Genomic DNA, 72,089 nt, shown 5'->3' with positions numbered 1-72,089 from the left:
GATGAAAGATTGTCAATGCTGCCTCCTACTATAATAAAACATTGTAATACACCAACTAGTAAATATCAACCTTGAAAAAAAATCCCACAAATAGAGTGACTTACAGACAAAAGGGAATTGTCATACTTAAACTATGTTTTTCTGCTACTGTTGTGGGTAGACTGATGTCACAGATCTCCTTTGTCTTCCCTTTCTTTGTTAAAATACCCTGGATTTCCTATTCACATTCTCCAGTGCACAATGGCTCCACGCTGTTCCATCTACAGCCCTTTTGATGGGAAACTGTGTTGAGCACAGGAGGAATGCAAGGTAGTCTGTATCTACACTTAAACCTCCATACTGAAAAGTATTCCTAGCATTTGCTTCTTAGAGTGCTCGTAAAATGATTTGCTGTTTCACCAAGTTGTAGACCAGTCAGACAGTGGTTAAAAAAATACCATCAGTTATCACATGGTAATATCTTTCTATTAACCATGGACATATATCAAGACAGTTCAGGGAAACTGGTAATGCCAGGTGTTATTATTAGCCTAATGGTTAATACATTTTCACTCTTCTGCTTAGCAATTTCAGCATGCTCATTGTTCCTTTTGTGTAAAGCAGTTTTGAAATGTGTGGGAGCATCCTAACTTTTCAACATCTATTTTGATGGGCACTTATATTTATGGGCACTTAGTTGGCTTTTCAGGTTTCCTGCATAGATGTTATTCCATAAAATATTGGTACTTTCCAAGTTCTTTGCACCTGGCTTAGAAGTACACTGTACTGGGATTTGGTTTGATCCCTTTTCATTTGCCCTCCAAATAATTAGCCCTGCTGCTTCTCATTTCTAAAAGACATTTCATTTACAGGGCACTGATTTTTTTGTTGTTGTTTGTTTTGACTTTGTAGCTGGGACATGGTATGATTTGAACCTATCCCTGTAGTTCAAAAATGTCTTAGTCTTTTTTCTTTCTTTCTTTCTTTCTTTTTTTCTTCCTTCCTTCCTTCCTTTCTTTTTGTCTATCTCAGATCCATTTAGGCATTTTTTCCTTGTACCATCAATCCATGCTATTTGTTTCAACTCCCCACTTTACACTTTCCTTTTAAATTTTTCTTGAACAGAACATCTGTCCTTTCTTCCTCTCTTTTCCTTGCTTCTGTACCCAGTGCTATCATTACTAAGAGAAAAATGATTGCAACCATAGCTAAGAGAAAGTGACACACCACTGGATGCAGTTTTGATTTAAAAAATTTCAAAAGTCACAATGTTATGTGCAACATGCTTGTTCCGTAAAGATACATATTACATGCTTTCTCTTATGTGTGGAATTTGCAGTTAGGCATAAAAGGAGGGTAAGCAAGGAAAAAAGGGGAGAGGAGAAAGGAAGAAGGGAGAAGAGATAAGAAAGAACAAGTAGGTAAATAAGATCAAAGTACCTTATATGCATGTATGGAATGCTATCCCTTACTTTGTATGATTAACATGCATTACTAAAAGTTTTTAGGATTAATGTATAAAACTTTAGAGTTGTGACAATTATCTCAAGGAATTTTATTTATATATTTTTTCAGAATCTCAAACATTCTCAATCTAGCTGGATCCTAGTTAGTCCCCACTTGTAATGGTGGCTATATGGGAGATTGAAATCCAGAGCACTGTGGTCAGGTAAACCCAGGCAGAAAATTCATCCAGAATCCATGTCAGTGGGAGCAGCTACGAGTACTGGTCTGCTCTGTCAATCTAATTACACTCTTAGGAAGGATGTAAGACTTTACCTCAAGAATAATATGTACAGGGACTGGGAATGTATCTTAGTGTTAGAGTGCTTGTTTAGCATGCATGAGGCTCTGGCTTCAATTCCTCGGTACCAAATAAACAACAACAAAAAGAATAAAATTTAATAAAGTTCTGCACAAAAAGGGGTGGAGGGCTAGGGAGACATGGCTCAGCAGTAGAGCACCTGCCTGGTAGGCATGAGACATTGAGTTCAAAGGCTAACACTGCAAAAAGAAATAAAAAAATACCCCACGCCTTACAAAAACACAAGAAAACAACAAACAAAAGCACAACCTATTTCTTTTCTCCTCTAAATAAACTTCTTTAAAATCAAGGACACAATCAATGTATTTTTTCCCATCCAATTTTGTGGTATATAATTATAGGCCTAACTTTCTGCTAATTTTTGCCATAATACAGTGTTTAGGGGTAAACATGGACTTGTTGGTTTTGTGTGGCCACTTAAGCCTTACTTAGGACTGTTGTTATTATGGGCAGATAATTTTGAGGTGGTGAACAAAGGGCTTTTTAATGAAACTCTGGAATGTAAGAAGCTGGCTCTTTGGTATGAGCCAAATGACACAAGGCACAAGGCACTCTATGGAGGTGCTAGGCTTTTCTCAAATGTTACATTTGAACTGAGTCTACTCTTGAGAGTTGATAATAACTGGAAAGTATTAGATGACTGAAGCTTATGTTCATCTACAGTATATGTTTCCCTCTTTTGCCTTCCTGAACCTGGCCTGACTTGGTGTATACACATTCCTGGCACTACTTTGAAATGACAAGGATTCTACATAAGGATGACAGTTGTTGAGTATTAACAGATCTACCTTGTACATAGCAGAAAATGTCTGTAGAAAAATTTCCCTATTAAAACAAAGTCTTCTTATGACTTAAGGGAGCAAGGGTGAAAAGATATAATGTCTCATCATTTGTTTTGTTAAAATGTAGTGAGTTTAGAGACCAAGTTGGTAAAGTTCTTATCTCGAAACAAAAGAGGAAAAAAGGGAAAATTAAAACAACAAACACCACAACAAATAACAGAGTTGGGCTAGTTGTCTCATGACGTAATGCCAGCCATTCTTGTAGCAGAGATCCGAAGGATTGAGAATGGAGACCACTCCAAGCAATAAAGTTGGTGAAGCCTCATTTAAATCAACAAGTGCCATGAAGTGCATATATCATCTCATTAATGTTTGAGACCTTAGGAGGAGGATTTCAGTCTGATCTGAGTCCAGGGCAAAAAAATCCCTATAAAACCCATCTGAAGAAGAACCCAAGTTAAAAAGAGGTGCAGATATACGTGACAATGTGGTTCAAATGATGATGTTCTTGACTAGAAAGTACAAGGCCCTGAATTCAAATCCTAGTACTTCTTTCCACTCCACCCTCTGCAAGAGTAATGATACTTTATAGGTGACAACTTATCTCTCACCCAATTTACCCCAAATTTCTATGAGATGGATAGGACAACAATTATCCTTCCCACTTTACAGCTGAAGAAACCGAGGTTAAAGGAGTGAAATTGTTTCTACAATTCTATTCATATAGAATATATTTAGGGTAGACATGTGGAGACATTAGTGGAGAAATGCTCAAATATTTATAAATTATTTAATATTTTGTAAAATGTAATTGAACTTTACCAATAACTAAGTAAACTCTGAAGACAGAGACAGTGTCTCTAATAATTTAAAAGAGCCCCAGGAAAGTGATAAAAGAGATACTTTTGTTGATATTGATATTCACTGAAATTCCTTCAGTTGGAAGGAAGATGCAGACTTTCAAGGTTTTAGAAATCTCTTAAATATAGAAACTGAACAGTTCGAGGTAAATTTAGAGACTAGAGTCTAGAGACTGGGACATTCCCCACGAAATAGTACTTGTGTGTCTGGAAAAGAAAAGCTATTTTTGGAATATAGCTAGATGGTTAGAAATTAACCATGATGGAGAATCCTCTTTGCTCAATGTTAAATATTCAGGTTCTCTTGATGACCCAGTATATTTCAGTTAGATCAAAATATCCCACATCTTTTTAGTGAGACTCATGTAAACTAAAAGCATTGTTCAAAGAAATTTAAAATACTAAGAAATTTAAAAAGTATACATTGATAAAGAATCAGGTTTCTTTGGGTAAACAGAAAAAGTCAGACAGAGGAAGAATTGAAATCTTTTGTGAATCTTTTCTAGTGTCTCCTCTGTCTCCTTGATGAATTCCATTATCACAAAAATGACCTTTCCAGTTCATATCTCTTTTTGAGGCTAATGCAATTCTTTGCCATTCTGTTATAATGAAAGTATTACATGGATAACTATCCAGCATTATCTTCTAGAAGGAGAACTAATTTGGGAAAGGAAAAAAAAGTACTTTAATATAATATTAAGTCTCTCATTTTTTCATCCTCGTAGAGATCTGCTGGCTAGAACTAAGCAAGTTCATGTACATGGTAAATACACTGAGCCACCTACCTAATGCAAAAGTAATTTCTATTACCACATCCATGGGCAGTGCATGATAGATAGCTTCCCTTAGAAAACATGCTTCATCAGTGTTCCGTGGCATAAGTCACTGAACCTGCTACAGATGTCTCTGTTGCATCTTCCTTTTAGAGGTATGAGAGCAAAGTATAAGATCTATGGCACACTTCCTAGATGTACAAGAACTTGTGGGCCTGCCCTGCCTGTCTCTACCTGTGAGAAGCATCAGGATGGTCTGTGTGTAGCATAAACACTCATTACATACTCATCTTAATTGAATATTCCTTTGAAGTGGTAGCTAGATACAAGCTAGTATATGGTGGGAAGACCTGAGTATAATAATGGTGGGAAGCTTTCTTGGACAGGTTTGAGCATGCAGAAATTGTAAGCTTAAGGAATTTCTGGTGTTATCACCTGAGAAGTGGACACTGCTTTTTCAGACCCTTCTTTCTAAAAAAAAATCCCAGAGAATATAATAGTGATGGTACCCTGACTGGTTAGCAGATAGATTTAAATTATGGTACATATTTACAGCCATATTCCCATCGTTTAAGGCCAAGACTTGACTCTCCTCTTGTAGGAGGCCAATTAAATGGATATATAAATCCTTACTTGTTCTGGATGATAATAAACTTCTTAAGTGTAATTCCTTAGAAGAGATATAACACTTTGTAAAAATGCCTTTACTATTACACTATCTATGAGACAATTGGCTGGCAGAGATTTTAATTGCAATGTTGTGGATGTGGAAATTGAGGTTTAGAGATTTTAAGTGGCTTACTGAGGTCATGTGTATGGACTTACAACAATGCAAATTAGGTTAAAAATTTGGAAAGCGAAGGTCCACTGGATAGAACAAGGGACCAGTTTAGTCACTCAAACCTATATTGTAGCAGACACTAATGGCTTTCACTGTTATTCCATCCTGTTTTTGTTCTGAGTTTAGCTGTTGATTAACTTCACAGCATGAGGAATTATGAAGTTTTTGTCTTTATGTCTTTATGGAAGAACTGGGGTTTGAGCTTAAGGCTTCTACTGGGTATGCAAGTGCTCCACCACTGGAGCCACATTCACAGCCCTTAAGTATGTAATTTTGAATAACTCTAAAAATCCTGAAACATTTCAACAATATTAAGAAAGCAGCCACTGAAAGCCTTATTTGTGTCCTATGATATTGTCAGACTAGTAAGGCTGTTTCAGAGAATTTTCTTCCATAATCTGCCATGGTCATGTTAATGTTCTGGGGTGATATCATCGTGATCTAGAGAAATAAATATCTATTTATCAATGTGTTCAGTCCCATCTTTCATGTAGTTTTGTTTTCCTGGTCAACATTCTTTTGCACTTTCTACCACCATTTTTTGCTGTTGCTTTGTTGTTAAGCTCCTGCTTGTGCATTTTCCTTTAAGAAGATGTGGTGGTAATAAATTCTATCCACCCAGAGGCACTGTCTCTCTGATTACCTTTAATGGATCTTTCCAAAGTGGCATATTTCCTTTGCTGGAAGGCTTCAAGTTTGGGATTTGTTGGTCCTTCGGCAGTTAGTGTGCACTTTTCATCTATACCATCCTTGACACCACACAGGCATCCCATGTTGAAATCTTTTTCAGAGTCTCGACCTGTCTGCTAGACTAAACAGAGACAAGGAAACAGGTAATGACAGGATTGAAACATGGTTTGGGGATCTTGGGAGGAAAAAAGAGAGGAAGAAAAAAATTTTGATGAACAACATAGTCACCCAAGCTTGTAGTGTCTCATCAGAACCTCTCAATGTTTGGAACTTTTCCCAAGACTTGCCCTCGTAAGACAGAAAAGACTTATTAGATCATTGCGTCTGCTTCCCCACCTGGGCAGGAAAGTCTCCCATACGGAGAACATATGGCTTGGTCTTAGATTAGCAGCAAAGAATGTCAGTTGGCAGACAGATGGAGAAGAAGCAGAGGATTGTGTGAGCCTTGCTAGACTGGACCTTGCAAATGAATTTTAAAAATCATATCCAGTTAGTCCAGTTATGAAAATAAACACGGACCAACCTCACAGTGGAGGAGGAGCTAACATTTAGTGAACACCTATTACTATTTAGACTTGTTGAAGTCCTCCCCCACCCTCGCTGTCTCACTATCTCCACTTTACAAATATAGAAAGTGAGACTCAGAAATGTGGGAGGTCACTCTGTGTAAGATCATGGAACTGTATACGGTGCAATGCTTAGATTCCACTCCAGACTTCTGTTTGGGGACTGAAGCTTTTTGAATGTGATTATGATTTCATAAGTGGTATCAGTCTGTTTACTTATTGTACTCACTTTTTCTTTGTATATACATCAAGTAAGTCTTCCTGACCTTTATTTAAACTATCCAAGTTTCTGAATTTGCCACAGATTGCTGCTTATATCTTTACACTGAAATTATTAGCAATGTAGAAATAGGATTTGGGCACTAGGATTGAGAAAGAAGGTATGGAATGAGGGCAGGTTTAAAATATTGTATTATAAATCCTTCTTGTATCGCTTATCTGCTTTGTTTCTTCCTAATTTTGTTAGTTCTGGTTTGAACTCAAGGCCCTGTGCTTCTTAGTCAGGGAATTTTCTACTGAATCAGGTCTCCAGATCTTTTGGCCCTGGTTATTTTTGAAGTAGGGTCTTGATTCCTGCCTGGACTATAATCAGCTTCTTTTTGGCTTACTTTGATAGTTGGGATGGCAGGAGTGTGCCACCATATCTAGCTTCTTTATATTGAGATGTAATCACTGGGACTCTATTTCCCAGCCTTGTGGGGGACTATGATCCTCCAAATCTCAGCCTCCCACAGAGTGTAGGATTGACACTGAAATAAGCTATGGGTTGAGAACGGGTTTTTTCTTTTTTTTGGCCTGGGCTGGCTTGGAACCATGATCTTCCCATTCTTACTCTCCTAAATAGCTAGGATTACAAGTATAGACTACCTTCACCTGGGCTGTCTTATATCTTATGAAGGAAGACTCATGCTTTTTGGTTAAGATTTTGAGCTCTCATTTGTGAGACCAAATATAAGTGAAGACAGGGAGGAAATCTTTTCTCCCAAAGTAAAGAATTCAGTATTTATTCACATCATGGAGGGAGGGGGTAAAATGGAGAGGTTAGGATGAAATTTGTTTCTCTTATTTCCTTCTGCAGTTCCACGATTGTGGTAATTTTGTTTCTGTTTATGTACTAGTTAATTTATGTTTATAATCTAGAACTTTGAGGATTCTCTTGTTTAGAGTGATGTTTTCAGGGTTGGAAGTGAGTTTGAGAACAGCTATAGAGTATATAGGAGACAGAAAGGTAGGTCAGTGAAGAAAAGGATGGGAGGAGGTTTCCTGAGTCTTATGCGTTAGAAACAATTCAAAATATTTAAGAGACTCCAAGAAAGACTTGGAGTTGAATCTATCATATTTATCTTATCTGCGTTGTTCCTACCCATTCCTCATAGTTTGCTCCCTCTTTTCTTGATTTAATCAAGTGTTTTCTCCTTACTACATTTCATCCTTTCATTAGGATTATTTCATTATTGTTTTAGCCACTACTACTACTGAATTCATTACTAGCATCCTTGGATTATTAGCATAAACCTTAGGGTATTTCCATCACCACATTCCTTTTGTGATTTTCTTTTTCTTTTGTCTCTTGTGGGGCTTGAACTCAGGGTCTGGGCCCTGTCTCTGAGGCTCTTTGTGTTCAAGGCTAGCACTTTGTCACTTGAGCCACAGCACCACTTCCAGTTTTTGAGTGGTTAATTAGAGATAAGAGTCTCACAGAGACTTTTCTGCCTGGGCTGGCTTTGAACTGTAATCCTCAGATCTCAGCCTCCTGAGAAGCTAGGATTACAGAGGCATGAGCCACCAGTGCCCTGCTCTTTTGTGATCTTTTTGTGTGAAGTATTTTAAGTATTTCTGATTGTGAAGCCCCATATAATAGTGTTATTGTTTTAAGCAGTCAAAATTTCAGTTAGCTTTCCTAAGACATTTACCCTTTTTGACAGTCTTCTTACCTTTCTGTGTTAACTGTGGCTGCATCTGGCTTCATTTGCATTCATCCAGCAGAACTCACTTTGTATCTTTTTTATTCAGGTCTCACAGGGTGAATTTTCTAAGCATCGGTTTGTTTGAAAATAACGTAAATTTACTTTTATTTCTGAAAGCCATGTTCTCTGTGTATAGAATTCCAAGTTGGCAATTATTTTCTTTTATCACTTTCAATATAGTATTCCTTATTGCATAGTGCATACATGTACCAAAACATCACATGGTATCCCACTAATACTGTAAAATATATTTATTCATTGTGCAGATCCTAGGGCTTCTACTCAGAGTCTAGGCATTGTTCCTGAGCTTTATTTCTCAAGGATAGTTCTCTACCATATGAGCCACAGCTCTACTTCAGACCTTCCTTCCTTCCTTCCTTCCTTCCTTTCTTTCTTCCTTCCTTCCTTCCTTCCTTCCTTTCTTCCTTCCTTCCTTCCTTCCTTCCTTCCTTCCTTCCTTCCTTCCTTCCTTCCTTCCTTCCTTCCTTCCTTCCTTCCTTCCTTTTCTATGTTCTCTCTCTCCCTTCCCTCCCTCTCCCCCTTTCTCTTTTATTGGAGATAAGAGTCTCACGGACTTTCCTGCATGGGCTTACATTGAGCCATAGTCCTCAGGTCTTAGCCTCCTGAGTGGCTAGAATTGCAAGCCAAGGAAATGATGATCCTTTGAGAAAGGGTTAGAATAAAATCCCTGTGGAAAAAAAATCCTTAAAATAGAAGAAAAAAGATGGGGGAATGCAAACAATTCATCCATAGAAGGAAATTTTATTTACGTTCAACTTCTTTCAAGTTCATTTTTGACAGTGCACATGTAGTTGTGTTTACCTTTTTAGAAATGAAGTAACAAGCAGATAGTAATGGGTAGAGGAGTTGGAGCAGTCTGAGGAATGAGAACATGTAAAATGCACTTCTTAGAGTAAGGAAGTGAATATCCAAAAGAACATAATGTTTGAGTGTCTATTTGAAGTTTATAATTGTAATTTAAAATGCTATCTGACAATATAGTGTTGCCCCTATACTCCCCATCATGTTCAGTAGCTTGGGAAAGCAAAATAAATTAGTTTCTTCCAGAATTTCTTTTCATCACATGGTAAAATGGAGAGAAAGGAAGAAAAGAAATTTAGAATAAATGCAGGAGAGAGATTATGATGTAAATGACAGAACTGGAATTTTAGAGCTTTATTAGGAAAGTAAGGAAAAAAGGATTAGGCTTAAGATAGATATCGTGAGTCACAAAGAAGCTGTGGAGCCAAAGAATTATTGTAGTATAGTAGGAGGCTTTGAGAGATGAAAGACAGTAATAGGTTATTATTTAAGAAGTGGTGGATAGTGATGATAAGTTGAGTGTAGATGTAATGAGTTCTAAGCCAGAAGCCCAACTCCCAGAGTTCCAACATGTTAATGGCATGGGGTTCAACCAGTAACCTCAAAATACCAATTAAAGAAATGTGTAGTAATTATAGTCAGATAAAGGAGATTTATTCACATTGGCCCTTTGTGGCAAGAAAGAAAGTAAGCAACAAGAACTTTAGGTTTATATAGAGGAAGAATTATGGCAAAAGGTAAGAATTTTGCAAAATTAAGTGGAACAAGCCAAATAAGCATTCAAAGGTATGTTCTAGTTGGCCAGTATCTCAGGATTAGTTAGATGAAGCAAGGATCTGATAAGAAAGTCATTGTTTCCTGGGGTGTAGAGATAATTTCAACTGTTATCATGAATATTGTGATAGTTCCAGAGACCTTTAGAGGATTGGACAAAGATGCAACAGGTAGCTAGAACATTGGGAAGAGTCTTGGCATGGCACAGAAGCAGTTTCTAAGTACCTGTTATAGGACCAGTAGAGATGGCTGGGGATTAGAAAAAGGAATATATATGGAACTGAAATGCCTGGATGGCTCTTCTGTGCAAGCATTGAATTCATTAAACATCTTTACAGAGGAGTTATGGAGAGAGTAGCAAAACTTCTAAGCCTCAAGTTTTCAGAGAGTGAAAAGGGATTTTTCAGTCCATTTGTGGCTGACACAAAATAGCATATAGTGGCTAATGTATAAGTAATGGCAAGGAAGCTGGGAAGCCTTATATCAAAGAAGTGACAGATTCAGTGTCTGATGCTTCTAAGGCTTGAGTTTATTGCTGTGTCCCCTGGAGGTGATGGTGTTAGCACATGAAGGAAAAGAGGGAAAGGGCAAATGAGATGGAAGCAGCTTCTTCAAACCTCTTTGAGAAGGTCATGAATCCATTCATTTGGTTCTGTCCTCAGGACCTAGTTCTGTGTTGTTAATGCTGTCACACTGACAATTAAGTTTTAACACGTGAATCTTGTTGGGATGAATTGAATCTATAGTAAGGTTGAACAGGAGAATAAAAGATGACTAGAGTGGGTGAAGGTGGAAGGTATAATGTGAATGTATTTCTTTAGGTGATCTGATTTTTTTTCAATGAAAGGAGAATTAGTGATCTCCTTAGAAAGAGAAAAAAACAAAAGCGTTTTCAGAAATGGTAAGATTAGAGATGAAAGGAACTTTGGCAGAGACATGTAAGACAGAGTTCATTTTAGTAATGGCAAACTATGAATTTTAGATATTACAATGAAAGTTTTTTGCACTGTTTAAAAGTAGGGAACTGCGTCAGATCAGAAACCACACAAAGTCATATGAGAAGGAGAAGCTCATTCTTCAGTGAGGATGTGCATTTTAGGGTGTCTTGTGAGAACTGAGACAAGTAGAGATGGAGATTAATATACTGTGCTTTGCTAGGCAGCAGTGGCTCATGCCTGTAATCCTAGCTATTCAGGAGGCTGAGATCTGAGGATCGATGTTCAAAGAAAGCCAGGCAAGAAAGTCCAAGAGACTTTGATTTTCAATTAGCCATCAAAAAACCTGGATGTGGAGCTGTGGTTCAAGAAGTAGAGGCACTAGTATTGAGCACAAAAGCTCAGGGTCAATTCCTAGGCCCTGAGTTCAAGCCCCAGGACTGTCATAAAACAAAACAAAACAAAATGCTGTGCTAACAACTAGTATGACACAGGTCCTGACAAATCAATATGGACATCATGACAAGTTAACCAGCTGTAACTTTATTATCAGTGCTTCCAAATTGGATCCCAGCTCTGGATAACGGATTTCTTGCTGATGGAAAGGTCTTCTTTTGGACTGTTCCTTAAGGCTGCGAATGTGTGATGGGATAATATTTGGAGTTCTCTCTTTCCAACTTTCAGCTCTCCTAGAATACTCTCAATTGATAAATATTGGCAACATGTAGCTGTAATAGACGTAGATGGCTGGACATTGTGCCTGTAATCCTAACCACTTGGTATATAGAGGAAGGAGGATGGATCATGGGTTTGAGGCAAGCCTTAGCAAAGTTAAGGAAATCCTATCTAAAATAATGCAATCAAAAGGGCTGGGCATGGCTCAGCTGTTGGAGTGTAAACCTTTAGTGTTCAATATCCTATATTGGAAAAAAAAATAAAGGAGACTAAGCAAACTTTGCTTAGTCTAATGCTTTGTGCTCTAGATAGAAAATTTTAACTATACTGAATCTCAGTACAGGTATTTGAATAGATTAGAACATTTCTAAGGTATCTTAGAAACTTGTAGTACACAAACTTGAAATACAACTTGTATGTTACTTAAAATATTGGCTTTATCAACTTGTCTCAGCTGAAGACTTGTTTCTGCCTTGTGATTTGTACTTGGTCTTTTGATGACTGTTACTTACGTCAAAATGTCCCTAACTATAGATGAGTTATTTTCTGTCTATTTTGTAGTGATTTTCTGATACTGTAAAGAAAAATAGAATAATACATCTGAATTTCCATTTTCTATATCTGAAACTTGTTCAGTCTTTCTCCTGCTTACTCTTTCAATACTTAAAGGAAAAATAATGATATAATTTTTTTTTGCTTTTCTGGGAGAATGTCTCATCTTTGCTAGTTTCTACCTACACATTTTCCTGAAAGTTTTTAAAGTACTTAACCGTTAAGTGCATTTAAGCTATTCCTAAATCTTTTAAGACTTTTTTTTCTTAAGGATTGCCTCTTTTGTGGTTAAATGAAGAAAAAAATTACCTTAGAAAAGAATGCATGCTGTGTCGCTTATTCAGAAAGTTTCAAGGCCACTAGGTGTGCAAGTGAAATTTCCCATTTTCTTACTGCTATTCATTTGATTCTTCTTTCTTCTCCCATGGAAAAGTATTTCCTAGTTTGACTGTCAGGGGTGTTATAGATGCTAGAGACAGAAGTCCAATTCTGCATGATGTAAGTGGATTGCAATTGCTATTGCTTGTGTGCCACATTTTCCAATACTTAGCTTTATAAAAGAACATATGTTTTTATCTTAGAGTTTATGAGGTCCAAGAATGAGGAGGGTTAGCTGGATCCTTTGCATTAGGGCCTCTCACGAAGCTGTAGTCAAGGTGTATGTCAAGTGTTGGCAGTCTCAATTTAAGACTAGAATGGTGAAGATAGGTCCTACTTCCAAAAATCACTTAGAAGTTGTTGGCTGTGTGTTCAGTTCTTTGGACCATTGTTAGACTGAGTATCTTACTTCTGGCCCCTTAGTTTCTCAACTGAGACCTCACTTACAAGGCAGAAGTCATAGTTTCTTGTAACTTAATTATAAACTTGACCTCCCATCCTTTTTGCTACATACTATTCAGTAGAAACAAGACATTAGCCACACTGAAGAGGAGAGGATTGCACAAACATACACATAGCAAAAAAAAGTTCGACTTTTAAGGGTTATTTTGAAAATAGATTCATTTATATAATTTTAAAGGTGGACTGTAACTTGTGTGTTCAGACACCAATAGATCTAGAAAGTTAAAAGATGCCATCAAATGTCAGGCTCCTTCTTTTACCTTTACTCTTGTTAGTTTTGTAGTTAAATTCTTCTGAAATAACCTGTAATGAATGGCATCAGTTTGGCAATTCCAGAAGAGAGTGCTGCCTATTCATTTCTATACAACCTTGTACTTACAATCACTAATTAAATGTGACCATTCCAAAACATGTGCTTTCTCCTGAAGCTGCAAGAAGAATGACCCCATCTAAATAGCCGCGAATGAGAGTGATGGAGGGGCATCGCCTCAGAGAACAAGAGGATGCTGGTCCCCAAAGAAGAGGCAATGAATTCTGTGCACAGATAAATTAACAGGTCGTCTTTCTTTGAGAAAGAGTGGAACCAAATAGAATATGAAAGATGTTGTGATGTTGGGGCTCTGCTGCTGCTGAGTGATAGCTCAAGAGCTGCGGACTTGACTTCATTACCACACAGGAACAAGTCAGACACTGCTACGACTGAGTGTCTGTGATGTGGCACATGCTGTGCAAGGTGCTTTACATGTGTGGCTTTGTGGAAGATTTGATGTAACCTTAGCAAGCTGGTATTGTTTCTGTTTTATAGGGACCTGTTTGACATTTGATTTCAAATCAAAGCCATACTGAATGCAAAGTCCCTTCACAATATTAGAGCACTGGGTATAATATACATTTAAAATATATCCTTGGGGAAGGAGAAACTTGTATTATATATTTTGTTTCATGAAGGTGGAAGTGTTGTCTGTTTTGTCAGGGACCCAGGGTTCAGGCACACGATATAGACCTTGATGGGAATTCCCAGTTGAACTTAAAGATGGAGATGCAGCTGTCCAGAAAGAGATCAAGATGTGCTGGGGGGGATGAGAGGCATTGCAGGAAGCCAGAAATATCTCTCCAAAGGTCCTGGGAGCAGGTGCCCAGTGTTTTTGAGGAGCAGCAAAAGGTCAGAGTGGCTAGGACCCTGCCTAGAAGCAGATCTAAGAACATGTGTTATACACATCTGAAAAGTCCTTTAAAAGATGAAGAAATGGGACCCCAAAGAGGTTGAGTGACTTGCCCTAAATTGCATGCTAAGTAGCAAAACCAGTAATCAGGGGTTTCCTCTTCTGATCCTGAGTTCTGTGCTTTTGTCAAGATGCCATTGATTGTCCCCTGTACTTTGCCTTAATACTCTCTTTATGCCTTTGGATGTGTTAAAAACCATCCAAAGCCTTCTTAAGTTTCATTGTACAAAGCACAAAGTTCAAATGGTGTTTCCATAAAACCTATGATGAATTATTCTAACAATAGTCTTAACATTCTACTTTGCCCAATCCTTGAATACTTCGCCAGTCTGTGAATTTACTAGGAATATTTAATGTAGTTTTATCTGAGTATCTAGCCCTTAGGAAATACACTTTATGGCTGTGTCATTTCTTTAAATCATTTAAAAATTTTACATGGAATCTAGAATTATTTTCACATTGAATATATTTAAGAAGACAAAAGATAAAAAATAAAATTAAGTAGTTTCAATCATTTATAACATACTGGTACACACCCCTCGCCCCCTCCCCACAGCTAAATATATGCTCAAAACAAAAATACTATAAAAGTCCCAAGTAAAGAATGAAATGTATCTTTATTGATAATGTAGCAGTGTAATAGACAGGTGATTTAATTTGTGTTATTTTAAAAATGTAATTATTAAATATTCATGACATATAATACTTTATGAGACTTAAATACTCATACCAAAATCATATGGTGCAGATAAAATGCAGACAAAGAGTCTGGGTTCCCACAGTCACCGACCCTCAAATGACCTGCTAATAAATGCCAGATTCTCATCTTGTAAAACTCCTGTGGGAGAATAATAAAGGATGAACATTTGGCCCAACATTTCTTTTTTTTTTTATGAAACAAGCACCTTTAGTTTTTCTTCAAGAGAGTTATTTTCCTGTTCTATAAAAGTCTGTGGCCCTTTATGAAAATGTGTACCTCCTGTCTCACAACTGGAACCATAAATCTGGTCAGTTACCCACGGAAGTTCAGACATCCGGCTTAGCCAATCTAGATGATTCACATAAAAGTTTACATTTATGCTAACATTTTCTTAATTCTGTTCACAGTTACCAGCAAATTCTATAAAGGTTCATTTCTTTTGGACCATAGTTTGGGTTGTGAAATTTTAGGGAATAAATTTATGTAAATTAGAAACAGAAATGCAGAGGATTTAATTAGCTCTGTGATTAGTAATGGCTACAGGCCAGATATTCTCAAACTTGCAAAATCCAAGGGGTGCCATAGAACAGATGGGTGTAGTCCCAGCACACTGAGGATAAATATGAGGTTGTGACTCCTATAGATGTAAACTAAAGCACATACATAAAGGACACTGAGAGATGAACTAAAACTAAGAGTTCAGTATGAAGTGTTTCAAGAAGTACCTACACAACTATGCGTGTACAGCTTTTCTAAGAAAGCAACTTCTAAAATCTCTGTATATAATAAATTTAGACCATGTAAATGCACTCTTGCTTGGATGCTGCTTAGATTAAGAGTTTATCCCTGGTGCCCCAGGCCTAGTTCATGTAAGATATTTAGTCTACAATGGAATAGTAAAGTGTCTTGTCCCATAGACCAGATGTTTCATAATGGATAATAGCAAATTTGCTTAATCACATCTTGTCTGGGGAAAAGGAATAAAAATTAAGACTTTAAAAGCCTAATAATTGCCATTAATGGATTTCCCTGTGAATCTTCAAAAGCTAGAGAACACAAAAGGTGTTTATATAAACAACGAAAGTTTCTCTCAAGCTACTTCCTTTTTCCTCATTAATATAGTTTTATGGTAAGGTCACCATGATACTCAATGCAAGTCTCCTGCAAAGAAGAGTCTTGGTTCCTCATGGCAGATAGTGCTAGACAAAATATGGGTGGCAAGGGAGGGTGAAGAAGAGAGGAAACAGAAAAAGTACAGATAATGGATGGAGTCGGAATAAAGAAAAAGAAAGGAAGTAGGGAGGGAGAGTGTGAGGAAGGAAGACATGGTAAAGAGGAATTGGGAGACAATAGGGTGTTTTCCTTAAAACCCTGTAAAACTTAGAAAACTCACCTAGAAGTTCACAGAAAAGCCCATCAAGATTTTTTATCTCCAATAAAGCTACCCAGAAAAAGTTGGAAATGGCATTGTGACTCAAGTGGTAAAGCACTAGCTTTAAGCTCAGAGAAGCTCAGGGACTCAGGGACAGAGCCCAGGCATTGAGTTTAAGGCCCAAGACTGGTGGGGGGAAAAGAAAAAAAAAGAGAGAGAAAACTCACCTAGAGAGCTATAAAATAAAAACATGACTAACTGAAGAATTCATTAAAAGCAGAGAAATGAAAAGTTATACTACTTTGGAGGAAGTGTGCTTTTGACCTTGAAAAATGTTAAGGAGAAAATATCTAGACAGAAATGATAGCATAGAGTCGAGTAGGAAATAAACTTAAAAGAAATCATGTAAGTGTAATAGCCCACTGTAGCGGAGGGCTCAGTGGCAGTGGGGGCGCAGTCACTACTGGCCATGTCTATTTGTAACATTACCTCTACATTTTTAGCCGTATGACTTTTATAAAACCTGGTCTTCTCATCTATTAAATAGAAATTAAAATAATTTTTTTTTTTTTTTTTTTTTGTCGGTCGTGGGGCTTGAACTCTGGGCCTGAGCGCTGTCCCTCAGCTCTTCAGCTCAAGGCGAGCGCTCTACCACTTGAGCTACAGCGCCACTTCCGGTTTTCTGGTGGTTTATTGGAGATAGGAGTCTCACGGTCTCTCCTGCCCGGGCTGGCTTTGAACCGCGATCCTCAGATCTCAGCCTCCTGAGTAGCTAGGATTACAGGCGTGAGCCACCAGCGCCCGGCTAAAATAAAATTTTTATCTCAGAAAGTTATAGCAGAAGTCAGACAGCTAATAATTCTAAACTATGAAGAACCGAAAGTGATATATTGCATTTGATTGGTAATTTAGCTATTTGTGTTGTGTGTGTGTGTGTGTAACTTGTGTTTTAATTTTTTAATTACTATGACAAAATACCTAAGAGAAACACCTTCAAGGAGGATACATTTTACTCGGATTCACTATTTGAAAGGACTAAGTCCATGGTGCCCTGGCCCATCACTCTCTGCTTATAATGAGATGGAGCACTGCGGTGGAATGGACATGGTAGAGCTGTCCAAAGAGACAGAAAGGTGAGGAGATGGGAGAAGAGAGCAAGAGGGAGAGAGGAAAGAAGGGGAAAGAGAGATGAGAGACAAGAGAGGGAGAGAGGGGAGAGACAGAAGAGAGAACGAAGAGAGGGAAAAAGATAAAGAGGAGAGAGGGGAGAGGGATAGAGGGGACAGAGGAGAGGAGGAGAGAGGCGATGAGGTGAGAGGAGAGGAGAGGGGAGGAGAGGGGAGGGGAGGAGAGGAGAAGGGAGTGTGAGGAGAAGAGCAAGAGTGGGGAGGAGAACAGAGGAGAGGGGAGGACAGTGGAATAGATGAGAGGGGAAGGGAGGGGAAGGGAGAGGCCAGAGACAATATCTTCTTATAAAAAACACCTCCTCTAGATTTATTCTAACTAGGCCCCCACCTCCTAATAACTGATTCAGTGAAAACTCATCGCAGCACCAATCACCAGTTGGGAATTATAGCATTACAAAGTGGTAGTCAATCTCTGAACATATGGACATTTTTTGGGGGGGGAGGGTGGATGCTCTTGACTTAAAGTATACCAGTATGGTTAGGCTAGATCGTAGTAAATTATTTTGGAAAAAGTAATTAAGTGAAATAAAACCCATAAAAAGTATAAATGTACTTTTCTTGGGAAGGTTTATAATAGAAGTACAAATTTCAAAAGTATTAAAAAATGACATATTGTGAAATATTAATTTTAACAGAAGCCTGTTTCACAAAGATATTTGTATCAATTTAGGCATGAACAAAGAAGAAAAAGTAAGAACAATTTCTCTACTATAAAAATTAAAGCCATTCCATTTTGTCTATTTAGATAAACATAAAATGCACAAAAATTTAAAAGCAAAATAAGTATACTGTAGAGAAGACATCTGTAAAAAAGGAAAGAAGCTTAGAAATGGATACATGAATAAATAAGGTATCAAATGGAAAAGAAGATAAGAAATAAGTGAAGTTAAAGCCTCAACTGGTGGATTAACAAAAAATACTATTTTGAAACAAGTAAGATTGAAAATTTCTTTTCAAATATATCATTTTATTAACTCTGAACACACACACACATATATATGCTATAAGTCTATGTGTATGGAAATAGTACCACATTCTATCCTAAAAGCATAGAGATTATTTGACAAAGCACAATAACCAAGAAAGATACTTCAATAGCTAAAATTACCAGAAAATATTTAATAGTTTAATAGTTTAAGGTTTCTAAAAATATTTAGTCAATATTTTCTGTTGGCAAGGTAATATGATGATTCTTATTAGCAAAAGCTTTAATAATCAAATAACTTGTTTATTTAAGCTTTTATTAATTGATTTTTATTTAAGCCCATTATAGCTTAGAATCAATTTTCTAAATAGTTCTTGGATCAAAGAGAATATCAAAACTGCATTTGTGGAGAGTATTTAAGGAATACCTAAGTCAGAAAGGGGGTGGAAAGCTGTCCAATTCATATTTTGAATTAGGCAAACCTTGGGTCTAACACCAGAAAATATAGCATCCTCCTCAAATAAAGAAAAACTACATGTTAATATAGTTACAAAATTCTTACTGGAGTACTAGTATATTGCCACATTTATTCAGTCAAACCACGTAAGATTTATCCCAGAAATGAGAAGAATTTTTAGTTTTCTCATGTGTGATAATTGCATCAACAGTTTAAACAAAATAAATCATATGAGAATTTCAATGGAGATTTGCTTAATAGACAATTTTAATAGATTAATAAAATGTTAATAGACACATAACCTCTTTGTGCTCTAGTTTCCTCATTTTTAAATTCAGAGGATAATGGTATATACCTCAGAGATTTGTTGTAGGGATTAAATTAATTAATTTAGCTAATATGTTATTAGTGTAAAAATGTCAAACAAATATTAGCTACTGTTTTCAGAGATCTGTCCTTTACATTTTAGATCATTAGGACTGTATTCATAAGTACAATGAAATCTGTCTCTTGTAGCCAGCACCATTTTAATTTTTACAGCTCACTGTAACTTTAATTTAGTTAATTGAATCAGATTACTATTAACATTTTGGTGTGTGTCTTGTCTCTGTCTCTCTATTTCTCTTTCTTCTTAATGAAAAGTAAATTCATATTGTGAGTTTTATATTTTATATAACTTAATAAAAATAAGTACAACACATTCAACCTGCTAATTTGAGTAGAAGAGGAATTGTGTTCATCTTAAAGAGTTGAGAAAAAAGTAAAAATTATACTAATCAAAAAAAGTAGAAATTTATTTTTGCTTCTATAAAGAAGTACAGAGGAAAGCTGACCAAGGTTTGTACTTATATTATCTTTTATGTTACCAATGTTTCAGTTTCTTCATAAGTTTTATTTACTCTTCTTATAGGGTTGGTGATGTAACTTCAAGGCCAATTTTCAGCCTTTCCAGATATCAAACATAACTTCTATGCTGGAATAAAAGGAGAAAATTACTTCACTTTTCCAGTACATAAATAAGTAAAAATATTTTCAGCCTCTGTAGTGAGTTAGGAAGCCAAAATTTGACATTATAGTATCATTTGTCATATTTTATCACATGTGACATTATAGTACCATTTTTCATATTTCTATCAAATATGAAATTATTATTTGAATATGAATTTAATAGTTTAGAAATGTGAATATGAATTTAATAGTTAAATATTGGTTAAAATATCCTGAAGAACTGATAGTTGGATAATGTAACTTATTTTAATCCACTACTAAAGCTTGGATAAATTAACTTTTTAGATTGCTATCTAACCATGTCTAGCTAGTCCATGTCTAGCAATTCTACTTTTACGAATTCCTATGAGTCCTACAAAATGATTTTAATTCAATGCCTTTTAATGTATTATTCTTTAATAATAGGAGCCAGTTAAAGTAATTTCTATGCTTAGTAAGAGCATAGGGATTTATAGAAGTGATTTAAAAAATTTATGATGCAATTAGAGAATGGAATATTTTGTAGATATTAAGATTGTGGTTTCAAAGAATTTTCAAGTTGTTGCAAATATTTTATGTAACAGTTATAAAATAAAAGCAGGGTTTAGGGTGAAAATACATAGTACCCAGGTATAATTTGAATATTATATGTATAAAATCTATTAACTTTATTATGTACACAAGTGAGGAACAATTATAACCATCAAGAATGCTCATCTCTGTTAGAATTCATATTTATACCTGTTACATATTTTAGTACACCTAAAGTTTCTATGTCAATATTGCATTCTTCTATGATTGTAAAAGTACACATAAAAGCAAAACTTTTAAATTCTGTTTTGACCTTTCAATAAACAGAAAATATTGTACATTAAATAATTTTCATTTAATCTGTACTTGTATGTTTGAAACTGTACCAAGGGAAAGCTTGGAATATATATATATATATATATACATATATATGTAGATATATGTATATATAATTTACATCGTGTATTTGAATTTATGTTATTTGACTTGCACATTACTTAATATTGATATCTCTTTACTTTTCTCTTCAGTAACAATCATCTCTTCATTTCCCACTTCCTTCCCTCCTTTTCTTTTTTCTTCTTTCTTTCCTCCTTATTTTTTTATCATATAAAAGGGATATATATATAGCAAGTATTTGTACAGAAGGTATACAATACATTATACATATATACATATATACCCAATATAAAAATGTATGTATACCTCATACAAATACATGACACACATACATATATGAATGTATATGTATGTATGTGTTTACACACATACCTTTTATGAAAGTTCAGTATATCCATTAATATATCTCCTTATTTGGTATCTCTACTATAAGGAGAATGCTTCACTAAAATATTTACATGACTCTACCTTCTCACTGTTCACAGTTCCTCTCAACTTTGGAATACCTGCAGATATCTCTTCTGTCCAAGTAATCAGCATCTCTATAATCATCTTACATTATGTTTTTCTCATCACCATATCATCAGATATATTACAGTACCTAGAATTATTTCAATTATTTACTAGTTAATTTTTGGTATCTCCTGTACTATGGAATAGGGTCAGAAGACTAGTCATTACCATTAAAATTTGCTGTTTCATTCAAGTGCCTAGGATGAGATGTAGCACATCAGAATTGTTCAATAATTATTTGTTGAATGGAAGAATAAAAGAACTTAAGAACTGTAACAATCCTGACACATAGATTATGGCAGTAACTTTAAGTACCATGAAACAAATCTTTCTGTTCTCTCCACACTTCTATAACCACTTTGTCTTAATCTATGTAAGCATTTTAGAATATATTTTTGTTTTCTGTGTTGATCACTTGATCTACAGAGTTACTGTTGAAAAGTTAATACCTGGACTAACAGTGAGTATCATGATCATTTACATGCTACTGAATACAACAAAAGCAAGGATTACAGTTTATTCTGAAAAATATGTAGATGGAACACATTATTATGTATATATATGAGTCATTTTTAAATTATCTTAAAGTAGTTGTACACCAGAGTTGCCATTCAACAAAGCAGTTGTCATTTTTCTGTATGTTTGGATTTCCTCTCCTCTCCTCTCCTCTCCTCTCCTCTCTTCTCCTCTCCTCTCCTCTTCTTTCCTCTCCTCTCCTCTCCTCTCTTCTCTTCTCTTTTCTGGGGTTGAACTCAGGACCTTGTGTGCTAAGCAGGTGCTTTACAACTTGAACAAGCCCCTAGCCCTTTTCAATGTTATCTTTTTGAATGGGGTCTTATTTGTATGCCCATACTGGACTTGAACACAATACGCCTATTTAAACTCCCACAGGTTAGGGTGATGAACACAAGCCACCATGTCCATATATTGATTGAGACTGGGTCTCATACTTATGTCCAAACTTGCCTGAAACCACAATCCTTGGCTTCCAAGTGGCTATGGTTGCAGGCATAAGTCCCTGGCACCTGTTTTGATTTTCTGTTTTGGTTTCAAATTTTAAGTATAAGTAATATATTGTTTGAATATGTAACTAATTGTTGTAGTTCTCTTTTTCTACACAGTGCACTGGGCACTGACCCTGAGCTCTTTCATTCAAGGCTACTGCTTTACCACTTTGAGCCACAACACCACTTCTGGTTTTCTAGTGGTTAATTGGAGATAAGAGTCTCATAACTTTTCCTGAACTGTGATCCTCAGATCTCAGCCTTCTGAGTAGCTAGGATTACAGGGGTGAGCTACCAGTGCCTAGCTAGGTTAATTTTTAATTTTGCATTTGTGTGATCTACAATGTGAATAGTAAAAAAAAATTAACATGTTGGAAGAAAGCATTTCACTTTTACTTCTAGAAGTTATTTCTTTCAGTTGTTAAGCAACAAAGCTAAAAAACATTAGATTTAAAAGTTAAGTAAAATAAGGATGAGATTATTATTATTTTTTTTTTAAATTGTATTTTATTTTATTTGAGAACATACTGTACAAAGGGGCTACAATTACATGGGCAGGATAATGGATACATTTCTTACCAGGATGAGATTATTTTAACTCTTGTCAATTGCTTACAAATAAAGGAATTGTTCATTGTGGTCAAAGTGTAATTTTGCACTTATATTAATTTCTTCTCATTATGTTACATATTTTGCACAACTTTGAAAAATGTATAGTTAAGTGTATGTAAATGAAGAGTTCCAGATATCTTGAGTGTGAGTGCTAATCAAAAATATGAACATCTTTGTTCAATGAAAATAAAAGATTTGTTGCAAGAGATGAGGACTGCCTAACAATGTTATTGATTTTTAAAACCTGTTGGAAAACTGAGCTAAACCAAGGGAAAAGCCCCGAGGGGTTCTGAAGCCAGTTAAGCTGCATACATATGTTTGCTGACAGTTGGAAGAATGAACATTTCTCATCCCCCTTTGACTGAGTTAAAAAGCCTTGGGAATGCTTGTGGATTCAGGTTTCATGCTCTTTGCAACTGAATTCCTTTCCTTTTCATATTTTAAATTTGTAACATGTTCTATATAGGCCTTAAGTGAACATCCTGTTTCAGGACTTCTAAGACTCCATTGCTTTGAACAGTGTACCACATGGCAATTCTAAAAACATAAAGAGTCCAGCTGTTAGGATGGAAAATACCATATAAATCACTGTAAAAGCATCTTGTCTTTCTACTCAGGAGAACCCCACTGAAGTATTTTACAGTGAAAGGATAGCAACTTTAAAAGCTTTCAAACAACATTGCTATGATTATTCTGGCTTTTAGATTAGAATCTCACACTGTTGATTGAAGAGATAGCTTAGGTACTTTGCTCCTGAATAAAGATGAATTTTTCCCCAATAATTTCTCAAGTGCGTTCTTGCCTCTGACTTTTTTGCATGTGGTGTGTCAGATGTGGAGTTGTATAGTTATTATTCCTATATAAGTCATCTTACTATATATATGTATATATGTATATAGCCACCTGATCCTTAGAAACAAAAATTAACTTATGGCCTCTCCTCTGGGTTTCTGATAAGACAATCACCTTCAGCTAGAACAGTCCTAGATTTTAGGAAGATACTAGAAAAATATTGAGTTAAAATAATGTATGGAATGTGCATGCTATGGTTAGTTTTATTCCAAACATTCTGAAAGCTTGAATTTTGGAGATGTTTTGCATACAGACAGAAGCAGTAGAGTGACAGGAGAAAAACTCTGTTACATGAAACTGGACTTGGATTTAGAGACATGAATCTAGCTGTTTAGCAATATTAAATGCTCAAGAGGTGCTAGTTCCTGTTCCTGTTTTAGTTCAAAATTCCAATATATGGAGCTTAGAAAGGTGGACATATTGTTCTATTTTATGTTCACATCGGTAGGCATTACTGGGACACTGTGCAGTGCCTTGATTGATTGTTGACCATCAGCAACAATCTCTTCAGTGAAGGAAAACAACTGGAAATTGGAATCAGCCTGTGTCAGTTTGTACTTATTTTGTGAAATAAATTTTTGTTTCTTTGAATTTGAAATAAGATTACTAACTACTTTTTACTAGTTGAGCTGTTTCAAAGGGCATGGTTTAGATTTTATTTATTTGACAAAATGATTATTATTCTGCATTTAATATGTAGTTTCTAACAACTTTAACATGTTTACTCATCTGTAAATTGGGAAGATTATTATGCCTTTATCACAGAGTTTTCAAGAGGAGTAAGTGAATAAATACTTTGGTATGGACTTCAGAAAGTGCTGTCAGAGAAACAGTAAATAATTGTGGGGGAGGGGTGGTGAAGATGACAGACCATTGGGAGTTACAATAATCAATTATTTGTGTGTTTAATAGAAGCATGGAATAATTTAGAAATACATAGAGTGAGAGATAAAAGGGATTTAGAGATAAACTAATGTCTTCAATTTATAAATGGAAGTTTGTAATCTAAAGTAGTAATATTTGACCAAGGCACATTAAAAATGAAAACTTCCATCTCCATTTTCTGTTTTTTGTTTTTGTTTTTGTTTTTGTTTTTTTTGGTTGTCGGGCTTGAACTCTGGGCCTGAGTGCCCTTGAGCTCTTCAGCTCAAGGCTAGTGCTCTACCATTTGAGCCACAGCACCACTTCCAGTTTTCTGGTGGTTTATTGGAGACAAGACTCTCATGGACTTTCCTGCTGGGTCTGGCTTTGAACCGTGATCCTCACATCTCAGCCTTCTGAATACCTAGGATTACAGGCGTGAACCACTGGTGCCCTGCTCCACCTCCATTTTCTGAATTCTATATTTTTGTGTGCTTTGTATGAGATCATGTTGCTATTAATTTTTATGATGGTTAATCCTCTCTCTCTCTCTCTCTCTCTCTCTCTCTCTCTCTCTCTCTCTCTCTCTCTCTCTCTCTCTCTCTCTCTCTCTCTCTCTCTCTCTCTCTCTGCCCATTCTGAGGATTGAACTCAGAGCCTGGGTGCTATTCCTCAGTCTCTTTTTTGCTCAAGACTCTCCAATATAGCTCCACTTCTGGCCTTTTTTATGGTTAGTTAATTGGAGATAAGAGTTTCATAGACTTTCCTGAATAGCTAGGATTACAGATGTCAGCCACCTATGCCCAGCCTTGTAATGGTTAATTGTCATTGTTAACTTGGTTGGATTGGAAAGTACCTAGGACATTAGTAACGCATACTTCTGAATGCATCTGTGAGGACCATTCCAGGGAGTATTTATTAAGGATCTAGATGAATATAAAAGGAAAATCCATGAGCAAAGTATTCCCTTTCTCCATTTTTTTTGATTACTATGGTGTGAGTGACTCTGCTCTTCCATGCTCTACCCACCATGATGGATGGAAACCTCTGAAATTATAAACTAAACAGAATAATTCATCTTTCTCTTAAAGTTTTTTGCACAGCTAATTGGCAGCATTGATGCAAAAGTATCTAATGTACATATCTTTTCATTTTTCATTTTTAATTAACATGAAACGTGATTTCATTGTGATATTTCCACAAATTGAATCTGTCCACCATATTCTATTTCCTTCCTTCTCTCTTCCTCTTTATTTCAGTCAGCATTTGGTGTATTTCAGTGTGCTATATTCATATGTTTTCAAGTATATTACATATTTATATGTAAGGTTCTTTGACATTCTTCACCTCTCAGTATATCCCCTTCTCTCTCTCATGCATTCCTTCCTAGACTGCTTTTTAACATTTGTGTCTTATTACCAGTGCTATCATCATCATCATCATCATCATCATCATCATCATCATCATCATCATCGTCTTAGATTTATTCCCAAATGAGTCAGACTATGTAATAATTGTCTTTCCAAATGAAGACTTACTTCATTCAATATGATGGTTGCCAGTTCTATCCATTTTCTTAGACAAGGTATAATTTTATTTTTCCTTATGGCTAACTGATGTTCAATGATAACTCTGTCATTTATATAATATATATCATATTTTCTGTATCTCTTAATCATTTGTTTGTCAGTTTAGAAAAAGATTCCTGTATGCCCATGTTTATTGTAGATCTGTCCACTACAATAAACATGGGCATACAGGAATCTTTCTGGTGTATTGATTTCCTTTGGATTGTATGCTGTCTTTATTTGTTGCAGTGTCTGATTAGGGTGGGAAGCATATGTTGGCAACCTAACTCCTGGGAAGATACCAGAGAAGTTCATTTTCTCACTGAGCCATTTTGGACATGCCATGTTGATTGAGTAAAAATAAGGATGGGTGAAACAAAGTATGGGGAAGATTTTTCTGATGGTTTCCTTATGTAGACAGGGCCATGATACTTTGCCATGCCATTTTTTAGAAGAACAAACTCATCAAGCTTAACATTCAGACACGAAAGTCACTTATTTATTTAACCTATCAGAATGAAATGCAGGGGCAGGATTTGGGTCGCACACTTGTAAAGTCATTTTGCAATGATACGTACAGACAGATGATACAATGTGTCTTGTAGAATTGAGTTAGTGCTAACTGTGCCCAGAGCTTCCCTGTTTGTAAAAGAAAAAACTTAGATTTATCAAATGTTAAACATATGGGTTTAACGGTTCATATTAGAAAAATTCCTGTGGGATTTGTGCTAGTTGTGAGGTTGTATTCACTTCACTTTATTTCTTTCCCGTGGTTTTCCTTCCCTTTGGGATGTGTTTCATGTGTGTTATTACTTTGAAGATTTTTCATTTCTATCTCATGCTTAACATTCGCCATTGTTTCTCTGAATAACTTAGAAGAAATGACTAGCATTCTTCTCCCAGGACACCATAGATGCTGGCTCTGATTTAGAAAAAGAATAGATATATATTTCCTGTTGTATGCTAAAGTACTATTTGTTATTAACTTTTTGAAATTTATCATCTTAATTTTATCTCCAAAATTATTCTTAGTTTTGGAGCAAAATAAAATAACATTCTATCAATTTGTTTTTTGAAAATTTAAAAGAATAAATGAGACCCAGGAAAATTCTACTTTTAAAACAATATTTGATACCTGAGTATCTTACATTTATGGACTTCATTATTACGGTGATGAACATAAGAATTTGAACCCGAGGATAAATATGGACATTGCTGTAATAGAATTTGAGATCCATCTATGAATGTCAGGCAATCACAAAGACAAATCCTTTCTATTTTTTGGGTTGTTTCTATTTATATGTGCAAAGCAGCATATTTTGGTCATGAATTCTTCAGCACTGATACGAAAGACAGTGAAAAATATTTTGGTGAATGTGCTAAGAGAATGAATCACTGGAAAATATCCAGCAGACTGCATTTCTGTGGGTGTATCTGTTCTTCTTCTGTTTTTATTAAACTTGAATGATTAAATGGAAAGCAGGTTAAAATAAAACCATATTGCGGTTTGAACAAAACTTTAAAAGGGATACTTCTTATTTTCTTACATTAAATCTTTATATTTGTCCTTCTGGTAGAGCTGTTTTTGCTTACAACCTTCCAACCCTTTCTTAGTTCATATCTCTACATTATAAATTTATGGGTATTATAGTTACTACTACAAATAAAGCTCCTATCTTTTCTAAGCTAGAAGAGAGAGCTAAATTCTCTTAATCTCATCAGAATTATTTTAAAAATTATAAACAGATTTTTCAGTAAATAAAACAAAATATCCTAAGAGATTCCAGGAGGGATTTTGGTAAGTAGCAAGCTCATAAATTATTGCAGTGATGTTATTAAAAATGTTTTGAAACAATTTTTATACACCCTGCTTCTGCTTCTCAGCCCAAATGAATAAAAATGAATTTATAGCAGCAGAATATATTTTTTAAATAAAGAAACTCTCTAAGATTGCTTCTTTCTATGGTAACTCTGGTCAGATCTACTTAAAATCAGAGGCAAAACTGCTATCCCTTACTATTTTCATGCAGCCTAAGTGTTAATTATTGGTTAACATAATTATCTAAAATTACATAGTTTCCTTTGGACTTGCACTTGATATAATTCGATGAAAAATTTACATTAATAAAAGAGTTTGCATCATTATCATCACATTTACAATTTTTCAAAGGTTTATACTTATTAAGTATTGTATTTTTGCCAAGTGTCAGTAGTTCATGCCTGTAATCCTAATTACTCAGGAGGCTGAGATCTGAGAATCCTGGTTCAAATTCAGTCCAGGCAGTAATGTCCATGAGACTCTTATTTCTAATTAATTACCAAAAAGCCAGCAGTGGATCTGTGACTCAGGTGGTAGAATGCTAGTTCTGAGCAAAATGTTCAGGGACAGCACATAGGCCATGAGTTCAAGCCCTAGGCTTGATATAAACATGCAAAGAAAAAGGGAAGGTATTCTTTTAGCCTATGAACTATATATGTATATACACACCTCTATGGTGAGAAAATGGGGTTTACCATTGACCAACACTCTAGTTTTTTTCAGCAAACCAATGTAGACCTATCTCATTATGTAATTTTCACTTAATAATCACTCATTTTTTCCTAAAGTGAAATTTGTTTGAGTAAAATTTGCAACATAAATCAATTTTTAGATTCCTTCTCCCTTCCAGCCCTTAATGTGGTGTTCCAGGGTTCAATTTTTGTCAGTGGTTCTTCCATACTCAAGTCTCAGTTATAAGTACCTATATTTATATATACACATTTGTATATGCACAGGTACATGTGTGTGTAGTATGTTTACATATATAGATCTATGTTACAGCTACTTCTTTTTTGAGCTATATATAGACTTATCCAATTGCCTACTTGATACAAACAACCACTTAAAATGCATCTCCCAATATATATCAGAAATAAAGTTTTGAATCTCTCCTATGTCCCACTCAAATCTCCAATTTATTGTCATGTCACAGTTCACAGAAACTGTAAGGAACTGGAGGGATCAGGCCTCAGTCACCCTCAACTCTTACTTCTCTTTTATCCTCCATACCCCATTTTTCATCAAAATCCATTGTGTTTACCTTTTAAATATATTCAAAATATATCATCCTCATCATAACTCCTTTGTTCAAGACATCATCATTAATATTCATCTCAGGATCATTGACAATTTTATTACTTTGAACTTATATAATTTCTTTATGACAAGTACATTAAAATTCTTTTTTTAAAAATAATAACAACAAAAATACACCCATCAATGGTTGTCCCAAGCCATTGAAGTACCTGCATAACATTGATCTTTCTGGATTTTTTTTGCCTCTCCTTCCTTTTCCCCCCACTCTAGTCAACATGTCAGCAAAAAGTTACCATATTATGATGTTTTTCAAATGCAATCAATGATATGATAATATGGAATTCTCTATTTGATCCTCAGTCCACCTGAAAAATATTTGCAGTGATCTACTAGGCTGACTTCCTGTTATCTAGTTGACTTTATCTTTTTACTTCTCTTTCCTTTGGCCTCAGTCCAATAACATTCTTAAAAAATTTTAGATACTCTCCTGGAGACACAGCTCAAAGAAAATTGGACTCATTACTCATTACCTGATTCATGTAACTATAACCCCTCTGTATATAAATTCTACAATAACTACTAAAAATTTCAGATACTCTTCTACTAGAATTTTCTATTTGTGTCGAATGAGCTTCATAAAGATATTCAAAATGGGGAAGTGGCGCTGTAGCTCAAGTGGTAGAGCGCTCGCCTTGAGCTGAAGAGGTGAGGGACAGCGCCCAGGCCCAGAGTTCAAGCCCCACGGCCGACAAAAAAAAAAAAAAAAAAAAAAAAAATTGAACCAAGATATTCAAAATGGCTCTGAAGACTTTCCCTAAGCATCATTTTGATTATATTATTAGTGTTGCATCATTAGTGGCATCATTTCTTGGAATACCTTAATTCTTTTTTATGCTTCATTTGAGTCTTATTAGGGCATTTATCACCATCCAAAGGATCAAGATTTCATTAATCTTCCTAAATGTTTGTTTCCTAATCTAGTTCAGAGACTGAAAGTTTTAGTAAGGGTGGGGAACTTTGGTTTTTGGAAAGCATTATATCTCATATGTTTAGGATATAGCTTGAGATATAGATTTTGATCAAAAAGTATATACTGACAGAATAAGATGAGACTACAATATATAGCTTTGTTACTTTACCCTTTAGTGAATTGCTAAGATAGAGACTGTGATGAAAACTTGAAGTGACTTCAGGGTTATTAGAAATGTGATCATACATAAATCCCATAAACCTTTTAAATTTCAGTCTTCATAAGTATGATTATAGAGCTTAAATAAGATCATGAATGTGAAGGTGCTTGTCAACTGTTAAGAATTTTCTTAATGTTATTAGTATTTTACCCCTTGGGGATGAATTAACATAATCTTATAAATGGGTTATCAGTATTCAAGTAACCTCTCCATACTTTTCCTTTAAATCATTTTAAGTTTTTATGATCCTTTTATCTGGATTAATGTAAATGCTTATAATTTGTTAGGATTAAACTTAACTAAATGTTTGCTAGTGGTATCCAGTTCATACAAGCTACTGTGTAATTATTTGGTGTACATATTTAATAAAATAACCAAAATGTGACAATATGGTTAATTTTTATTATTTATTATGTATCATGTTTATTATTATTTATTACCATGCTTTATTATTTATTCATTATTTATTACCATGTTTATTATTATTTATTACCATGCTCTACAAACATGAACAAATTTAATTAATATTATCTGGATTTTGTTGATAAAAAACAGATAAAGTTTTTCAAGATCATATTTTATACTGTGAGTACATGTATAATATTTGTATGTTTTTAAACAGTAATATAACCTTAAAGATAGGAACCAAATAACTAATTACTATCTATTAAACTAGTGTTTTAGCACTTATATATTGACTACTTTCAATTGTTTTTTATATTATAACTTATGTATACATATAATTTGAGTTACTAGGATCTTGATTTTTCATGAAGTATAATTTTTGTCCTTGTCACTGTATATTTAACAAGTGCAATATTTTATTGAGTAATTTCAAAACTCAGGAAAAATAAGTTAGTCAGCAGTGTCTCAGGATTACAGATCCTACCTACTCAGGAGGCTGAGATATGAGATCAGGGTTCAAACTCAGCTTGGGCAAGAAAGTCTTTGAGACTTTTATCTTCAATTAACCAGTAAAAAGCTGAAAGTGGAGCTGAAGCTCAACTGGTAGAGTTTTAGCCCCAAAGCTCAAGGGTAGCACCCAAGCTTCGAGTTCAAGCTCCAAGACCAGCACACCACACACACACACACACACACACACACACACACACACACACACACACCAACACTCCCCCCCCACACACACACACCAACACTCCCCCCTACACGTCTCAGGAAAACTTTGGTTTAAGGAAACGTTTCTACTTTTCTACTTCTCACCCAGATATTTCTAAGAAGTTGAAGGATGCTTAGCAGGGGAAAGCTATAGCTTCCTCCCCATGTTTCTACTATGGTGTTGGCTTTACTTCTTTCTCAATTTTATCTTCAAAAATTATTCCGGCTGAGGGTACTGGCATTTAATGTCATTGTGAAACTGTATTAAGACTGGTCTATTGTGAAAATACTGTACAGACGGGTTACAATTACATGGGCAAGATAATGAGTACATTTCTTATCAAGCATTGTAGCCTCCTCCTTTGTTTCCCCTTCCCATCCCTTCCCATCCTCCTTCTTCCCTCCCACCCAATCCTCCCCCCCACCAAAGTTGTAAAGTTCCTTTTCCACATAACAACTTGTACATCTCATTGTTGCAATGGATCCAACTGTATCTCTATTTAAAGGATTTGTTTTTTCCCTTCCCCTCCACAAATTATACCAACCTCAAATACAATGAAAGCAGGGGTTATACCGTTGGTGGGGGGGGGGGAGGGACATACAAAGCAACAAAGAAATAATCTTATAAATGTGTTAGAAACAATCACCTGAAAGAAAAAAAAACATTTGAATACAAATCTGAGGGTTCATTTCCCTAACATCAATTTATCTGACCTTTTCTGCTGACTCAGACATATACTAGTTATTGCAAATAAGGGAAATCATGGGACCTAAGTTTCTTTGGGCCTGGCTTACCCCACGTAATACCATTTTTTCCAAGCCTTTCCATTTCCTAACAAATGGGGCAATGTCATTCTTTCTGATGGAGGACTAGAATTCCATTGTGTATATATACCACATTTTCTTGATCCATTCATCTACTGAGGGGCATCTGGGTTGGTTCCATATCTTAGCTATGGTAAATAATGCTGCAATAAACATAGTTGTGCTGGTAGCTTTAGTGTGGTCTTGTTTGTGATCATTTGAGTAAATGCCCAAAAGTGGGATTACTGGGTCATAGGGGAGCTATATGAGGAGTCTTTTGAGGAACCTCCATACTGCTTTCCAAAGTGGTTGAACAAGTTTACACTCCCACCAACAATGCAGTAAGGTTCCCTTCTGTCCACATCCCCTCCAGCATCTGTTGTTATTAGAATTCTTTTTTTTTTAAGTTCAGTTTTATGTCTATATACACAGGATTATAAAACCAGAGTTTATACATAATTTTGCAGAAATACCAACATGAAATTTTAAGTTAATGTATCCTGTGGGATTTTCTTTTTTTTATTTTAATTTTAATTTTTTTGTGAACATACTGTACAGAGGGGTTACAATTGCATGGTCAAGATAATGAGTACATTTCTTATCAAGCATTGCAGCCTCCTTTGTTTACCCTTCACATCCCTTCCCAGCCTCCCCCAGCTCCCCCACCCAATTCCCCCCCCCACCAAAGTTGTAAAGTTCGTTTTCGACATGACAACTCGTACTTCTCATAGTTGTAACGGGTCCACCTGTATCCTTAAACGACTTGTTTTTCCCCATTTCCTCCACAAATTATACCGACATCAAATACAGTGAAAGCAGGGTTATACTGTGGGGGAGGGACATACAAAGCAACAAAGAAATAATCTTATAAATGACTTAGAAACAAATGCATGAAAGAAAAAAACATTTAAATACATATCTAAGGGTTCATTTTCCTAACATCAACTTATCTGACCTTTTCTGCTTGACTCATATTCCTAACATCAACTTATCTGACCTTTTCTGCTTGACTCATACATTTACTAGATATTGCAAATAAGGGAAACCATGGGACCTATGTTTCTTTGGGCTTGGCTTACTTCACTTAATATGTTTGTAAACATTTGGGTAAATGCCCAAAAGTGGGATTGCTGGGTCTATGTGAAGTCTTTTGAGGAACCTCCATACTGCTTTCCAAAGTGGTTGCACAAGTTTACACTCCCACCAACAATATAGTAAGGTTCCCTTCTGTCCACATCCCCTCCAGCATCTGTTGTTGTTAGAGTTCTTGATTATAGCCATTCTAACTGGGGTGAGGTGGTATCTCAATGTTGTTTTGATTTGCCTTTTTTTATGGCTAGGGAGGTTGAGCATTTCTTCATGTGTTTATTGGCCTTCCTTCTTTCTTCTTCAGAGAAGTTTCTCTTTAAGGCTTTAGCTCACTTATTTATTGGGCAGTTGTTTCTTTGAAGATTTGTTGTTGGGGGATTTAATTTTTTGAGTTCCAGGTATATTTTAGATATGAGACCCTTGTCTGTTGTAAGGCTAGTGAAGATCTTCTCCCAATCCGTGGGCTTTCTATTAATCTTGCTAACTATGTCTTTTGCCATGCAGAAGCTCTACAATTTCATGCAATCCCATTTGTCTAACCTTTCTTTGGTTTGTTGTGTTTCTGGGTCTCTATTAAGAAAATTTCAGCCTGTGCCAAGGAGACCTAGGGTTTCCCCTATTCCATCCTGTAATGTTTTCAGAGTGTCTGCTTTGACTCCGAGGTCTTTGATTAATTTGGAGTTGATTCTGGTGCAGGGTGATATATAAGGTTCTAGCTTTAGTTTTCTGCAAGTAGTTAACCAATTTTGGCAGCATCATTTACTGAAGAGACTGCCTTTCTTCCATTCTATTTTTTAGCTCCCTTATCGAAAATTAGATGGCTATAGGTCTGTAGGTTCATTTCTGGGTTTTCAATTCTATTCCATTGGTCCTGAGGTCTCTTCTTGTGCCAGTACCAAGCTGTTTTGATTACAATTGCTTTGTAGTAGAGTTTGAAATTTGGTGAAATCTTTTAAAAAATTTTATTGTTAAGATGTTGTACAGAAGTGTTACAGTTACATAAGTAAAGCAATGAGTACATTACTTGTCGATCATTGTTACCCCTTCCCTTCCTTGTTGTTGTCCCATTACCCTTTTCCTCCTCCACCTCCCACACTCCCCCTTTTTTCCCTCAGTTGTAAAGTTTGTTTCCAATATACTGTTCTGTGGTATCTTTGTTGCAATGGGTCATCCTGTATCCTTGTTTCAACATTTTGTTATTCCCCTTCCCCACCCGTATTAGACATATGTATATACAAGATGCAGGGTATCAAAATCGAGTACAGTGACAACAGGGGATATACCATAGGGGAAAGAACATACAAGGGAAACAACAACAACAAAAAATAAAATCCATGGTACATTTAAAACAGTAACAATAAAGACAGACCTCTTGTGGACACATTTTTTTATGTAGCTCTCTTGACTATGGTTGTTCAAGCCCATCTTTGTGCAAATCCTCCTTAGAGATACTTTTTTGTGTAAATTCGTATAAGTCCATGGGTTATTATACACAGTTATTTGTAATACAAACTTAATGGAGAATCTACAACATAACAATAATTAGGTAAGATGAGCCAAGTATCTATTTTTAAAATCTAGTTGGTGAATGTAATAATGGTCAGATAATGAACTTTCAGTCGATAACAAATCCTAAGATTCATTAGCAACGACAAGGGGTCTGTCTTAGCCTAAAGATGTGTGTGACATACTTTTATCAAGATTAGAAAACAGGTATGTTTTCAGCAACATAGATGGATCTATAGATTATTATGATAAATGAAATAAGCCAGGCACAGAAAGACAAGTGTAATTTGATCTCACTCACATAATAACTCTAAAACAGTTGAACTCTTTGATGTTGAGACTAAACAGCAGTTTCTGGAGATGGAAAAAGGTAGGGTGGAGGAGCAAACAGGGAAGAGTTGATCAAAAAGTGAGATGACTGATACTTTGGTGTAAGTTACAGTTAGAGGACTGGAGTTGTAATGTAAGTTACAGTTTGAAGATTGGCATTCTGGTGTAGAGTTCAATTACATGACTAAAGTTCTGGTGTACATTATAGTTAGGTGGCTGGAGTTGTGGTATAAGTTAGATGACTGAATTTTTGGTATAAATTTAAGTTGGTGACTGAAATTGTATGAGTTACAGTTAGCTAACTGGAGTTTTGGTGCAAGTTACAGTTAAATTCTTCTGCTAATGCACAGTAGGTTGATAATGGCTAAAAACCATATTCTGTACATTTCTTTTTTTTTTTGGTCCAGTCGTGGGGCCTGAACTCTGGGCCTGGGCGCTGTCCCTCAGCTCTTCAGCTCAAGGCTAGCACTCTACCACTTGAGCCACAGCGCCACTTCCCACTTTTTTTTCTTTGTGCTTATGTGGTGCTGAGGAATCGAACCCAGGGCCTCAGGCATGCAAGGCAAGCGCTCTACCACTGAGCCACCTTCCCAGCCCCTCTGTACATTTCATAAAGATTTGAGGAAAGGATTTATGAAAGTGTCCCCCATAAGGAAATGATATGTTTGATGAGATAGATATGTTTAACATGATTTAAACATTTTGCAATACATACATTCATGTGTATAGTTTTTATATTTGCATGTATTAGTTAAAATAAATTAAAAAGAAGAAAGTATAATGAGTTTACAGCAGTGGGAAATGGGTAAAACATACTGGATAAAAACAGATTGAGATAAGAAGGAATCAGAAGTATTGATCTTATGTGTGAGAGAAAGGAATTTGAATTTATTTTCAAGGAAAGTCATCTTTAAGCCAGGGAATAGTACAAGCTCAATTGTACTGAGAAATTTAGTCTAGCTTCAGTATTGAGGATGTGGACGGGAGCTCAGGGAAAAAAACACATATTCTGCATAGGCTCACTGAGTTTGCCTGACATTTCCTTTGAACATGGATTCCTCTCTCTTTATGAAGAAATACAAGGGTTTCCACAAGTCTTTGACACATATGCTCTGTTACTTACATTTTATGGCTTTGATTTCATATGGATTTAAATTCATAATTGTCTCCTTAGATATGTTTTGGATTGACATTATTTGTTCAATTCATACTGAAATGGCATTTTTATCAAGATATGTAATATTACATCATACAAATGGCAAGCGATTTCTCAGGGGGTCATTTTGAGATGGTAAAGTCATTGCAACCTTTACTGTAATGTGCATTCAAATTGTTACTTTGCTTCTCATAAGAGAATGCAGTAGTACCTTGAGACAGGGTGAATTCTTGCAGCCTATGCAGCTTTGTTCTGTGGATATGAGATCATGTCATGAAATCCAGGAGTGTAATTTGAAAGATGTTTTACATAATTTTCCTGATATTGCTTAGCAGACTAGACTACAGGGCTGTATTGGAAGTAAGGTATGACTTCTCTATCCACAATTTGTTTTCATTCATGTTAATTAAAATGAAAGATTCAGATGACATTTTGTCAATCTGAACATGGCCCTCCACTTTGTTTCATCTTGTTTTCAAGAAATCTGTTTTTCCTTAAGGATATTATTACTGACATAACGCTTAGTTTTATGAAAACATTACAGTAACATTGTGGTTTTTTTCCATACCTTTTATTCATAATAGTCTTGATAAAGAATAAAACAGACATGGTTTTAAGATCTATTACGAACATATTTATTTTAGAAAACAATTGCAGAGGACATCATGCAGACAGTTTTATATAAGTAGCCCCAGGTGACAATGATAGAAAGTATTTTTGATTCACAATTTGTTATAGAAAAACAGAAAGAAATGATGCAATTGACGGTTCTTACATGCATCAGAGAATATCAGTTTTGCCTGTTGAGTTCATCACTATGGGGAAAAAGGGGCAGCTGAATGTGGGCACAACAGAAGCTTAGAGCTTATATCAGCGACATTTACAATTTCTGCACCCACAGTTGAGGTGTTTAAAATTGATTCTGTAAACTTTAAGGTACAAATTATCGAAAAATATTGTATTTTTTCTTGACTTAAACAACTGAGATCAGTCACAAAGGGAAAAATTGAATATCTGTTTCTTCTATATGTTTCACTGTATAGGGGACCAAGGATTTGGACAATGACTGGGCTAGAGAAGTCACCAGATTTCATGTCCTGAGTCTTATCATATTTTACAGACTCCTTGATTCTTATCATGGTTTACACCTTAGCAGATCCACAGGAGTTACTAGGGTTCTCCTTTCTCACTCTCAAAGAGCGACCAGAGGTCCTCCTGTGTCCTCCTGAAGACTGGTTAAAACTAGGTCCTGTTGGAGCCTCTTAAGGGTTGATATGGTGACCATTGTGGATAAAATGGCTCATGACAGCCATAATGTGGCAACTTTTGACTTTCTGACTGTAAGAACAAGTATACAATATGCCCGTAGCTGGGAGCCTTGAAAAAAGGAGCTGGCATTGTGAGATTTACCATTGTAGTCTCCCAAGAATACAAGGCTTCAAGGAGTAGCCAGAGCAAAGTTCACACATCTTGACAACTTCCAAATGCAAGAAAATGTAGCTTAAGAAAAACATATTTAAATTCCATGCATCCATGTACTGATTAAAGTACTGTTTGTTGGAGTCACTGTAAACGGATAGAAATTAAGCTGAAGTTATATAAAGGTTCAATTTAGTAAATTTGATAACATAATTTATGTATCTTATGTGAAATAATATATTGATAAAATCTAAAGAAACACTACACAGAATAAATAAAAATAATTTGCAGTAATGAATTTTTAACAATATATACTTACTTTTGGCATATTGCTGGCACATAGACATACCAACATAGAAATTTACATGTCTGCTTATGAGTAACAGATGCAATTACAAATATATATTATATAACTTTTATTGAGAAAACACAGAGACTGGTAATATTTTTATATGACATACAAATATTACCTAAATTTGATAGTCAAAATAATACTATTATTTTATCAAATATCATAAATGGATAAATAGATAAAATATGTCTGTATAGTCCTTTTATGGAAAATTATTCTACCATAAAATATGTATTGCTGGTGCCAGTGACTCATGCCTGCAATCATAAGCTAAGGTCCGAGAATCATGGTTTGAAGCCAGTCCAAGCAGGAAAGTCCATGAGACTCTTTATTTTCAATAAACTACTAAACAACCAAAGAGGATACAAACACAGACACACATAGACACACACATTCACACATACAAATATGATAGTATGTATATGAGACTCAAATTAGAGTAGTTTAAACAGTAACTAAAGATGTGATAGTATATGGTTCCTTTTTGAAATATCCAAAATAGTCACAAAGACACTAAAAGCAGATTAGTGTTTTACTAGGAGATGAGAGGGAGGGGAAGTGGAAAAAGAGAACATAAAATTGGTACATATTAAAAATGTTTTGAAGCTAAAGGTGGTGGTCACACAGAATTGTACACATATGAAATGTCATGCAATTAGAACTTTAAGATAATTACTTTAATGTTATGTAAAATACCTCAATAAAAAATAAGAAAAAAATAATACACAGAAAGTTAATAATTTGCTCAAGGTTATTAGGCTAGCCAGTTTCTGATCCAGAATTTAGACTCTGGTAATATCCCTCCATGCACCATGTGTTTTCATAGAGCATCCTACTGAAAACATTATTGGAAAACAACAGAAAATTCTGACTGGGTTAAGCAGACCAGTTTGGATTTTGTACATTATATTGTGATGAGAGAAAAGTTTGCAAGTAAGGAGGTGAAGGAGAGATTACTGTCGGTCTTCAGATGGAAGGGATACAGGACTGAAAGAGGAGGCAAGCAGGACTGTGGTGGAGAAGTTCCTAAGGTTTAAGGAAAGACAGGGCATCTTACCACCATTTAAAAAATTTCATTAATAACTTTTATTTATATTTACTACAAACACTGATTTATTTTAAAGTTACTATTCTGCTTCTTGTTATCCTGGAAGATTATATATTGCCAGGGGCTGGTGGCTCATGCCTGTAATTCTAGCTACTCAGGAGGCTGAGATCTGAGGATCACGGTTCAGAGCCAGCTGGGTAGGAAAGTCCATGAGGCTCTTATCTTAAATTAGCCACCAGAAAACCAGAAGTGGCACTGTGGTTCAAATGGTAGAGCATTAGCCTTTAGCTGAAGAGCTGAGGGACAGCACCCAGGCCCAGAGTTCAAGCCCCATGACCTCCCCGCCAAGAAAAAGATTATAATGGTGAACTTTTTTTTTTCTCTAACATTCCCAATACTCATTTTTTTAACTTAGCAAATATCAAGTGTAAACTGGTAGTTTGCTACTTTTTGGGCAGTATCAGAACTTTTACATTTTTTTTCTTTATTGAGATTAAGTAATCACATAAATTTCACAGTATTTTGGCATAGTGATTCTTAGCTAAAAGTCACCAACACATTTTAACACTCACAATGCTACAGACTTTAACACTAAAACTATTTCTTCCAAATTGGGTGATTTGTACATTTCTTTCCTTTCGCTTAGTATCAGCTGTTTCCTCTTTCTCTCTCATTCCCTCCCTCCTATCACCACCCTTGGGTTGCTTAGTTTCACTTTCATCAATGTCCAGTGATGGACCCCTTTGCTGTATTTTTTCACCCATTTACCTCTAGTTCTGTGCCCTTCTCCTAGCTTCCCTCAGATGTGCATATGTATACACCATATATGGGGTCAAGAACATAGAATCATCTAGAAACTATATGAGGACTGTAAGAGGAGGCCCTTTGTTTCTTGGGTCTTGTTTACTTTGTCATATATCGTTGTGTTTTGAATCTAAAATCTGCATATCAGGGAGAACATGCACCATTTGTTTCTCTGATCTTGGTTTATCTTGCTCAACATGATTTGTTTTAGTTCCATCCATTTCCCTGCAAATGCCATTATTTTGTCCTTTCAAATGGCCATGTAATATTCCATTGTATATAGGTACCACAATTTTTGGATCCATTCATCTATCACCCTTTTTGCTCTAGCCTTGGAAACATATGACATCTTCATAACAAAACAAATGGACCCTAGGGAAGAAGGCCTAGGCTTTTTCTGATATTCACTGTTCTAACCATGCTTGTTTATTTGATAAAGATGTAACACTTATTACTGATAGAAGGACAATAGTGTTATTATTATACAGTTAAAGCATTGTGTACTTAGTATTAGTATTAGTATCATTTTACTATTATGCCTAGTATTCATCTGCTTGGCTGCTTATAGACACATGCTGCTTGTAGCAACATTTCTAAAAATAAAAGACCTGTGAAATTTTCTCTCTGATTATTAAACTACAGGTATATTTATCATTACTTGTAGTTATTATGGTTTCCAAGAGTATAGAAATTTAAGTACAGAACTTCAAGTATTTTAAAGGGAGACTTAAATAATCTCCACCAATGTATAAAGCATATCACTTTATTAATTCAGAATAATCTTGACATTGTATGAGAAAATACTTGAAATAACAGCATATGTGGCCAGTTATCATAAATTTAATTGCTAATCTTCGTCAAAATCATACCATTGACAAGAAATCCTTTTCACATAGATTTCACAGGCGTTTAATTTTATTTTCCATATTGATTATATTTGATACTGCTACCCCCGATGATATCAGAATCAGAAGGTAGGAATTTATTTTGATAAATATACTATAAAAATCTTAAACTAATGAAGAAATAAGGGATGACATACAACTTCTAATTTATTAAATGATGCTTAAAACATATAGCTTTGTTGGAGCTATGTTTTTCTTTTTTATAGTTTCCTTTGTAGCTCTTTTTACTTTTCCTCTTGTTTCCTCTTTCCTACCAATTTTGGGCAGTTTTCCACTTGACATTCTATATTCCTCTCCTCAAGCCAGCAGAGTAACAAAGGCAAGCTTTGGAGACCACTTGAGTCTCTACCTGGAAAATGAGCTGAGCTTTGGAAAAGCTGAAAAGAAATATGCCTTGGTCACTCTATTTCAGAGAGCTGAAAAGAATGAAATGGACACATGTCAGATGGAAGACAAAGACCAGAGAGAAGCTACTTCACTTGTGAATTATGTCCTGGAAGACAGCTGCAAGGAGAAAGAAAGAGAATATTAAAAGCAAAAATGTTTTAAAGGCTACTGAAATAAAAGACAGTTCTTTAAAACAAGAAAGGAAATTGGAAAAAGGACATTTGGGAGGGAGAAGGCACCTAGTATTTCTTTTAAAAGAGGGTAGAGATGTTACAAATCTAGAAAAGAAATCTGTAGGTGGAAGTGGCCACTGCAGGCATATGAGGCTGCAGGTGCCTCGGGTGGCTTTGGTGGAGCGAAGGCTTCTACAGTCGAGCAAGGAGAAAAAGAGATAATTCCAGGTCACAAAGGAAGAGCATTTCCAACTATTGGTGGTGAAGGAGTTCTCCTTCTAAAAAGTTGTGGTGCATTAATGAACCAACTCAGTGTCCTACTGTCAAACTCTTGTGTGACCAGAGCCACACATTACTCATCAGTTGAGTGTGGGAACACCTGGTCTCTTCTGAACACACAGCACTACCAAAGTAGTTAAGCATGGAGGAATTTTTATCTTAACATTTGCACTTAACCACATTGCAAATTAGTACCAGTTCAAGATCCACACTTTAAGTAGCTCAGAGGTGAGGAATTCTGATTTCATTCGAGGAAGGTTTGATGGAAGTGTTTGAGGAAGGTTTGCAAGAAGTGAGCAAGAGGAGAGGCTTTGTATTTTAATCACAAACCACAGCCTGTGAAGGCAGGCAAGGGTAGACTTAGAAAGGGCAAGAGCCTGCTGTAAATTAGATATGGACTATAGTTAGTGACTGAAGATTAAAGATGGATCCAGGTACAACTTCCTTTTGGATGGAAAATGAGCTGGAGTATAGGTATGAGTCAAGCGGAAAAGGTTAGATAATGTGATGTTAGGAAAATGAACCCTTAAATTTGTATTTTAATGTTTTCGTTTCTTTCATGCATGTGTTTCTAACGCATTTATAAGATTATTTCTTTGTTGCTTTGTATGTCCCTCCCCCACAGTGTAACCCCCGCTTTCACTATATTTGATGTCAGTATAACATGTGGAGGAGATGGGGACAAACAAGTCGTTTAAGGATTCAGGTGGACCTGTTGCAACAATGAGAAGTACAAAATGTCATGTCAAAACCAGCTTTACAATGTCGGTGTGGGGGGGGGGAGGGGGGTATAATTGGGTGGGGGGAGGGGGGAGGCTGGGAAGGGAGGTGAAGGGTAAACAAAGGAGGAGGCTGCAATGCTTGGTAAGAAATGTATGCATTATCCTGCCCATGTAATTGTAGCCCCTCTGTACAGTATGTTCTCAAATAAAATAAAATAAAATTAAAAAAAAAAAGAATTACAGATGGGGTGGGGTTGTAGGGTGGGAGGGGTGCAACTGAGGAGGTGGGAGGGAAGGAATGGTAGAGGAAAAACAAAGGAGGAGGCAACAATGCTGGATAAGAAATATACTCATATCTTAGCTATAGCAACCCAGATGCCCCTCAGTAGATGAATGGATCAAGAAAACGTGGTATATATACACAATGGAATTCTATGCCTCCTTCAGAAAGAATGACATTGCCCCATTTGTTAGGAAATGGAAAGGCTTGGAAAAATTATATTAAGTGAAATAAGCCAAGCCCAAAGAAACATAGGTCCCATGGTTTCCTTATTTACAATATCTAGTATATGTCTGAGTCAAGCAGAAAAGGTCAGATAAGTTGATGTTAGGGAAATGAACCCTAATATATGTGTTCAAATGTTTTTTTTTTCTTTCATGCGATTGTTTCTAACACATTTATAAGATTATTTCTTTGTTGCTTTGTATGTTCCCCCTCCCCCACAGTATAACCCCTGCTTTCACTGTATTTGATGTCAGTATAATTTGTGGAGGGGAAGGGGAAAAACAAATCGTTTAAATAAGGATACAGGTGGACCCATTGCAACAATGAGATGTACAAGTCATTATGTGGAAAAACGAACTTTACAACTTTGGTGAGGGGAGGGGAAGGACTGGTGGGGGGGCGAGGGGAGGATGGGAAAGGTTGGGAAGGGGAAACAAAGGAGGAGGCTATAATGCTTGATAAGAAATGTACTCATTATCTTGCCCATGTAATTGTAACCACTCTATACAGTATTTTCACAATAAAAAACTTAATTACAAATAGAGTAACAGAGAGACAGAGAGGGAAAAAAGAATTAAGGATGGTTCATATGTTCTCTCTGGTGCATCATATCAAACTATGATGCATACTTATATTTCTGAAGCAGATTCTTGCTTTGTAACCCAGGCTGAACTTGAACTTGCAATTTACCTGTCTGGGCTTCCTAAGTGTTTGGATTGCAAGCATGAACTACTATGCCTAGACGATGACACCTACTAATTTAAGGGAAGGAATTTACCTCATTCTTTTCCTATGGAGCTTCTTAGTTCATAAAGTAAAACTAAGTTGTTTTATTGGGAAAATAATATTATAATTTTGTTTGTTATTTTTAGGCCACTAATTTTCTCAGAATGTTTGGTGGTGGAAGCATATCCTTAAGGAATACATTTAGTCATGGTTAAGAGACTTAAATGTGACAACTTCTTCACTTTGAAGAGTAAGGGCTGACAGAGGTCAGCTGCTTCAGCTTCCCAGATGATGACAACAGCTAGTATTAATTGTTGCTAAATACATTAGACACATCCTTTATTCCCCATTGACTCATATCTGCATGGTGGATTTCTCAGTGAAGTTATTGTGAACAATATATTTCTTCTTTTCTCTGATTAATCTCAGGGAACACAATTATAATGACATGATGTTGATCAGCCAGTTAGCTACTTTCATCATAAACTGCCAATTCTAATGTTCATGGCTAATTTATTTAAAATCGTACTTTAAAAACTATTATTTGTGGAACACGTTCCCATCAAATATGTATTGTCGATTCTCTTTTTATGCCTTTATAAATACTTCCATACTAAATATAAATATTTCTCTTTGGTTGAGATTAGATTCTGCTGAGCTGGTTCTGTAGCCATCCAGGGTCTGCACAGCTATTATCCCTAATGCACTGACGGGTAATAACTCAGTCAGCTCTCTGCTTTCTAAACCAATCCTCAGACCTACTCCATCAATTTTTGTGTGTGACTACTGTGAGTTCCTTTTGCTTACTAAAATCGCATGCTTTTCACTCCATCTAGGTCCCAAAGCAGTAGGTACTGTTTGTTAAATCTGCAGAGAGATTTAAAGTATTGGTTATCAATACTCCACAGTTGTTATTGCTAAGGAATGAGATTTTTTTTTTTTTTATTGTCAGGCTAGCTTTCCAGATCTCAACTGGCAAATTTTAAAAAGAGTTGCTATAGATTTGAGTACTCCAGAGACATTCTTTTCTCTAATCAACATAACAACACGATATAACTGATGAACACTCCTAGAGCTCTACCTAGTATTTACACTGTGGAAGTGAGCTTTTCCTTTTAAAGTGGAATCAGGAGCTCTTTAAGATTTAGTGATTAACCCAGACAGGAAACATCATAGAAGTTAGGCTAGATGCTTGCCCTGAAAAATCCATCCCAACACATAAAAGGTTTTCAACCTCAGGAGTCAAACACATCCTTTGGATTAGGTATAGGTGAATAATTGACTTGTGTTTATGTTCCAGGGATTAAAAGGATACAAAAGACAGTTGCCAGCATTTTTAGTAGGGCAAATTAGCATGTAAACAAGAAAATTACAAATATATGCATTAAATATTGGAAGAAACTTGTGTGATACAGTAATTTTGCTTTCATTATCTTCCCTTCCTTCCTTTCCTCCCTTCCTCCCTTCCTTCCTCCCTCCCACTCTCCCCCCTCCCTCTCTTCCTTCCCTTCCTTCCCTTTCTCCTTCTCCTTCTCCTCCTTCTCCTTCTCCGTCTCCTTCTCCGTCTCCTTCTCCGTCTCCTTCTCCTTCTCCTTCTCCTTCTCCTTCTCCTTCTCCGTCTTCTCCGTCTTCTTCTTCTTCTTCCTCTTCTTCCTCTTCTTCCTCTTCTTTCTTCTTCCTCTTCTTCCTCTTCTTCCTCTTCTTCCTCTTCTTCCTCTTCTTCCTCTTCTTCTTCTTCTTCTTCTTCTTCCTCTCCTTCCTCTCCTTCTCCTCCTCCTCCTTCTTCTTCTCCTTCTTCTTCGTTTTAGTGGTAATGAAATTGGAACCAGGCCTTCTGTTGTTAGTCACACATTCTACCATTTGATCCATTCCTCTAATACTTTTCCCCCCTCCTTTTAGGTGATTTTACCTGAAGCTGGCCTGCATGCATAGTCCTCCTACCTTATGATTCCCAAGTAACTGGGATGACAGATGTGTACTACTACACTCAACTTTTTATTGTTTGAGATGCAGTCTTGTGTTACTTTTGGCTAGATTCTTCCAATCTCCCTTCTGAATTAGCTAGGATTACAGGAAGGAACTACAGGCCTGGCCTGTTATTTTTAAATTCATTTTTATTAGCTTACATTAGTCATACAGAAAGTGACTTCATTGTTACATTTCCACACATGTTTACACTATGTCCCAATCAATCTCACTCCCTTTATCACTCTCCCTTCCTCTCTTCCCCTGTTTGTTTGTTTTTAACAGATGGAATAATGCATTTCATTCAGGGATACTGGAAGGATCCAGGGAAGTTCTATAAGGAAAAAAAATGTTATAATAAGAAGGATTTTTGTAGGTAGAGGGATAAGAAGCCCTGCATCATACAGGGAGATTAATTTGAAAAGACCCAGGCACAGGAGAAAGCATGTGTTTTTTTTCCTTCATGTTAATACAACTTGTTTTTCCAGCATGACTCTACTCATTAAGGTAGTACCCTGTAAATAACACAGATTTGGTAACTAAGGCAAAGTAAGGTAACTATTTCATGCTAAGAGGGATAATGAAATAGAGATGTGTTTGTATCAGAACTTACCATGATAAAAAATTTTATGCCAGAAAAAAAATGGAGTCCATACTTCTAACATAAGGATGGATTGGTATGATGAGCCATTTTTTTTTAGAAATACGTAAGTTAAAAATACACTGGGGCATGGTAAGTTATACAGGTTTCTAGGCATTCATACAGTGAGACCACAGGAGGATATTCTTTGGAGAGGATCACAAAGTCTTAGTAGCTAAGTACATATAATCATATACAATGATATTTATCAAAATTAAATCCAAGAAATGGAAATGATTTTTTTCTTTGTTGTTGTTGTTGTTGTTATTTTCTTTCCCTTTTTTTCTTATTAGTTGACTTTTCTCTGGGAGGATCAAGGAGGTACAGAAAGGGTGGGCAAAGAGTAAATAAATGCAGCAGTGGTGATCAGTTGACACTGCTGAAAACAAATTATACAAGTCATGAGTAGGGACGGGAGGGAGAAACTAGAAAAGAGTGAGAGGGAAGAGGTGATATTGTTCAAAAAGAAATGTATTCGTTATCTGACTTACGTTAACTGTAACCACTCTGTACATCACTTTTATAATAACACCACAATTTTATAAAATTCAAAATGATCCTATTAGTCTAGAAGAAATTTTATACATACAAAAGTCTCCCAGACAGTTATTATAACAATGTGCATAAATGAAAGATGCTAATTTCCTGTGAACATTAGATCATTATCTTGACATCATATTGATAAGTTGTTTATGGTTCTGTCTCCATTATGAGGACTGAAAAGAAAGAAGTGACAAATGATATTAAATATTCTTTTTTTAAAAATTCTTTTCATTTTTGCAGCACTAGGATTTTGAACTCAGGTCTATGCTTGCTAAGAAACAATGTAGCACCTTTACCATGCTCCAACCTTTATTTTTATTAACTTTAAGTTAAAAGTAAGATAAGATCTTGTCTCCTTTTCTAGATTGAATTTTGGTCACAATCCTGCTATCTATGCCTCCCATTTAGGTGGGAATACAGGTAAGGAGCACCATGCCCCATTGGTTTTTTTGAGATGCCTTTTTTGCTTGAACTGATCACAAAGACACAAACTTCTCATCTCTATCCTTCTCTTACTGGGATTAGAAATATAAACTAGCTACCCAACATGTTTGGTGTGGACACAGCAATATAACGATTTGAAAATATTTTTACTATGTCTCACAGTTACTACACTAATAACAGAAGTTTCACCTGTTATTGTTTTAATTATAGTGTTATTGTGGAAAGGCAAAGTATTCAAATGAAATGCAAAGTGAATGAATGAATCTTAAAAAGCCCAAAGACTATGATCATGTACCCTGGTGATTATTTTTGAGATTTCATGTTTAGGAGTGTTCCTTTACAGTTCTGATACCAAATAGTTTCTATTAAGCTCACATTCTTGATGAGGTTAATTATTCAACAATGTTGTCCTTTCTCTGTTCACAAGCTTGTTTCTTCCTTTCTGTCCACAGGCTCTCTTATTTCTACCTTGTTGTTAAAACTGACTTTCTTTAACATTCTCCTATGACACAGATCAACAGGGGAATGAGTTCTATTAAAGAAGATCTTTAGAATGAAATCAACTGTGGAATGTTTTACAAATGTGGTTCAATAAACTCCATATAATTTCAAAAGAAAATGATGCGTACAAGAGCATCTTGGGAATTAGCATAAAAAACACGGCCTCACTTAGACTCGGGCAAGAAGGCCCTTTGGGAGAACAGGACTACTTTCAAATAGCCCTAGCAGAGGAAGAAAAAAAAATCTCTTACTGGGGTTTTAAAGAACAAAATTTGCATATTAATAGAAGATTAAAGTGCCCATCAAGTATTCTGAAGCAGTTACTTTCTCTTGTCTATTTTGTTCTTCACATAAACATCTTTCATAATAAAAAGGAACTTGTGCCTTTGCTATTTCAATGAGTCTCCAAGGTTTCCTGTTACAATAGGACAGATTTTTGAAATGGCTGAAACCCTTGAATAAAGCTCTTTGGATTTTTATTTATTAGCACAATGAAGGGGTTACTTTTAGGAGAAAAATAGAGTACTTTAGAAGAAAGACCAATCAGAAAATGATCTTTAAGGGAGACTCCTTCCCTAGTCTTCCCTCCCTCTCAAAAAAATAATTCACACACACACACACACACACACACACACACACACACACACACACACAGTGAAAAGTAAAGGAGAAAGAAAATAGCCACAGTAATAATTAAGTTAATAAATCTAAAATCTCTCATAGTGAATAATGTATATTTCAGAAATGAGTTTTAGTACAACCAACAACAGTAAGAAAGGGAAAGATTCCTAGGTGCAAAGTAGCCCAGTAGCATTCTAATGGGGCATCATTGTGTCAAACACACAATGGTGGCCACATACTTCCCATGTGAGTTTCTGATGATATAGTAAGCAGGCATAGTCCTTTGAGCAAAGGTAGATGTTGTTCTTCCTGAAAAACCCACCAATATTAAAACCTAGTGTTGTAGGGTAAATCATCCCAGAAGCCACATTTTAAAATATAGAATATTGGAGTCTTTATTATACAGTTAACAGGCTGCAGGCCACCAATTGTTACAAAGGACTGCAGCATGCAAATACAAATAACACAGCTAGGAAACATGCTAAAGAGGAAAGAAAGAACAAAAACAATACCAACAAGCCAATTCAGCTCCAATGGAGAGCTGAATTGGAACTCCATGATGTCTGGAGACTAGCCAGGAGACAGGACACAGGACATGATCAAGGAGACACACATGGCATGGAGTCCAGCGGCTAGGCTGGTCCGGGCCTAAATAGGTCTGCGCAGGGGGGCAGCGCAGACCTTCAGGAAAGTCCCAGTCCCAGGCACTGGACTGACAGATTCAGTAACCTATCAGCCAAGTGCCTGCCCCTGCCTCCAGGGATCCGGGCGCGCCCATTACCTGGGAGGCAGGTGATTGGGGGGGGGGGGAGGGTGGTTCCCTTCCCCAGCATGAAGACAAGATGCCAGACTTTACCATCCACCATGTGGTCAATATGGTGCCGGCCAGACCTGACCTCCTTACTTCACCAGGAATATACTTGAAATAGAAATATCCAAAGCTATATGCACATACACATTTGCCATGTCAGTAAAAACTAAATATGCACTAAATTTTAGGCAGGAGTAACATGATGTTCACTTATTTATTTAGCAATCAAGGAGATGGGTTGTTCTGAGAATCTGATGCACTTCCTGGGCTTCTCGTCTCCCAGCTGCGGCCCTTACTCCTGGTTCTTTTCCGTTTCACAGCTGCCTTCCTGCTCAGAGACCTGAGAGCGTCTCTCTCTCCCTCTTTATCTGAGTTCAGTAAGGAGCAGTCAGAGGCAGTCACATGCAATGTGGATTCTTTTTCATTGATTTTTAATGGCAACTGATATTTTTCAGATGAATTCTCTAAGCTAGACAATTTACTTTTTCAAATAATAGCACGTCTGTCTCTTCAATGAAGAATGTGTGGAATAAAGAGATTCAGATGTGGATTAGTTTTTCATATTCTCTCTTAGTTTTAGATGTGAAATAGCCATTTCCATTATGATTGGGATGGAATTCCCTTTCTGTGAATCTCCTGTGTGCACCCTCAGCTTGAAAATGGTACTTTTTACAATGGACTTTTGTGTGCCTGTTTGGTTGTACTTTCCAGCTTTCAGCTCCTAGGACTCTGTAACCCTAATTACAAAGACACAGGGGAAAGGCGTCAGGATAGAGCTAAAAGGCTTTGGAAAACTCACCTCGCTCCTCTCCTCCCACTCTGAAGATGGTCACAACAGCTCCTTGCAAGCTGAGCAGGACATCTTAGCAGGCCTCAGCCTGCTGTCAGTACTGAGGTCCCAAGCCTTTGATGTTTTAGATATTTTTCAGATAAGGTCTCACATTGTTGCCTGGAGCCTGCCTCACACTGAAATCCTTCCTTTTTATGTTCTCTGCCAAGTTACACTTACAGGTTCATACCACTATGCCTGTCCTATTGGTCATAATTAGGTTTTACTGTTTGCCTGGGCTGACCTTGAACCATGATCTTCCTTTTTTTTGCCTACTGATTAACTTGGATCACAGGTGCATGCCATCTTGCCCAATCTGTATCTTTCTTGTTTGTTTGCTTGTTTGCTGGTACTGGGGCTGGTACTTGACTCAAGGGCTGGGTGCTGTCCCATAGGATTCTTTTGCTCAATATTCTTACTCTACCATTGGAGCCAGTTCTGTCTTTTTAGTGGCTAATTGGAGATAGGAGTCTTTTGAACTTCTCTTCTTAGTATGGCTTTGAACTTCAATTTTTATATCTCAGCCTCCTGAGTAGCTAGGATTAAAAGCATAAGCATCTATGTCTTCTCATCTGTAACTTTTTATCTTACCATAAATCCTGTGAGAAATTGATAAAGGAGAAGCATTTTTCTGACTGCTAATTCTGAAGATGTTCAGAAAGCTTTATAAGTATCTACTTGAAGAACATCTCCACAATATTATTGCATGGAACAAAAAAATAATGCCTAAAATTGACTTTAAATTTTTCAAAGTTGCTCACTGGCAAGTATTATTTTATTTATAACTTTATTTTTAATAAAATTCCCATTGTGCTTTTTGTATGTGTGCTGATCCTGGAGTTTGAACTCAGGACCTAGGCACTGTCCCTGAACTAAGTATAGTTAGTCCTCTACCATTTGAGCCACAACTCTACTTCTGGCTTTTTGGTAATTAATTGGAGATAAGAGTCTCATGGACTTTCCTTCCTAGGATGACTATGACCCATGATCCTCAGATCATTTTTCTGAGTTACTAGGATTATAGGTGTAAGCCACTGGCATTAGGTTTCCAATATTACTTTTTGAATCAAAGTGAACGAGCTGGAGATAACAGCTCAATTGTAAACCACTTTAATAGCAGGCACAACAACCTTGGTTTAATACTGAGTACAGAATAAAAGAAAGGAAGGAAAAAAAGAAAGAGAAAGGAAGGAAAGAAAGAAAGAAAGAAGGAAGAAAAGAAAAAAGGAAAGTGATTGAATGACAGTAAACATTGTCAGGAAATATTTGAAATTATTGGGGTTTTTTGTTTTTGTTTTTGTTTTTGTTTTTTTTGCCAGTCCTGGGGATTAAACTCAGGGCCTGGGCACTGTCCCCGAGCTTCTTTTGCTCAAGGTTAGCACACAGAGCCACTTATGGGTTTTTCTGTTTATGTGGTACTGAGGAATTGAACTCAGGGCTTCATGCATGCTAGGCAAGCATTCTACCACTAAGCTACATTCCCAGTTACATTCTTATTGTTAACATTTCTAAAAAGAAAATGATGTTGATCATGTTTAATGGCCACTAGATTGTCTTGGCACCTTAACTTTATTATATCTTGACTGCTCCCTGCTTTGCCCCTCAAGTCATCTTCTTCCCCTGGCATTCTCTTCCTTTCTGATACTTGCTTATTCATCTTTACTTTGTATCTACTACCATTAAGTGGTCAATGACCATTACTAATGTGAGCAAATGCTGATGGAGCCCTTCCTTTCAGACATACAACATCACATTGAAAATGAGGAAGCCACAGCTTGGCAAAGGCCACATAGGTGATGAATGACTGACTTGCACCCAGATTTTCTTGACATTCAAGTTCACCTTCTTAACGAGTTTATATCTATATCTGCCATGTCAGTTACAGCCTATCTGGTAACTTTTGATGGTTCTACAGGGCTCCTTTCTAGGATTTTTATTATTTTCCTATGCTTTATTATCTTGTGGTGATTTCATAAAACTTGTGATCTGGACCTATGTGTTGCTGGCTTTGGAATCTATACTTCTGAATCTATTCTTCTATTCAACTTGACTCACCATCTGTGCTATGTACTGGCTTTCCAGTAGGAACATATATAAAGATGTTCCACAGATTTCAGAGAACCAAGAGAATAAAGTTTTGTTTATAAAATTCCTTTATTACTCTTAACCTCCTAATTAAAAAAATATTGTTTAACCAAGCTGATTTCTCCATTTTTAAATTTCCATTCCCTATACTCTAATAGATCACTAAATCCTATCAATTTTCCCTGACATTTTCCTTTGTGTATTATTTAGATTTCCCCTTTATACCTACTCCCTTGGTTCTGTTTATTTCAGGAATAGAATTCTTAATAGTTCTATTGTTAGGATGTGAACCAATGTATGTTCATTGTATACTAGTGAGAAAACAAAAAAAATCACAGTGAAGAAATCTAGATTACTATTCTTCTTATGTATAGAAAACCATGATGCTTATTTAATTCATTTCATTTAGCCTGTTGCTGTTGTTGCATAGTAAATATATTAGTATCATATTCTACACATTATTTTTATAACTTTCTTTTCCTTAATCTGTCAGTAACAGATTCCCAAATAATGATATTTTTCTACAATATGGTGTCCTATGTGTGCTCTGGGTTTTATTATGAGCTTGTTACACAATTTGATCACTCCCTCATTGTCTGGTAGATAAAATGTTTATGAATCTTTGTACACTTAAATCAGACTACACACATCATTAACTTTTAAGAGAATTTCCCCTATGTGCTAGCCTGTTTAGACTTTGTTTTTTAAAAGAAAATTTTTAATCAAAAGCATTAGATATGATTGTATATAAATCAGAAAAATCACTTAAGCCAAAAAAGAAAATGCAATTATTATTATGCAAATCAAGACAAATAATGTACATTCATTATAACTTGCTATTTACAATTTTACAATATATTTAACATGTATATATGTAATTACATATGCATATGTAACCACAAAATCTATTTCTATGTATATTGGCTTTCTACCTGTGCCTCCATTTATTTCAATATATCAGTTTATAGTGTGATATTATTATTTTTTAGTGCCTATCCTGGAGCTTGAACACAGGGTCTGAGCAGTTTTTCACTCAAGGCTAGCATTCTATCACAGCTCCATTTCTACCTTTTTTGATGATTAATTGGATTTAAGAGTTCTAAGACCTGCCCTTGTTAGCTTCAAATCATGATCCTCAGATATCTGCCTCCTAAAGAGCTAGGATTATTTGTGTTTGTTTGTTTGTTTTTCTTTTTGTTGATCCTAGAGCTTGAACTCAGGGTCTGGGCATTGCCTGTGAGCCTCTTTTTGCTCAAGGCTAGTATTCTACCACTTGAGCCACAGCTCAACTTCTGGCTTTTTCTAAGTAGTTTATTGGAGATAAGAGTATCACTGGACTTTTCTGTCTGGGCTGGCTTCAAATTGCAATCCTCAGATCCCAGTGTCCTCAGTAGCTAGGATTACAGGAGTGAACCAGTGGCATTAAGCTTACAATGTGATTCTTAATGGCTAAAGATTACACAATTGTGTGACTATAGGATAATTTCCTATCCAGCCTTGTTACCCCCTCCTTCCTTTGTTTTCTCCCTACCATCCCTTCCCTTCCCAACTTCCCCTGCCCCCTCCCCAGCCCCAAAGTTGTGAAGTTCATTTTTAACATAGTGTCTTGTATATCTCATTGTTACAATGGGTTAACCTGTATTCTTATTTAAGCATTTTGTTTTTTCCCTTCCCCTCCCCAAATTAGAAAAATGTAAACACAAGATGCAGGGCACTGGAATCAAATACACTATAACCCCTGTTTTTCATTCACTATTTTTTAAAAAACAATCTTAGCAAGCTACATTTTAAATCAATTAATCAAGAATTAGTTTGAACATTTTCCACACAATAACTGGCTATTAGTTTTTAATTTTTTTCTGCAATAGATTTTATTTATTCAAGGGTTAATAAAGAACTTCCATAGGATCCAGCCATACCACTTCGCAGTATATACTCAGAAGAATAAAAGTCAGTTTACATATTTATTCATATTTCTTGTGGCACAATTCATGAGTCAGATTATGTAATCAGACTTGGTGCCTATCACTGTGTCAGTGGATAAAGAAAATGTATACATACCCAATATAGTATTACTCAGTCATAAAGGAAACACTACTTTGTTGAAAAATGGATGGAGCTAGAGATCATCATGTTTAGTGTAGTAAGCAGCCTTAGGAAGACTAAGATCACATTCTCTTTTGCTTGTGGAAGCTTGTGTGAGGGACAAAAGAAAAAAGGTCATATGAGTAAACATGAGACAGTACTAGGATAGAGAAGGGAAGGAAAAGGGCGATTTCTCACTAAGTTGTCTTTGCTTATTCTAGATTTTTTTTTTTGGTTTGGCTTTATTTTCCCTTTATAGTCTAATATTTGTGAAGCCAATAAAATCTATTGTTTCCTCCACTTCCTTTGAATAGATATAATGGCTTTTTTTTTTTTATCAGTTTAGTATTCCATTTACTTTACCTTATCTGACGGCTCTCTCTTACACATAAGGCAAAATTGTGTGTTCAAAGTCAGACATTGGACTATTAGGTATACATGAACTGCAGACCACACAATGAGGTATTAGAAGAAGAAAACACATTGTTTCCATCTTATTACACTCTTTAGTTTCACTAATGTGTTAACAAGATGAGCTGAAGTTACATAAAGTATTAATATAAACTACAGTTTTATGGTATCTACAACCCTTCTCACCCTATTTGCTTTGACTTTTTATCTATCTGACTCATAAAATGAAAAGTATCAACAAAATATGGAAGAAGGACTCACTATGATAACCACAATGCTATAACTTTCTAGGATCTTAAATAAATTACCATATGGGACTCTTTGATCTTAATTTCTTAAGGAATATTTTAGATAGAGAGATATTATCTTCTTTTAGCACCTCTATATATTTCTGGATTTAAAATTTAATTTTCTTTTTCTTCTTTTGTTACTTTTTCTAGTCATGCATGAAATACTTCTATTCAGAGAGTTAAGAATTAAAATTGTATTTACATTAATTTGGTGGTGGAATATACCACTTTTATTTCTCTATTCTGATTTAACTTAACTAATATTGATAACTATAGAGCCACAGAACTGCAAATATAGATAGATTTCACTTCCACTGTTCATTAAGTTTTTTCACTGAAATTTACTTTAAACATTTCGATATCAATACTGGAAATCAAAGTTTATATGATTTGAATCTGATGATCAGAAAAAGCAAGTTTTTACCCATGATTCTTTAAACTAATAATAATACTTTTCTTTTGCATAGACATTTCATATGATGTCTATACACAGATACAAAATTGTATCTTGTAAAATTAGAATGTCATATAATATTTCTATATAATCATCTTCTGCCACCCAGTTTTTTTCCATGTCACTGTCCTTCTTTGACAACCATTTTAAATGGTGCCTTAGATTTAATCTAACCAGTTCCATATTGAGTATATTTTAGGTTCATTCCATATTTTTCCTATTTTAAACAAAAATTTCATGGACATTGTTTTGCCATGCAGTGGTAATTCTTTCCTTAGGGTGAATTTCTCATAATGCAATAGCTGGATCAAAGGGGACACACAATGTAAGACTTTTGCTATGTGCTGCCTGGCTTCCCCACTATAGGGGCTTCAGCTTAAGCGCCACCAGCAGCCCACTGCTAATTTATAAAGTACATCATAAGTCTTCAATGTAACCATTGGTTCTCATGAATCAGGGACTGTTACTTAGTAACAATGTATTAAGATGTTCCTCTTTTCAGATTTGGTTTCTAGTCCTGGTAGGAGGCAGAAAAGGGACTATTTCTTTCATTTTTTTTCCCTTTTGTGTATATCTCACATGCTCCCTGCATTCGAGAGATATTCAGAAACATCAGTTACCCTCCCAATTTTTAAATCTGATTCCATATATACAAATGTACAAATACACAAATACACTACGATGACAGAAATTTGCATCAGTATTTGACTGGAGTCTAATTTGTTTCCTGACAATAATGTTACAAGAATCCAAGAATGTCAAGGCGTTTGTGGCTTACAGTGAACTGACAAGGCAAAGGGTTATGCTACAGGATTTAATTGGACTTCAAAGAATGAATTGATTTGAATGGGCATAATAGACCTGAAGGCAAACGTTTACAAAAAAAAACAAACAACTTAGACAATAGAACATAGGCAGCACACATTTAGGATATGACATGCAAAAAAGGAAATAACTAATGATTACTGATTTTTTTTTTATTCTGCATTAATGTCTATGTCAGGCAAATTACTTAAAAAAAAAAAAACCCAAACACTACAAGTAATGTTATTTTCTCATTTCATGGCATCCCAGGAGATTCAATTACTTTCTTACCCAAGCATATATGCTTGTAATTTACAAAAGGTTATCAATTCATGTCAATATTTTGCCTTAATTTCTGTGCAATTGTTCTGTGATTAGGCTCTGTATCTAGTTCCAAATCTTTTGGTCAGAGCCATCTTAGGTTGAATTTTTTGTCTCATGGTAACAATTAGTAATTCTAATTATGTGACATTTAAATAAGGCCAATAGAAAGCAATAATTAATTTATAAATGTATAAGTAAACACTTATTGATTGGTATGCAAGTGTACTAATTGCAAATGTATGAATTGAAATATGGTATGTCCAGGGAATAATTCAAATGGTGTTATTCCTTAGAAAGGCTAATGTCCTCTTCAACAAAATGAACACTGGAAAATCAATAGTGGAGTAGTGGAGAGTGAGACCAAGGGGAGGGAGTAGATGAATGAAAGAGGAAGAGGGAGAGAATGCCATCATAAAAGTCAACATGGAGTAGGGTTGGGAGGAATGTGAAAGAATGACAGAGGTGACATCGATCAAGATTCATTGTACATATAAATTATTTTGTGGAAAGAGAACTACTTTGTACAACTACTTAAAAATAATAAAAATAATCCTAGCTACTCAGAAGGCTGAGATCTGAGGATTGTTGTTTGAAGGGGGCCCTAGCAGGAATGTCTGAGAATCATCACCAATTAACCACCAGAAAACTGGAAGTGGAGCTGTGGCCGGAACAATGCTCAGGGCCTGAATTCAAGCCCCACAACTGACTAAATAAAAACAAAGGAGAGGCAACAGTGCTCCATAGGAAATGTACTCATTACCTTGCTCATGTCACTGTAACCCCTCTGTACAGCATTTTTACAATAAAAAATGTACAAAAAAGAAAGCAAGGAATACTTGAAATTAAAATTTATCACTTGATGCCACAGAAAAAGTTCAATTCCCTAGTCTCTGTAGTTTATTGCTAAACCACCTCTTCGAGTGTTTCAGAGCCTTAGGATATCCACAATATTCATTGCTTACATTTCCACCAAACTGAGAGTTCCCAAATGTAATACCACTCTCCACCAAAATTGTGTCTGTACATGTAAAGTTAAATAAAAACATTACATCAATATTACAGACACTAAACAACTTTACCTGAACTATTTAGATAGTTGAGTCAAAAACATATTCTAGTAATCTGGAAGTATTTTCAAATACTCCAATTTAGACTAATTGTTCTTCTTTTTGACTACTTCTTTTAAAATCATAAACCCAAAGAAAAACAAACCCTTACCTTTGCTGAAAAGTAGTTAGTAGCCTATATTTGTAGCTAGATTAATTTATGATTAAAAAATTTAAGCTGAATTATCTAGATAAATTCCCTTATTTTTAACTTTCTTTTTCTTAAGGTCCTGTTCTCTTTTTAACACCGAACAACAGCGTCTCTAGAGCATCTGCAGCCTGAATTGGGAACATTGTTTTTTCTATCTTGAGAACCTGTGAAGCCTAGATTGGGCTGGACTGAATATAGTGTGTCATGTGACTCAGATCCCTAGGTGTTAAGCATCCTACCTTTGAAACTTGTTATCTTCTCAGCATTCACCTTCACTCTCCTGATTTGAGCACCTTCCACTTTATTCTTCACTATTGGCTTTTCTGTTCAATTTAGTTCAGTCTAATGTTCTGATTTTTTTTTCTTCTACAGGACAAGAACTAATGCTCTAATTTAGAGGACTCAAGTACCATTTTTGTCCATTCTTCATCAGCGATTGCACTATTCAAGTTCTTTGCTTTTTTTAGTTGAATGCCATAATTTGTTCCTGTTATACAGACTGAGAAATCTTAGCTCTATATTAAAAAAGGTCTCATCATCAGCTTCAGACACCTTAGTATATAGAATACAAAGGAAATAGCATAGAATGAATAAAAGGGTCTCTGACTTTAGGAATGAAAGCCCACAAAATAGAAGGTCAAAATTAGCTTGTTTTTTTTTTTTTTGAATAGCTAATCAGTGGGGATCTCCAAATGTAAGCTGCATCATATCTGTGTGTCCAAAGACAGCTGAATGTGGAATTACAATGTAGTAAATTATTGCAAATGACAATATGGAGGAATATATTGAAAACAAAAGATGTGGAAAACTACATGCAACTAATGTTTAATGTAGCCTTTGTAAATAGGTACCCAAAGAAGTTTAAATTATTAAAAATTAACTTGCTAAAGCTACCATGAGGATGAAATAATTATTTAGTGCAAGAAAATAATGTGAAAATCAGTGCACATTTAACATAAAATATGCACAGATAATGTTTCATCTGATAATTTGGACATTAACTATGGATAAAAACAAAGACATTATAGAGAATTGTTCAGTAATCTCTAAATTTGTAGGGAGATTATTGCTAGACAATTAAGAATCAATAATAGTTGACCCAGGAAAGCCCCAGAAAGAATAAAAATATATTATTATTATTTGTTGTTGTTGATTGGTTGGTTTAAGATATATTTAGGAAATGTGGGATATTATAATTATGTTTCTAATATTATTAATATTTTTAAAGTTGTAACTGGAATATATTTGACATGTTCAGAGATCTTAAGTGGAAACTCTGATGAGTTTTGGCAAATGCAGCCATCTTTTTGTCACATCTCTATGAAGGTATAAATATTTTCATTAGATCACACACACACACACACACACACACACACACACACACACACACACACACACACACACACACACACACACACAGATTGTCCTGTTGCTCAGCTATTTCCAAGCTCACAACTGGTGTGCTCTATCACTTGGGCAACATTTCTAGTCCAGCTGTTTTGCTGGTTAGCTGGAGATAGAGACTCACAGGAATTTTTACCTCTGCTAGCTTTGAACCATGAGATTTATTTATCAACCTCCTGAGTGACTGGTATTACAGACCTGAGCCACCATCACTCAGGTCAAACAAGAACATTTGTTCAAATGTTTCCCAATTAATCACCCTCCCTGTCCACAGAAGCAATCTCTGATCTCATATTCATTATTATAGTTTAATTTACTGTTTTAAAGCTTTCTATGAATGGAATTGTGTAGTGCATAATTGTTTGTGTCTGGCTTTACCTATGTAGTTGTGAATATCAGGTTTTTTGTTGTTGCTTTTTTAGAATTGCTGAATTGTGGTTTGTTGTTTGAATACTCGAAGTTTTTGGCTTTTTATCAATAGAGCATGTATGATTTTTTTTACATCTGTATTGGTCATGGATATCAGCTTTATTAGTTTTTGATGAACAGCTAGGTCTGAAATTACTGGGAAAAGGGTAGTTTGTTCTCTGCTTAACTTCACAAGAAACTTCCATGTAGTTTTATAATATTGTTGAACCGTTTATGTCCATTAACAATGTACAGGAGTTTCCTCTTGCCAAAATTTAGGGTTTTGAGTATTTTAACAGCTATTTTAATAAGTACAGAGGGAATTTTCTTACATTAAATTTGTACTTTTTGATATCAGATAACCCCAAATTATTGACATATTTATTATTATTTCTTTGTGTATTTCTTTTTATAAAGTTACTATCTACATCTTTTCTTCATTTTAAAAGTTTATTTTCATTATTTGATGAAGTTACATATAATTGAACAGGGTTCTTTATAAAAATCTATTCTGTAATAGATTATTCTATAGATGACATGCCATTTATTTTTATAATGAATCATTTTGATGAACAGAACTTTATAATTTTGATGACATCTATATCAATACTGTTTTTTATGGTTGTGTTGCTGGAAAGAAAACTTTTCATATCCAAAATTCGAATAAGATTTTCTTTTATTTTCAATGGTACTATAGTTTTAGATTTAATATTTATATTAATAATTTCTATTGAATTAATATCTATATCCCCAGTTGGAATTATTTCATGTTTTTTTATTGCTTCACTTGTTAAAAACTTTTCTTTTCTCCTTAATTAGCTTGTTTCCCCTTCCCAGCCCTTCCAATACCCCAGCCCCCAACCAAAGCTGTAAAGTTCGTTTTTCCACATACATCTCATTGTTGCAATGGGTCCACCTGTATCCTTATTTAAAAGATTTGTTTTTTTCCCTTCCCCTCCACAAATTATACCAACATAAAATACAGTGAAAACAGGGGTTATAATGTGGGGGGAGGGACATACAAGCAACAAAGAAATCCTCTTATAAATATGTTAGAAACAATCGCATGAAAGAAAAAAAACATTTGAATACTTATCTTGGGGTTCATTTCCCTAACATCAACTTATCTGACCTTTTTCTGCTTGTCTCAGACATATACTAGATATTGCAAATAAGGGAAACCATGGGACCTATGTTTCTTTGGGCCTGGCTTACTTCACTTAATATAATTTTTTCCAAGTTTTTCCATTTCCTAACAAATGAGGCAATATCATTCTTTCTGATGGAGGCATAGAATTCCATTGTGCATATATACCACATTTTCTTGATCTATTCATCTACTGAAGGGCATCTGGGTTGGTTCCATATCTTAGCTATGGTAAATAATGCTGCAATAAACATAGCTGTGCTGGTAGCTTTAGAATGGTCTTGTTTGTGATCATTTGGGTAAATGCCCAAAAGTGGGATTGCTGGGTCATAGGGGAGCTCTATGTGGAGTCTTTTGAGGAACCTCCATACTACTTTCCAAAGTGGCTGAACAAGTTTACATTCCCACCAGCAATGCAGTAAGGTTTCCTTCTGTCCACATCCCCTCCAGCATCTGTTGTTATTAGAGTTCTTGATTATGGCCATTCTAACTGGGTGAGGTGGTATCTCAGTGTTGTTTTGATTTGCATTTCTTTTATGGCTAGAGAGATTGATCATTTCTTCATGTGTCCATTGGCCATCCTTCTTTCCTCTTCAGAGAAGTTTCTCTTTAAGTCTTTAACCCACTTATTTATTGGGCAGCTGTTTCTTTGAAGATTTGTTGTTGGGGGATTTAATTTTTTGAGTTCCAGGTATATTTTAGATATGAGACCCTTGTCTGTTGTATGGCTAGTGAAAATCTTCTCCCAACCCGGGGGGCTTTCTATTGATCTTGCTAGCTATGAGCTATTACTTTATTTTCTTTGAGCTATTACTTTTTAAAGTTACTCTTCACTTCCTATTATAGTTAGTTATGGTAGAAACTAATTAAAATTGTTTCTTCTTTTAAAATAAAATTTATATATTTTTTAATTTCAGTTCTTTTGCGGTATTTCCCATAGATTTTATTTTAAAATATTTAAGAATTTATTTGGAATTTTTCTCCTTTTCTATAGGTTTAGTAATTAGGTTTCCAATTTCCAGCTTATTAAGGTACTTTCAGATACATCTTATTAGTTTCTATATAAGGTCCATAGAATGAGAGAATATATATACACAATGATTTGAAAAATGTATTCAGAATCACTTTATGATGTACCTTATTTTTTGTATTGCTCAAATTTCCTCTTCCGATGTTCAGAGTATGCCTTCTCGCTCATTAGGTGGAGTCCTTGGAATGATTTTATTAAATTGATTGGCAAACATTTTTCAAGTATCTTACCTTTACTGTTTTAGCTGCTTATCCTATCAACTTATTCACAGTAGAATATTAAATTTCTGTAATTGTGGATTTATCTGTCTTTCTCTCCAGCTTTTGAATGTTTTGAACCCTGAATTTTCAAGCTCTGTTATTACTGTTATTAGGATGGTTTTGTTTATGGTGACTATACTCTTTTATGTTATAAAATCTTTTATTCTTTGAAAACTTTTTCCTTAAGAAATTGAACAAAAGAGGCACCATTTAACAAAGCAGTTTATGAATACAATGTACAGTGTCACACTTCAACATTCTCATCCCCTTTCCACTCACCCTTCCCTTGCTTTTCTTAATTTTGTGGTATGTGCAATGAGTTCTTAACTGCATTCTTCCCATATTCTCTTTTCAATTGTCTTTCCCTCTCTCCTTGCTCCCCTGTCTTGCATGTACCCATTTCTTTATCTTGATCTTGTTAGTTTTGAGGTAGACTTTCGAAAGGATTATGCTATTTGAGCTCTCTATAGAGTTACATCTCTCTCTCTCTACATATATATACTGAATATATATAGAAAGATAAGTATATACAATATGCTTCAACTAACTCATTTATAACCACTTAGTTTATTCTGTGTTTTGATTTCTACCTCTGCTGTTAGTATAGCTCATTCTGCTTTCTTATTAATTACATGATGTATTTTTTCCAGTCTTCAATTTTGAATATCTCTTTGTCTATATGTTTAAAGTTGTCACTGTATTTGATTCCAGTGCCCTGCATCTTATATATACATTTTTCTAATTTGGGGAGGGAGGGAAAGGGAAATAACAAAATGCTGAAATAAGGTTGACCCCCTGTAACAATGACACTATGTTGAAAAAGAACTTTACAGCTTGGTGGGGGAGGGAGGAGTTGGGGAGGAGGGGAAGGAAGGGATAGTAGAGGAAAAACAAAGGAGAGGTTATCAATGCTTGTTAGGAAATATACTCATTACCTTACTCATGCAACTGTAACCTCTCTGTACAGTTTCTTTACAAAAAATATTAAAAATTGTTGGGTACTTATGAACAGCATGTCTTTGTATAACTTGAGGAAGTTTTTATGAAGACTGGAAATGTAGCTCAGTGGTAAAGCACTTGCCTAGCATACTCAAGTGCCTGTAGTTCATTCCTAGCATGAAGAAGAAGGAAAAGTCTTTCTATTTCCTAACAAATGGGGCAATGTCATTCTTTCTGATGGAGGCATAGAATTCCATTGTGTATATATACATTTTCTTGATCCAGTCATCTACTGAGGGGCATCTGGGTTGGTTCCATATCTTAGCTATGGTAAATAATGCTGCAATAAACATAGTTGTGCTGGTAGCTTTAGTATGGTCTTGTTTGTGATCATTCTGGTAAATGCCTAAAAGTGGGATTGCTGAATCATAGGGGAGCTCTGTGTGAAATCTTTGGAGGAACCTCCATACTACTTTCCAAAGTGGTTGAACAAGTTTACACTCCCACCAGTAATGCAGTAAGGTTTCCTTCTGTCCACATCCCCTCCAGCTTCTGTTGTTATTATGGGTCTTGGTTATAGTCAGTTGAACTGGGTGAGGTGGTATTGAAACATAGGTCCCATGGTTTCCCTTATTTGCAATAACTAGTATATGTCTGAGACAAGCAGAAACGGTCAGACAAGTTGATGTTAGGCGAAATGAACCCCGAGATAAGGATTCAAATGTTTTTTCTTTCTTGCGATTGTTTTAAAAATATTTATAAGATGATTTCTTTGTTGCTTGTATGTCCCTCCCCCACGTTATAACCCCTGTTTTTACTGTATTTGATGTTCGTATAATTTGGGGAGGGGAAGGGAAAAAACAAATTGTTTAAATAGGGATACAGGCGGACTCATTGCAACAATGTGATGTACAAGATGTTATGTCAAAAAACAAACTTTACAACTTTGGTGGGGGGCGAAGAGGGGGAAGGTGGGAGGGAGGGAGGTGGGGTTGGGAAGTGATGGGAAGGGGAAACAAAGGAGGAGGCAACAATGCTTGATAAGAAATGTACTCATTACCTTGCCAATGTAATTTTAACCCCTCTGTACAGTATTTTCACAATAAAAAAATTAATAAAAAAATGAAGGAAAAAACAAGATAGATATAATGTATATTCTCATTTCAATGTGGTTGGATTTAATTATACACTTCTATTTGCTTTGTGTTTGTACAGTTGGGTCTTTTGTTAACTGTATTTGCCTTTCTTTTCCTTTATTTTAGTACTCTATTTTATTCTCTGAATTAGGTTTTTACTTTTTTATTTTTTGAGTCATTATTTTTAAGCCAGTCTCATTCAAAGATCCAGTATTCCCCATTTAACTTATCAAACTCTGAATTAATATACTAGCATTTCATATCAAGTAACTCATGATGCATACTTTTTTCCTCAGTTCTAGACTTTCTGATATTCTCGGCATATGTTTGCTTGCTTATAGGCTGTTAACCCAAAACATATGAGATTTATGTTTGTTCTGAATTATCTATTGTTTCTTGGTGAGATAAAGGAATGAGGGAAAGCATTTTATATTTTTAGATATTTGACATCCTGACATTCTCCCTTTTAATATGTTTCTTCTTTGATCTTGATAACCCCATCATAATTTTCTGTAGAATAGTTCTGCTCTGCTTGTTACTTTTGAAAGATATTTTTACTATATTAAAATTTGAGGATCAGGGATTTTTTTTCCCTGAGCACTTTGAAGATTTTTATACTATTTTTGCCTTGAAGATCTTGATAATGCCAGCAGTTACTCTTATTGTGATAATGTATTCTTTTTCTCAAATTATGTGTTGAATGGTTCTTTTGATACTGAAAAAGGTCATTGAATTATGAAATTATTTCTTCTCCCTCTCTGTACCTCTGTTTCTTCTCTCTTCATCAATATATTCATATAATTTTATAAGTTAACTATTATTTTTCTAGATATGCTTTTGTGTTCATTATATTTGTGATTTATTGAATTTTCTAGATTTGTAGGAATTTCCCCCCAATATTTGAATACTATCAGCTGCAAGTATTTTTCATTTTTTTTTTCTGTATCATTTCCTTTTCTTACATTTTTGTGATTTTAATTACATGTATGCTGGAGTGTTTTTGTATTAACTCATTTCTTATAATTGTAGGTGTTTCTGCCATTCATAGTATTTTTTGGTTCTTTTATATTGAAAGTATGTAAGGAGTAGCACAACATTATGGAATTTTTGCTTGCCTCCAATCCCTGATATATGACATGGGTCTTCAAATCGTCACTCAAGTGAAGCTAAAGACTTGAATCAATTTCAAGTCATTTTTGGGTTCCAGATTTCTTTTCTCTAGTAAGTAGAGAAACGCTGATCATTACTTCAGTGTTCACTTAGAAATGTAAGTTACCACCCATTTGTTGTTATATATTATAATATATCACTCAACTACTCTTACCTTGCCTCACTTAGTAGTTAAGAAATCCTAAATTACTGTACTTTTCTAGTTTAGGATCTCAGTTGTCATGGCTTAGGGTAGTATGTTTTAGATAATGCAAAAGTCCCATTATAATACTATGGATAAGCAAGTACTGGAGCAGTTTTTCCTATTCTCATTCTTGCTACATGGTCTCAGTTTTATCATTATCTGAATTTTAAAATTCCCAACACAAATGCTTGCCTGATGTTTGAGAAAAATCTTTTATTTCCACGTATGTTCATTTCTAGAAAGAATATAGTCTATTTGTACTATCTCTAAGTTGTCACTTCGCTCATTCTCTAATTTTGCATTTTTCAAGGTTTTAGTGTATTGGTTTCTACAGTATTTCCTTCTTTCTCTCAAAGATGTTATTTTTTTTTATAGCATTTACCATCATTTGTATGCATTTACTCTACATTTTCTGAATTTCTCTAGAATATAACCACATCTCCACTAGATATCAGACCTAGCTGTTCTTCCCTTTCTATATTCTAATCAGTGTGAAATGGAGCTCCGGCTGCTCCTGATCACCTTTCTCTGACATGCCTTCTTATTTCTACCTGCAGCCATCACAATTCCCAAAGTTGTTTAGTTTTGCAAATGTTAATTTCTTACCAGAACCTCTTTTTCTCCTGATTCTTACAGCTTTTATCAGAGTTATTAATGAATATTTTACTCTCTGTTTGGTCCTCATAAATTTTTATAATTTCCTATTTTAACATAAAGTACAAATTTCACAGACTGAATATAATTCACAATTTATTTTCTCAACTAAATTTCTCATTTTTTATTACATCAGTTTTTGAATGGCTAGCATTTTGTATTAAATTTTTTTTGATGATACCTCACCCAAATAATCTTAGTTTTTTAAATTAAACTCTATCCCGTAATGAACTCATAGATATTATAGTCTTTTCTATTATTATTCACCAACATATATAATTTATTTGTTCCAAAATTGTCAAGCTCCAGTGGCACATGCTTGTAATCCTAGATACTCAGAAGGCCAAGATCTGAGGATCGCAGTTCAAAGCCAGCTGAGCAGGAAAGTTCATGAGACTCTAATATCCAATTAACCAACAGAAATCCGGAAATAGCACTGTGTCTTAGGTGGTAAAGCTCTTGCCTTGAGCTGAAGAGCTCAGGGACAGTGCCCATGTCCAGAGTTCAAGCCTCAGTATTGATAAAATAAATAAATAAATAAAATTAAAGTTATGTGATGTTATTTGGCTTCTTTATTAATATTTAGGTGTATATGCATCTAAATATTATGGCCAGTTATAGTGATTTTTTTGTCTTTGTAGCATGCAGAGACCACAGTACAAAGTTTGACTCAGAATATTTTCGCAAGAAATACTAATAGAATTAACAAGTAAATGTACTCAAAATTTACTATTGTTTTTCTTGGATAAGTATTTATATTTAACCCTTTTCATATATATATATATGTATTTGTCCTGAGAAATAATATGTATTGATAATTTGAGATACAAATGTATATATACACACATATTTTGAGATTTACTAATTTTTAATTATACTTAGGGAAAATGATCAAAAAAATTTTAAAGCAAAATACTGTTTCTCCTGCTATTGTAAATGATACCAAGTAGTCTGTTTCCACCCTGAAATTAGTCAGCAATGTCAAAATTAAGATTATTTCCTGCAGTTTTTAAATAATGTTCTTATTAAATTTTCCATTCTTAAAATAATACTCTACAACTTCCACACATAATATTGAAAAATGACCAGTTGATGAAAAAGATTTGAACGCTAAAATTAGCCCTCAATATAATATATATTGAATGATTTCATTTCTTAAAATTAAATAATGTTTAATTTTAATTTAATAGTTAATTTTAGATTTTAACTTTGTCAAATAATTTTAAGTTCAGAAATATTCTGAACAATAGCTGGAATATTAGTGTTCTTCAAAAATACCATCTGTAAAAGGACCATAAACACAAATGTTGTTAATCTTTTTTTAAATTTACTTCTATTGGCAAGGTGATACATAGAGGCGTATAAGGTATAAAGGATATAAGGTAATGAGTACGTTTCTTGTTGAACATATTTTCCCCAACCCTCATTTTTCTCCCACTCCTCCCTCCCACAATTCCCCTGACCAAGTTGTAAAGTTCGTTTCCAACATACTGTCTTGTGAGTATTGCTGTTGCATTGGTTCACCTTGTTACTGTTGTGGTGATTCTTTCTGAATCTTTACAACTAACCTAAGACAAATGTTAGATAATCTATATTATTTACTGAACTTGGCAAATCATTTCATAAAATTTCTTCCATTATGTAACTACATTGTTTACCCAGAAATGCCTAAAGTAGTATGTCCACTGGTGCATGCAATCTGACTGATGTAGACAACTTTATTACCTTCATTTGCTTATATTCTCATCTATAAAAACACAGGCTTGTAATAATACACAGTGATCTATATAAAATCATTAAAATGAAATTTCAAAACCATAACTTTTCTCTGTACTGCTGTATCTCACAGTGCCTGACATAATAGGTACTCAATGAATAGTTGTGAAAAGCATGGGTGAAATATTCTGAATCATTGCTTGAAATGTATGAAGTACATTTGATATCATTATTGTTGCTATTGCAATCTTGTTTATTTAAGAATTTATTTAGCACACTACAGAATTTATGAGGCTTTGAGGGCAGAGGATAAAAAAGATGTGTTTACTTTTTGGTTCTGTGGACCTTAGACTATTTTGCTAAGTGGTTTAATTCCATGCATTTCCTTACTCAAGCATAACATGTAGGAAACAACATCGGAAGCAGTTGGTTAATATAGACGTTCATTCCAGTGACAGTCTAGTCACTGGTGATTGTAACTTGAGAGGTGTACAAAATCAACAACAAATTGTACTGTAGGAATAAATGTTAACAGCAATAATATCATCATCCCTCGACCGTTTAAAGTGAATTTTTGAGATAAAATTCACACAAACAAAATTTATCATCTTAATAATTTTAAAGTAGTCAATATGTTGTGAATTTATGCTTACAACTTTTAATACAACCAACACCACCATCTAATTCCTCAGACTTGCTTTAATCCACTCCAGGGAACCATATGATTTTGGATGAGTCACAGTTACACTCTCCTAAATTCTCCTGGTGATGAGCTATTTTCAGTCTCTATGTATTTACCTATTCTGATTGTGCATATACAGAGAATTGTAAAAGATGTGGCTTTTTTGTGTTTGACATTTCATTTAACATAATGCTTTCAGATTCATATAAATGAACAATTTTCATCTTTTATCCATTTATGTGGCTTAATAATATTTAAAAAATTTAGGCAATGTCGGATTTTGGATCCTAGAATGACAGAGAACTTGGTATGTATCCCCAGGTGCTCTCTAATTCTCACTCTTCCTCTCTCAGTGCTGAGATTGTAGGATACCATGCCCTGTTATTCTACTTAATATGTCGACATTGGTTATTTTTTGTACTTGTCACATTTTTATCTGTTTATTAAAATTAAGATAAAATTCACCTCAATTAAAGTAGATATTATCCATTTGATATGTAGTCTAAACTAATTTATAATATGTGGTTTTCCTGTCCAGAGTCTTCATTCACTTACAATTATATTGTTGAGGTTCATCTTGTAAATATTGATGTACAGACTTTGAAACCTGTTATGAGAATTTGATGGCCCTACTAAAAAACAACATAAAAGGCATCAGAATGATTCTAAAATTAATAGGAGAAACAGGAACAAAGTTACTCATTTTGAGAAAAATAAATACAAGTTCAGGATTATAGAAATGATTCTTATTGAATTGTTCTTAGTGTTTGGATAAAAATGATTAAAAAATCATTCTTATTGTTTGGTTAACTCCAAACAATGTGGCCAGTTCTGAATCTTAATAAAAGAAATAAGTTCATTGAATAACCATAGAGCATTAAACATCACAAAACTGATGCAGAAAGTCATGCAATAGAGTGAACAGTTTTGGAAACCTACAATTAATGTTGCTTTTAAATATCTGAAAGAATAATAGGGAATCATATTTTTGAGTGGGGAGTTGACTTTTGTTTGTGTCTACAGAATGTAATTCAGAATAGTGGATAAGTATCAAGCATGTAAAATTTTTGAGTGGATGAGTATCAAGCATGTAAAATTTTTGACTCAGTATAAGTATCTAGTATTTAAACATATGTAAAACTGGAGAAATGAATGAAGCAGTACATTCTGCAATGAAAATATGGATTTCCTTTCAAAAATGTCTGTTGCAAGTGGAAAGAGTTGGGGCAGTGAGTTTATGGAGGATATCCATGGTCTATTGAAACCACTTGATTTTGTTCTGTAATAGTCACTTAAAGCAGCTGCTGGTGAACTTGAGTCTGGCTTGTTCTTATGCCGTATTTGTAAAGAGGAAGTTTTTTGGTCTTAGTGGATACTCATCTTTAGTATATTTAAAATCTCCCATCTCATTTTGAAGCAAGCATGTATAATTTTGTGGGTTGCACCTGGTTAAAGGTCCACTGTTGAGATACTTAGGTCATCACATCTTCTCCCTCCTCTTATTCTTTCCTTCCCTTCCTCCCTCCCTTCCTCCCTCCCTCCCTCCCTCCCTCCCTCCCTTCTTCCTTCCATCTTTCCTTCCTTCCTTCCTTCCTTCCTTCCTTCCTTCCTTCCTTCCTTCCTTCCTTCCTTCCTTCCTTCCTTCCTTCCTTTCCTTCCTTCCTCCCTTTCTTTCTTCAGTCTCTCTTTTTTCTTTCTTTTTTATCTAAGTGATATTTCCCATGTTTTTATTAGCATCAATGCGGTTTGCAAGGAGGTTTATTTTGACATGTACATCTATGTATACAATATACTTTGATCAGACTCCCCTGTTGTGGCTCTCCCTCATCCTCCACCCCTCCTGTTAAGTCATTGTTAATAAGCTTCATTGTTCAGTTTCACAAATGTACATAATTTGAACACATTCACATTCCTTCATTCTCTGCACTCCCTCTCCTGCTTCCACTAGTACATACAATCCCAGAGAGAAAATCTTTTTTATATTCTTGTCCATTTTTTTAGTGTATGCTTAAAATGTTCCGTGGTTTCACCTTAGTATTTCCCATATGCTTATACTTTGCTCACCATCACTTCCCCTTCCTCACTACTCCTGACTGGTCAACAACTTCCAATGAGTTTTATTTTGAAATGTTCACTCATAGATGCAACATAATTTTATATTACTTACTTCAAATATGCTTATTTCATCCCCCATCTCCTCAAGTGGTCCATTACAAACATGTTAGATCTTTCTCGTCTCCATCTCCCTACGTGTGTGTGTGTGTGTGTGTGTGTGTGTGTGTGTGTGGTGTGTTGTAGAAGAAAAAGTTAAAATGCTTATTGAAAGAATTTCCAGCACCATATAGAATGTGGAGCTTTATTCAGAACATTTGATCAATCATGTTTAATATAAGTAAGATCTAGGAGATCTTGATATATTCCTTTTATTGTCACCATACAGACAAAAATGTTGTTCTATATATTATTCCAGTAGTAAAAGCCATAGTAAACAGCAGAGGTTTAAAATATTTAAATAGTCTTGATATCGTAGTCATTTATTATGCTTTGTGGAGAAGGACTTAGGTTTGTTTCTAATTAAACATCATTCTTCAAAAATGTTCTCTCTGGAATTGTGCATCACCATGCTTTCAGTGAGTTCATCTATTACAAGAGTATATTATAATTCTTTGTGGAATGATTAAAGAATATTTTTACATTAAATAACTGGCAGAAAATATGGCTTCCAGTTTTTAAATTGTTGTCTATACTTTGAAAGAGACAACAGGAAAAGATGTCAAATGATTTGCAATGAAAATATTAGTTACGATAACATTTAATTTTTCTTTTCTTATATATCTTCTCATTTTCCTAAATTCTTAATAAGCATCATTTGTTGTTTCTATATTTATAGAGAGAATTCTTTATAAAACACAACACATATTCTTACTCTGGTACCATATTTGGATGATATATATTTCTGTTCTTTTCTCTATTTGTCATGAGGTTTATGTTTCTTACCCTTCTCTCTTGCCCTCCCCCATTCTCTATCCTCTCTTTATAACTGTGAGAAGCTTCACTAAACTTTTTTTAAAAGAGAAATTATCCATAGTTTTGGTATTTATAAATAAAGTTCACTTTGGTTATGGAGACACCCTAGCAGGTATACTGTGAGGCCAATTAGTGTGGAAATCCTTTGTCACACTTACTTATTCCAGTGTTCCCTGTAAAGTAATGTTACTAATTACTTACTCTACTTTCCCACTGTGAGACATTCCCATAAGGAATGGCTAGGGTTATGAATGTGAGGGCATTCTACTGAGTGGCAGAAGTAGCAATTTTTCTGACTGGTATGAGGTCCATATGGTTTATCTGGAAATGATAGTGTATGACTATGGACAAGCATTTTTTTTCAAGGAAAACAACACACAATTTATCATATACTTATGGTATAGGAGTATTCAATTCTAGAGCAGTAGTTTAGCATGTTTGGATGCATGTTTCCACAAGTCTGTATCTCGAGGTCTTATCTGGGTTGAATAATTTATGACTATCTGTTTTAGACCAGTGTTTAATGAGTCCATGAAATTTTATTTGGCAATCTCTAGTTCAACTACTATGATTCCTCCATTGAATCTACTGATTTTGAGACCTCCTGTA

This window comes from Dipodomys merriami, unplaced genomic scaffold (genome assembly GCF_024711535.1).
Source record: "Dipodomys merriami isolate MVZ:Mamm:240054 unplaced genomic scaffold, mDipMer1.0.p SCAF_27, whole genome shotgun sequence".
In the NCBI taxonomy this organism is placed as follows: Eukaryota; Metazoa; Chordata; class Mammalia; order Rodentia; family Heteromyidae; genus Dipodomys; species Dipodomys merriami.
This window is presented reverse-complemented; position numbering follows the sequence as displayed.